The sequence below is a fragment of the Lingula anatina genome, chromosome 7 (assembly GCF_051362555.1).
Source record: "Lingula anatina isolate TDL-2025a chromosome 7, LinAna3.0, whole genome shotgun sequence".
In the NCBI taxonomy this organism is placed as follows: Eukaryota; Metazoa; Brachiopoda; class Lingulata; order Lingulida; family Lingulidae; genus Lingula; species Lingula anatina.
In genome coordinates, this window is record NC_141773.1 from 20,586,877 (window position 1) to 20,647,824 (window position 60,948).

At 38.2% G+C, this 60,948-nt stretch overlaps 5 protein-coding genes across 6 annotated transcripts in view; 4 read left to right on the top strand and 1 right to left on the bottom strand.

Annotated features, from left to right (window-relative positions):
* The window catches only part of LOC106175121 (FAST kinase domain-containing protein 4), a 10,883-nt gene extending 5,697 nt beyond the window's left edge, over window positions 1–5,186 (top strand). For both annotated transcript variants that reach the window (XM_087016824.1, XM_013556962.2), the window contains exons 6-11: window positions 1–121; window positions 1,235–1,362; window positions 2,067–2,184; window positions 2,395–2,467; window positions 3,136–3,250; window positions 3,664–5,186. The exon at window positions 1–121 is cut by the window's left edge and continues 24 nt beyond it. In XM_087016824.1, the coding sequence (XP_086872950.1) occupies window positions 1–121; window positions 1,235–1,362; window positions 2,067–2,184; window positions 2,395–2,467; window positions 3,136–3,250; window positions 3,664–3,771 (663 nt within the window). In that variant the 3' untranslated portion in view covers window positions 3,772–5,186. The remainder of the gene's footprint in view (window positions 122–1,234; window positions 1,363–2,066; window positions 2,185–2,394; window positions 2,468–3,135; window positions 3,251–3,663) is intronic.
* Window positions 5,187–14,442: 9,256 nt separating this feature from the next.
* On the top strand, window positions 14,443–22,807 carry LOC106175118 (sodium-dependent phosphate transport protein 2C). Its single transcript, XM_013556960.2, has 9 exons — window positions 14,443–14,761; window positions 17,493–17,540; window positions 17,931–18,018; window positions 18,707–18,835; window positions 19,427–19,570; window positions 20,181–20,372; window positions 20,744–20,862; window positions 21,078–21,369; window positions 21,798–22,807. The coding sequence occupies exons 1-9, from the start codon at window positions 14,723–14,725 to the stop codon at window positions 22,742–22,744; spliced, it is 1,998 nt and encodes a 665-aa protein (XP_013412414.2). The 5' UTR covers window positions 14,443–14,722; the 3' UTR covers window positions 22,745–22,807.
* Window positions 22,808–23,911: 1,104 nt separating this feature from the next.
* LOC106175119 (sorbitol dehydrogenase) lies at window positions 23,912–28,609 on the bottom strand. Its single transcript, XM_013556961.3, has 9 exons — window positions 28,437–28,609; window positions 28,241–28,274; window positions 27,480–27,644; window positions 26,867–27,026; window positions 26,490–26,608; window positions 26,129–26,194; window positions 25,635–25,813; window positions 25,024–25,145; window positions 23,912–24,570 (listed from the first exon to the last, which is right to left on the bottom strand). The coding sequence occupies exons 1-9, from the start codon at window positions 28,488–28,490 to the stop codon at window positions 24,417–24,419; spliced, it is 1,053 nt and encodes a 350-aa protein (XP_013412415.2). The 5' UTR covers window positions 28,491–28,609; the 3' UTR covers window positions 23,912–24,416.
* Window positions 28,610–35,042: 6,433 nt separating this feature from the next.
* On the top strand, window positions 35,043–41,857 carry LOC147760862 (uncharacterized). The gene is made up of 10 exons (XM_087018592.1): window positions 35,043–35,199; window positions 36,237–36,328; window positions 36,771–36,969; window positions 37,386–37,532; window positions 38,305–38,390; window positions 38,594–38,792; window positions 39,151–39,312; window positions 39,840–39,943; window positions 40,142–40,349; window positions 40,838–41,857. The coding sequence occupies exons 4-10, from the start codon at window positions 37,433–37,435 to the stop codon at window positions 40,984–40,986; spliced, it is 1,008 nt and encodes a 335-aa protein (XP_086874718.1). The 5' UTR covers window positions 35,043–35,199; window positions 36,237–36,328; window positions 36,771–36,969; window positions 37,386–37,432; the 3' UTR covers window positions 40,987–41,857.
* Window positions 41,858–41,990: 133 nt separating this feature from the next.
* On the top strand, window positions 41,991–50,390 carry LOC106175114 (uncharacterized). The gene is made up of 11 exons (XM_013556955.2): window positions 41,991–42,454; window positions 43,817–43,922; window positions 44,330–44,421; window positions 44,929–45,127; window positions 45,483–45,629; window positions 46,242–46,327; window positions 46,607–46,805; window positions 47,574–47,735; window positions 47,993–48,096; window positions 48,813–49,020; window positions 49,750–50,390. Exons 1-11 carry the CDS (start codon window positions 42,098–42,100, stop codon window positions 49,896–49,898), a joined length of 1,809 nt encoding a protein of 602 aa, XP_013412409.2. The 5' UTR covers window positions 41,991–42,097; the 3' UTR covers window positions 49,899–50,390.
* The last annotated feature ends 10,558 nt before the right edge of the window (window positions 50,391–60,948 follow it).

Consider the following 60,948-nt stretch of genomic DNA (forward strand, 5'->3'; position numbering starts at 1 on the left):
GTCTGGCTGGACATGATATGGTCACTGGTCATCTTGAACAAGGCTCTCCCAGATCAGATACAGAGCGTCTTGTCACCAAGTTTTTATGAACCATTATTGAAGACATTTGAGGAGAAAGATGGTAAGTGGAAATTCTTTAACATGTTGGACATTGGGATTTTGATCAAGATTTTATTTTTTATTTATTTATTTTTTATTTATTTTAATATTAGTTATTTTATTACTATAATTATAAAATATTTTTGAATTTATTTTGTTGATTTATTAGAGGTGGATTTATTAGAAAGGAAATATATATATATATATATGTACATATATATATTTTATTATATTGTGGGTATTTGTAATTCATAAGCAGTATTTAACTTTAAGTACCAATTATTATGCACTCTCTTTTATCTGTGGGGTATACCCAACTAATCATGTTGAGAATTTCAACTATGGCAACATCTTTAAATTGTGGTTTCAAGAATACATTGCTAGATTTTTTCACTCACTTCTTTGGGGCCATTCAGAGTGAGAAGATCCGATTGCTAACTGGTCCACGGCCTAAATATGGCAGACTTAGATGAAAGGAAGACCGCTTAACCCTGTAATGGACTCCCCGCCTCTGACACACCTCCCTAGGCGTCGTCCCTGCAGGGGCACAGTAATTAAATCTTGGGTCTATTCGACTGGTGGATGTGTGGGGAGGCGTGTAAGAGGTGGAGAGTCCATTACAGGATTAAGCGGTCTTCCATTCATGTAGGTCCGCCATATTTAGGCCATGGACCAGTTAGCACTCATTCCTCTCATTCTGAATGGTCCCTTTGACCTATTTACTCTCACTGGGCTCTATTTTTCATAGTACACACTGGTCCATGCTGTATTTGTTTCTTAGTATATAAGGCCATTCAGAATAGGGGACTAACTAGTCCATGGGTCAAATATGGCGACCCACTACTAAGCTTGCCGTCTAATCTGCTAATAGACACTGAATAGATATCCCATGGGGAAGTATTTGAGTGGGTCGGCCATGTTTGACACTTGGACTGGTTGGCCTCCTATTCTGAATGGGACCTATGATAAATTTGTAATAATAATCGGAAGATAATATTGTTGAATATCATTTTTAAAAAATAAAGCTCATAATTATTGACAATCCTTTTTATCTGACTGATTTAACAAATAATAGTTTCTTATTACCATCCCCCTGCCTGGCTGGGCCATCATCACTGCGACTGATTCTTTTCAGCTGGCGTTCAGCAGAATTTGGCCTGCAGAAAGTTACTGCAGATAAATGCCAGCGCCAATTTGGACATGGAGGGGACGTATGAAGGGGAGCTGCTGCCGGAGGATTTTATCACCAGATATAACGTGAAGGTGTGTCCCTTTGTCACTGTCAGTCTTGTCTTCATAAAACTGCCCTTTTATACCAGCCAGATATTGTCATATTTTTGAAAAAATTAAAAAGGTGCAGTATCATGAATGATTTGGCAAAAAATAAAAATAAAAGGTCTGCTCTTGGTAAAATTTGATCTAATGTTTTTTGGTAAAAGTTACACTTTTTTATTTTTTTATTCAGGTATCTCTCCCCCCCCCCCCCCCTTCCCCCCAAATTAACGGCGTAAATATCAGGATGAAAGCTATCTTGCACAAATGCCTATAGTTAAAAAAGAGAAATTATAAGTTGTTTTAAGTCCTATTTTGGATAATATTATAAACCGCATAATCATGTCCCTTACTTACAGTACTACAGTATCTTTGATAGTAATATGATCAATGGCGCTGTAATCAAGGTTGTGATTTTTCTGTTTTTTAACTTTGTTTTTTTTTTTTTTTATTTCTGGGATAATTGCACAACATCCTCCATTTTCACCCCCACCCCCCACCTAACAAATTACATCCCTTTGTAATTTGGCAGGTGTCTATAATTGCCATAACGTGTAAAACTCTTCAGGAAAAGGCTGAACTGATAATTATTTTAATAATTACTCAAGTTGAGGAAAATTTAAAATGGCTTTTTTATACATGTATTTGTACAAATAAAAAAATTATTATTATTATTATTATTATTATTATTCTAGCCTCCCTCCATTCCCAAGGTCTCCCTGGTGCATGCACTGAGTAAGGTGGTAAAACTCCAGGCTGTCAGTGAGGACTGCTTCAAGGAGAATGTGTTCCTAGACTCGGGCCACTTGATCCGTGAGTGGTCTGCTCTTTTTTTTTTTTTTTTTTTTTTTTTTTTTTCCAACAAAGTGCATGTAAACATTATATGTGAGTAGTCTTCTGGGATTTTGTGCTTGACTAGTTCTGGCATTTTTTCCATTATCGATTTTTAATTTTGCAAGTTTATCTACATGACACATACTTTTTACCTTTAAGTTGTAAATCATTTTCCTGTTTGTGTTTCAGATGTGGAGCTGCTTCTGAATCAGCAGGGTTTTTATGAACCTCTTGATAAAGAGCACTCAGATGATGTATTCAGGTAGGAGTTTTTTTTTTTTTCTGTTAGCAACGTTATTCAAAAAGTTGTGAATGGAATTTGAAAAAAAAAACTTTTTGAGAATTTTTTGGGAGGGGGCCAAGTAATAAATTCTTCGATTTATAATAAACAGTAAGTGGTAATTTAGGTAATTATTTGTTTGTCTCTGTGTAATATTATGCAAAAGGTTGTGGACGGATTTTGATTACATTTTAGAAACTATTTCAAAGAGAATGTATAAAATAATTATTCAATTTTGGTGGTGACCAGTCGATTGAGTCTATGTGCCTTTGAGCAACATAATGCAAAAAATATAGATTTTGATTTAATTTCCAAAATAGGTCAAAAGTGGTTTAGATTTTGGTGTTAATTTATTAGCAAATTGCTAATGCCAATTGAGCATTTGAAATTATAATAATTTATTAAATGCATAATAATAAAAACTGAGCTGCTTTGTCTTAACAAGTTATTTCTGTATTTAATAGTGTTATTTTCATCGTTACAGTAATTATTTTTATTCTGATTGTTATTATTTCATTTTACTAATTTTTTCAGAGGGTGGGGTATATTTTCATTCATTTCAAAATGTCTGCTCTCTAGTTAGCAACATATTTGCCAGAAAATATGTCCTTCATATTTCCTAACATGCATTGTACTTGATCTATGTTCAGAGTGGCCGTCATTGTGATGGATTTCCCTTTCATGACGCTGGGAGACGTGCAGCCTGTGGGAGCATTTGCACTTACAATCAGGCACTTGGAGAAACTTGGATACTTAGTGGTAGAGGTGAGTATTATAAGAAAAAGAAAAATGTGTGTTTGTGTGCTCATCTCTCTCTCTCTCTCTCTCTCTCTCTCTCTCTCTCTCTCTCTCAGTATATATATGTGTGTGTGTGTGTGTGTGTGAGTGTGTGTGTATTTGTCCGTGCATTCGCACACATGCTTCTCTATATGTAGATGAATGACTGTGCAACGGTGCATCTGAGAGTATATAAGAGAATTGGAGCAAATCTGTGATGTGTAGTAGTATGCATTTACAAGGCATACATGTATTTACCAGTATGACTTTGACTTCAAAAAAAAAAATTATATAAAAATTATATATATATACACACACACACACACACACACACACACACACACACACACACACATATCGAAAGAAATTAACCAGATCGACACCTCATTTCTCTATTCCAGATTCCTTACACAGAGCTGGGAGTGGAGTCAAAGGTCAATGTCCTCAGCAATGCCCTGAAGAGAGCAGTACAAAGCAGAATCGCTGACCAGCTCAGTGAAGCAGTCTGATTTGCTGACTGTCATAGATCTTATCACCTGAAGTTAAATTTTTCACTGGAAACACGGACATGCTGCTTTCTCTGCCCCTGCTGTTCTTCACACAGTTTACCATGTGATCTTTGACCCCAGGGAAGTCACGTGATTTCATATGACCTTTGACCTGAGACATGAATTCAAAATTATGGACTATGAACAACAGTAATATGTTGTCTTGCAGATCTTAGAATGTTTTGCTTGTTCCATGCTGTTTTTGCCCTCTGAGCTGCTTTGGTGGAGAAAAAGCTGATTAAGTATAGTGCTAGAACTTGGTATATGTGAGCAATTTGAATTTGTCCAGTGAAATATAAGACGTTCAAAAACGCTTTTAAGGATAAATGATCATAAAATAAGTCACGTTTACATTTCTTCCATCAAATAATCTATTTGAATTAGATTTTACTACATTGGTTATGTGAAATAACTGTTTTCTTGAAATATGTTAGAGTTGAGTCAAAAATCACAGTTACAATTTGGGTTATTCAACAAAAAAGTGGACATGTGAGCCCATGACACACATTTTGTGTAATATTTGCATAGCTGTTTTATAATAAGTTTTAATTACTGTTGCATTTTTTTTATATTGGAGAATAAATATGCTGTAATGTTAAGCATTGTGTCACTGACAAGACTCGAAGGTTCACTTTTTGTTTGAATGACCCTTAAAAAGGTGTGTACCCTCTACCAGGGTCACAGATGGGAGTTTTCAGTAGATATTCACAAACGTGTCTGGCTGATTCACAGTACGATGCTTTACTGCTCTCTCGCGTTGGAGAAAATCTGCAACCCTGGTAGAGGGTAGTTCACCTGTCTGGTTTTTCATTTACTAGTTAAAAGACGGTGTATTGTGAAGAACAAAAGTCTCATCACAAATTCGTTGAGGAATGAATATGTAGATTGAAAGTTGAGGAATGAATATGTAGATTGAAAAATGGAAAGTAAAGGTGAACGGTTTTCTGCGTTTGTTTTCTGAAAAAGAGATGTATGAAAAGTTAAATTTTTTATTTTATTTTTTATTTATACTTATTTATTTATTTGCGGTAAAAGTTGATATGGAGATCCATTTGTGTGCTGAACGTCAATTCGAGTATTTGATGCTATCGGAGAGACGGAAGTTGTTTTGGAGGGGGTGCAAATGCGGGGACTATTTGAAAACAATTTTCCCTTTATCCTATGAGAACTAGACTCTATGTAAGTAAACATGGAATTTCTGACATTCGAAATTCCTCCGTCAAGCAGAGATGCTCTTTCTGTAACATGATTATTTGTAAGACGGTGACTTGCATTTATTGCCTTTGACTTGAGTCAATACGCTATTTTTTAGATCTTTGAGTATTATGTCTGTTGATGGCATTAAACGTCAGTGTTGAGGTTTATCAGAACTCGAATTCCCGATTGAGACAATATGTTGAAACTTGATACATAACATTAATTAAATTGTAAATAATCGTAAATTTTAAATAATTAAAACATTGTTGTGCGACATCAAAAGACATAGAAATGCGATGCCCTTGAAACCCTCGTCTTGTTTCAAAACCTGGGAGTGCAGAATCCAAGGTGCGACAGTTGTGACGGAGAAGCCCTGACACCCGTATGCCGTGTGTCGCTGGTGTCACATCATTGGATCAAAATTTACAAAATGAGTCTCCAATTTGTGTATTTTGATAAATATATCGTTAATTGGGCATGTTTTCTGAAAAATATGCTCCATTCTGACGGTCTGACGCAAACCGTTTAACAATCAATTTAGATTTGAAAATTACATACTAGGAGCTAAAAAGACAATTTAAGAGTTAATCTGAAAAATACAGATAGCTTGTTAAAATTCTAAAATTAGGAGTTACTTATGATAATTAAGAATCATCTACTAGTAAAGAATAGAAGTTCAAAGAAAACACTGCACAAGACAGACAGAGACGCGGTCACCAGACGACCAATACACGCGTTATGGTACAACATCTATCTTTTCCTCAATGACAAACACTAGAGACCCGGGCAACAGTAACGTACTCACGTTTTAAACAGTGATATATCACTATACATATATATATAAATACTGATTTCACACACGTTAGTAATCAAGTTAAGGGCTTAACATATTTTAGAGTCTAAGCCAAGAAACTGAATAAGAAATGGCTAGACGATCATTTAAGTGGGCATTTGCTCCGTATGGTGAGAACGTGTTCTATAAAAAGAAAAAATTGCGAGAAGAACAGGGGCAGGACATTAAGTAAGACGTGCACGGCTGCAGACCAAAGATTTGTCGGAAAACCGAAGAAAAAAGCGTAACCAAGAGGACTGCGGTGAGTTTGTAAAAGGAGTATGATAGCGTAAAATATATTCTTTGTTGTTGCAACAACAGCTGTATTTTTTATTGATAAAATCAAACATTTCTGAAAAATATGTTGCAAGTCGGAGTCAAATTGTATCGCCATTTCTGGTCAAATGAAAATAAATGCTAAGCGTTATTTAGTTTGTATATCTTGAGATAACACAAACGCAAATTACTAATTTTTGTCTTTCTAATTTAAACTTTGCAAAGTTAATTTAACACATATTTACTTGTATTTAACATCATATTTTTATTGGAAAATTTTTACTTAACGAAGAATTTTTGTCATTTTTATTTAAACCTTGTAAAGTTAATTTAACACATAATAATGATATGTTTTTCACATCATATTTTACTTAGTAAATTTTAACGTAACGAATGCAAATTTTAATTTAAAAGGAATGCGTTCAGACAAATATGTGAATATCTGTAATGACAAAACAAGGTTTCCACGTTTGACAATATCATAAGCAATTATTTCCTTGATAAAATATATATATTCTCTCTAGGTTTGCCATGACAGTTTTTACATCGGTGCTTCAGTTTGTATTATAAACATTTTTTAAGTCAGGGAAGTGGGACTAATTGAGTGATGCTCACAAGATTATTGGAATAAGAGAAAATTGAGCAAAATTAAATGTCGCATGCACATTTTTGCCCTTGTCATTGTTGAGTGTAGTCTGAGTTCAAATTCTTTCCAGCACATACCAAGGGCGAGGATGTTTCCTCGAACGGAAGAAACGGCTCAATAAAAACGCCCGCGTTTTAAAAGCTCGCCTTAAGTGCAATCACAGCATTGGTGATATCAATCTGCAGCAGAATTTCATATTTATAGTAAGGGTGCAGCTAGAAGTAGGGGGGGGGGGGGTTGCTAATAAAACACCTGGTGCTAGTAGTAGGTTCACAACTCGAGTGCCAAATAATCAACTATGCACGCGAGTTGTATTTTCTGCACCAACTTAAACGTGCCAAACTGCCCTCATCAGATCTTGTCCGAGTATATCAGAGTTAAATCCGGTCTTTTGTTGAATCTGCTTGTGCTGTGTGGCACCCCGGATTAAGCAGGAAACAATACAAAATAATCGAATCCATCAGTTGAGGACACTTAGAATCATATTTCCCGATTTACCAAATGTCGGTTCTCTGAACGAGCGGCACATAGACCTCTGCCAATCATTCTTTGTGAAAAATTTAAAAAAAAATGACAGAGACAAGCTGAATTGCTTTTAACCTGTAAACTGCGTAGCTAGTCAAATTTCTATGTACCAAAATTCAGAACCGAACGTTTTAAAAATACCTTTAAACCCTTTTCCTTATCAAACTATTAGTGGTCTGTGTTTTATTTTGGAACTCATCTTGGTCTTTATTGTTTATCTTTTAACTTTTGAGGATGGTGCTTTATTTATTTTTGAGCTCATTTTGGCCTCATTCTACATCCTTTATTTAATGTAAACTGTTTTATTTCGGAATTTTTATCCTAATCCAGTTTATGTACAACTTCAACCTTCTGGTTGCTATGTATTAATAAAGATATTATTATTATTATTATAACTACTTGGGTGGCACTATCAACACATATTTTGATAACTAGGGCGATGATTGTAGGGTGAACAGAATGAGATTGACATGCATAAATTATTTTTTTCCGAAAAGTTACTTTATCCAGGTTTCCTTGCATTGACGAAATACCTTAACCTTTTTGTCCGAGTAGATTTGCACGAAGAAGACATTTCTAGTGCCGAATACGTCAGTAAACCAGACACATTAAAAACGAAGAGACCTTGATCTTGATAGTGACAACATTATTATACAGAGCCAAAGGTCTTGTAGAGTCTATGAAGGACAAAAATATATAATTTATACGTGGGACATCATCAGCGAAAGCACGAACACGCACTTTTTAATGTTTACTTGTAGAGAGGAGACCAACAAGGTGACCTTTTTACCTGCAAATCGAGGTCTTGATTTCAGGTGTACCGGTGTGTGTGTGTGTGTGTGTGTGTGTGTGTGTGTGTGTGTTGGGGGTGTGTTCTTTTCTGAATTTTTAAGCACTCTTGCTTTATAACACTTACAACTTGATTTATAGTCAATTTGACCTGATTCTATTCCAATAAAAAATATGCATTTAACAGCATTGTGCATGTTTTCATTCCATCATATCATCAGCTTTAATAAAATTTTAACTAGACTATTGCAAGAATAAGATAATACAGTGTCTTCTGTCTTGTGAAATAGTTTTTGGTTTCCATTAATAGAGCATTTACGTTAATTAATAACTAAGTATGTGCTTAATCAAAAGTCAGCAAGACCCTATATTTTATCACTTTGCGCAACCATGTTTCACTGCATCCCAGAACCCCGAGCTTTAGAATCTTGCAAGCGATTTTTTAAAAATGGGAGAAAATACTGTTTTGCTCTCAAGAGCGTCCGGTATTTGACAACGTATTCTTAATCGTTGGAAGTGCAAGTGGTATTCTTAATCGTTGGAAGTGCAAGTTCGCGCGCTCATTATACATGGTTTAGGCTTGAGCCATGTGATTGGAGGCGTACACTTCGCTCTAGACCTTTACATCCGAAAATTAACTGGAAAATGTCAATGGTTTTCCCCTAATCAGTAATATGCATGTTACTGTTGTGTTTACCTTAAACAAAATTGTTGTGAAAATCCCGATCTGTTAACACGTATTTGACCTGTAGATTTTTTAAAATTATACCAATAAAACTGAAATCCACCACTGTGTTTCTCCATTGCGCGTCTCAAATGGGTGAGGGAAGGGGGTCATTGTTAGTCCCTGAATTGTTTTGGACATGGTATACCTCAGTAATCAAGAAAAAAAAGCCTGGAAATCTCCATGAAATTATCAATATTTGCTATATAAAGATCTAGCGCCCACTGTCCGCCTTTAGGCAACCAGCACCAGTACGTGTCGCAGGTATGAATCGCAAATTTGATTGCTTGATCATGTGTTGCGCAGCCCTGACACACCCCCCATTGTTTTCTTGAAATAAGCCGCACTAATAATCCCCTCTTGATATTAGAATTTTGAAGAGCTGGATCATAATTCTAAATTGCGCCAAATGGCACCGATTGCCCTCAAAACACCGAACCCTTCACCAAGGGGGCAAGGGTCGGCTTTGCATCCGAGGCCTGCCATTCTCAAAAAAAAAAAAAAAAAAAAAAAAAAAAAAAAAAAAAAAACTGGAACCCCCCTTGAAATACTCCCCTTGAAATACTCCTGGATCCGCCCTTGTAGGACTACAGTAAACAAAGAGACGAAAGTTTAGAATATCAGCATATTTATGCTCATATGTATTAGGGATTCTGTGGTTTAAAAAAGAAGTCAGCTAGCTTAATTTTAAGAGATATCACTTTAAGTAGCCACTGTTGTAAAATTGTTTTTAAAAATGATAATATTGGCATTTAAGGTGCAATTCAGACATTATTTTCAGAGTCAAAAGTTTGAAAAAAAATGTGAATTTGTTCAAATTCATTAACTGGAACTGCCTCCAACGCGTTTTACTCATTTTAAAGGCATCAATCAAAGCTTTTAATGAATATTTTGACAACTTAAAAAATAATTTGATTCGGAATACATTTATGAAAAACGTAGGGTCTTGGTTTTGTTCCAATACATCCCAGGCAACAGCAAAGTTAACACATTTTAATGTTTTAATTTTTAAATCAAAATGGAATAATGTAGCTTCTGAATCTCTCCGTCACTAAAATAGTTATTCTGTCCTTTTGTGTCGTCATCTTATTATTACTCCAACTGCGAACTACTCATTTGCCCAATTATACCGTCCATGCCTAGTTGGGGAGTGATCCAAGGAAGCGTCAGTCTTGCGTACTTTAGACGGCGATTTTGGTCTTGGTGCAACGGGTGTAAGCAGGGAAGGTTAACCTGGCGTTGCGGTTTACGACAGTCGTAACCAAGCAATTTAACGCCCCGTTGGTGCAACCGGGCCAAGCTTACTAATAGTCGCGGTATCTGTCCTTTTTCTACTCCGCATTTAAAAAGCCACTTTAAGTCCAAGCTTTATGGTTGCCAATACTAACGTTATTATCATTTTAATGGAATCAAATTAGTACGCATAACACTGTCCCGGTGTAACGTTACAGAGAGTCCCCCGTGTAAAAGAGTCCGCTTACCATTCATTTGTACAGGTAGGCCTCGCCCTAGATTTTAACCCAGTGAGGTCAGGCGTACCCTAACCATCATAACCCAATGAAGAGTGGACTTTCTGTTACACGGACCTTCACTTTCGTTTTTTCACTCGGACTAAGTTGAAGGACCCTAGTGATGAACCGCATGTGCACAAAATCCTTCTTACTGCGCACCATATCACACACGGATCACGAGTGAAGATCCTCAATGAGAGCTTTCTATTGGAGTAAAACATTGTCCACGTGACCGAAATATCACCAGAATGCGTGTCGGCAGCAAATCAAGTTCGGTCTAATTTGACATATCACCACAACGTTCACGTGAAAGAAGATTGTCACGTTTTATCACTGGTTGGTTAACATTGTCATTGCGGAAGCGGTGGACCTCGCCTGCCCTGAGTTGCGGGGGTTGTCACTGTAAACTTACCTCTATGAACCATTCCCAGACCCCTACGAACTTTGGAACTATCTATCTCCTAGGGGATTCTCGCTTAATTGCAATCAACTTAAGCGGCTTGTATATAATTTTTATCATTGTTTTTTTTACATTTTATCATTGCAGTTAACTTTATGAAAATAATGCTTTCCTTTTTTGTAAACTCAATTTCAATGCTTGTCAAAGTAAGCTACCTTGTACCCTTGGCCTCTGTACGTGTTACTGAGTCACAGCGTGATATTTGAGTCTTATTCCGTTCTCTCTCTCTCTCTCTCTTTTTTTTTTCTAAACATGTTATTCTTCAACTTCAAAACACCCCATAGCCTTAGAAACAGATAAAATAGCAGCCTTGCTCAAAACGTTAATAAATCTTCCCACAGTGTTAAGTACTAGTTATGCAGGTAACTCAACTTGGTTTGAGGCGCCGATATTAAGAAAAATGTGTCTTGTGTCGTCTGTTTACTATATCATGTTTATTGCTATGATCATGACTATTAAGGGTATGGGTAGTCGGTAACTTGTAGAAGATTTGGAAAAAAAGTATATCTTTTTTATATACTAAGTAGAGTGTTTTTGCGCATGAGGCAGGACGTTTGGAGTTGACACCACACGACCGATCATCATAAAGGAGACAAAGAAAATCTGCTTTTTCATAATGTAGAAGCCTGTTTTGTATACCTGGAAAATATGGTATTATGTTAATGTGCACGTAAGTCCCACGTAGTTGCCCTCATCTTTTATACAACAGAAGAAGCAAACTAATCATCTAAAGCCCAGAGATCAGAGAAGAAAGGGAAAGAGGCTAGTTAAGATGCTAAATCAATAGTGCCATTGGCGGACCCTCCCCCCCACCCCCCACCCCCCATCCACTTTAAGAATTCCACCGATATGCCATATCCAAAGCGAAGGAAAGACCGAATCGAATGCTTACAGAAGGATTATCCAGTGACAATTTACTTTCGAGAGGAAAATCTTCCCATCGTAATATCCCGGGTATTGCAACGGATAACAATAAGGGCATCATGTCTAAAAGTTAACAGAGAATGAGCGAGTATATGCATGTCTTTTGATTAAAGATCTATAATTCGAATATCATTGCCAACTCAGCGCTTTTACTGTCATCTTATCATCATATCTTGTAACAACCCATTTTTAACATATCTTTTTATTTCATCTCCGTAAAATACGAGAAACATATGAATTAACGGAAGAAATAGCAGGAGAAATCACGCGAAAATGAGTGCGATGTAAGGCATATGTTTTAACATATGCATTGCAATTTGTACTCAATGCGAAAAAAAATAATAAAACGAAGTATAGCGCCAATGACATTATCGAGCTAAACCTTTATCTGATTTAAGTATTATATTTATGATCATGATCATAATTTATTTATTGTCTTAATTAAAATGATAAATTCCTTTCATAATTACCATTTTTACTTTTATTTATATTTACTTTGTGGTAGAATTTTTAATACCGATCAGTTGGATCGCTAGCTACTGGACATTGATTTCACAAGGTCAACCAGCTGATGTCAGGTTGCATTTCATCTAATGGGACTTTGACATCTTAACTCTCGCAACCCCATCTTTGTCGTGTTTAGGCAGCCGTGGTTAACATTGGGAAGATGTTGTCACGGAGAGCGTATAATGCTTTTAAAGCTTTGCCTCCGTTTCTCTCGAGTAAACTTTGTTTATAAACAACGTAAATAAGACGATATTGACATAGGTTTCTTTTGACAATTCACAGAAAATTCAACGAACCAGTATCTTATTAATTAATTAATTAATTTAAAGTTCTTATTTATCAAACTGTACAACTTGCATCTAGAGTATTTTACAGAGGGCTAGCGTAGTTTGGTGTTTAAAAAAGATTTCCAGTGTCATATTTATTTTTTACTAGTTTCATCTTTCATTTTGGCATTTCCGCCACCTTCAAAATAACAACTCACCGAAATATTTACGCTCTCGAATCGTGACATGGCTGCCTAACGTACACAAGTATGATATATTTGACAGTGACAAGAAAAAAAAAAAAGCAAAGCATGATAGACATGCAAGTGGACCAGAGAAAGCATAGAATAATGGGACCGTTGTTCGTTTCAGTGATCTTGCCTTAATTTATCAGGTAAAAGTTTGGAAAGACGCTGCCCCGGTGAATTTGGCAACACTATGACGGTATGCGACAGACAAACATTACAATCACGCACTAACTGTTGACGCAAGTGCAAATTTGTTTTCGAGGGGTAATTCGAATGAATAATTATTTTTTTTAAGTTTGTGAGAAAATGATGCACCTACCATATAACATTAGATGCAGCTTGGTTACTGGTCTACCACTTATCCTCACAAGATAATCAGCAAAACTTGAAAAAATCGCTCTAAAGACAATAAAAAAAAATAATGCATGCATGCGACAAGCATACTCGAATGCTTTATCAGCATCTTCCTGACATATACTCGTCTTGAATTGTTGTTGACTCTTAAGAATATTTTCATTAAGTTTTTCAACGTTAGAATGAACAACCCAACATTTTGACAGGTAAACACACAATTTAATGACAGATTTATTTCGCAAAAACAAATTAAAATATCATTATCTGCGTCTTTCATATAATCTTCAAGGTTGTCAGTATTTGTACATCCAGTGTTTACCCGGTTGCTGGCCTATGTAAATATTCAACGGACAATGCCACACTGCTAAAGTTAAGGGCATACAATCAGCGCCTTCTTTTTTTCTGCAGGTTGTCACTTTACATGCAAATAATAATCACACAGACAGGGACATTTAAACAACCAAAGAGGTCAAAATCTGAACTATAACATGGGTAAATTGAGGCCGTCTTCTGGGTCTTCCGGAAGACTGTCAGATTTTCAAGTTTACATTGACTAGTATCTAATTTTTTTCTGTCGGAAGACGGTCAAAATGGAGGATGGATCAGCAAAGATAATTTGGAAGACTGTCAGAAAATATCTCAGGATCCCCCCGTATATAATATATTTTTCAACAAAGGTCGGTGTACGATGTCGGTGATGTTTTATCCCGTGAAAAATCTATTTTAGCCAACCTGCATGAGGACAAAATAGTAGTTTCAGGGTGCCACATTATAATCTTGAGGGCGTCGTTTGTTCGAAATTTTTTTTTAATTGTAGCGTTCTAGGTCATTTACGGACATATTTACGGACAGTCTGGGAGCGTACTGCACGAGTGAAACAGTATGGGGGATCAGAAGTGTGAAATACGACATACTGAATTGAGGACACATACTGTACCCAACAGATAACCAGAACTATACACGTTTTGCTTTGGAGACCATTCATGTCAGGGCCCTTTAAAGGTATAATCAAATGCAGCTTCGTGTAAATGTAGTCGCGGTGCACTTAAAAATTCTTCACCTTTGTTAGTGTTATGGATATTGAAGGCAAAGAGCGGGGGGGGGGGGGGGTTCTGGTGGCTGAAAGTCTACAGTGTAAAATGAACGTGTCATTTGAAATCGTCGCCCTTGGAGTGTGCTTGGTTTGTTAATTTCCAAGAATCAGACGTATCCGTATCAGACTGTCATCAGTAAATTTACTGAAATATGCGCGTTCTGGGCCACGTGATCATCCACGACGAGGGCCGGAAGCCGTATAATAATATGCGGATGTTAAAAAAAAGATATCGTGACGTTGGCATTCATTACTTCAGATTTGTACTCATTTTTTTCATAGATGTCTCACTGATGACGGCGACCAGCGAGAGACCGCATAACCAATCCGGATACTTTAAACCCACAGAGTACACCGTGTAGTAGATATGTTATAAATAGAAACGGCTTACGCACTTTTTTGTGTTAATATCTTCTCTTTGTTAAAGAAGAGGGAGCTTTCGTGTCCAGAAAGTACAGCGACGACTTTTCATCTCAGTGGTGTTGGCTTGCAAGGAGCTGGCGTGTTTTCTTTCCCACCTGGATTTGGTCAACATTTGATCATTTGGATTTCGACATACGATGACCACCGGAGAAGAGAATTCGGACAAAAAGATGACGGTAAGGCTCTTACAAAGCTGACTTTTTTACAATCTGTATATTTACCGTGCAACCAATCTTTATTGCTACTAGCACATCTTTTCAAACTCTATGACCTAACAATCATATATAATACAATAATTACACATGCTATATACTGTAGATACGAGTACATGCACATTAACATACATTATATCAGCAAGTAGTGCATGTGCATATTAAGATTTGGGCACTACAAGAAACTACACAACATATAATTTTGAAAATATGATATTATATAAATTATAGTATTAAGTCAAGAGCTGCATGTAGCCTATAGGGCCTACCCATGTAGCTATCGTATGCGTGATACAGTAGCTCTATTGTTCACTAAAAGTGATACACCTGCAGGTAGGTCTGATTTTGTAGAAAGTAATGAACGTTATTTTAGATTCCATCTATTACTATGTACATCTATACGTATAGTCTTAATGGTGTAGAGTTCATCGCGAAATTTATATGCATTGCCACGATAGGTTAAGTTTAGGACGCAGGGTTGCAGGGTTAGGATCAGTGTTCACAGTAAGCCGTCCTAGTACCCCCTCCCTGCCGGCTTCCCGCCCCCCCCCCCCGCTTCCCCTCTCTCCCTCCCTCTCTCTATCTCTCTATCCCTATTTATTTCCCTGTCCAAGTTCAAAGAACAAGAACCTCCCGTCTCTCCCGCTTTCCCTCCCTCCCTCTCTCTATCCCTATTTATTTCCCTGTCCAAGTTCAAAGAACAAGAACCTCCCGTCTCTCCCGCTTTCCCTCCCTCCCTCTCTCTATCCCTATTTATTTCCCTGTCCAAGTTCAAAGAACAAGATCCTCGCGTCTCCCCTGCCTCTCCTCCCTCCCTCTATCTCTCTTTATTTCCCTGTCCAAGTTCAAAGAACAAGTGCGCCATTCGAAAGTTACACCTGAGGATTGGCGCACACTTTTACCCACCCCGAGAATCATATATGTGACGCTGTCATTTTAACAGGAGTTCATTTATACCGGTACCTGTCGTCTTAATATTGTGTCACAATGACATGCAGGGTTCCTGTGCCCTTTACGGAAACATTCCTATCATGACGCATTCATAAATGAAGACTGGTGCCAATCGCAGTATAGACATGTTACGTGTATAAATTTACATGTGCCGCCGGCGGGTGATTTCGCATGTCATGTAATGTCGGAACTGAATTTGTATTTTAATATTCTTTCCTAGAGGACTTCTCGTTAGTCTGACTAATGCTAAAATTACGACAAGACAGCGCAATGAACGTCCGGCTACTCTAGAGCCAAATCCGCGCATATTTTAACAGGTGCTTCAAACCATTTAATGTAATGACACGGGGTTCATCTCATAGAGGGCTAGTTGGCATTTCGCTTTGACAAAGTTGCGGTGTTAACGGTGCGTAAAACACTTAAATATACGACATCAAATGAACTCTGAATATGAAGGTTCATTAGGAATTCCGCTCAAATAAAAAAATTGCTGTTTCTCGACTTATTATTCCCAAAAGAAAGTGAATGACAAGTCATATAAAAAGCCGTTTATTATTATAATTTAGTTAATTTTCCAAAATGTAATATATTCTGGAAAATTCTTTGCATCATTATGCGGTTGGTTAACCACAGGCAAAAAAAAAGGAGAGACACAATGCCTCATGAACGTGATCAGAAGCTAAGGTAAGAAAAGGCTACCATTTCTTAAACATCGTAAATAAACTGTTTGCGCTTCTTTACTTTTAAAAGCAAATTCTAGATTGTACGACGATACAAATTAAGCTATGTTCTCAATGCTTTTTTTTTTTTTAGCTTGGTCAACTTAACATATAAAAGAAACAGGTGTATGGCGACACCAACAAATCCTGCAGTCAGATTTCCATTTTATAAATCTCTCGTAGACCAAGTTACCTTGTTTAATGCTTCAAAGAGCAAGCGAATAAAGAACGCATCGTAACAGCATGAGAAGATATGGAAAAAGTGCAAAATATCTGTTTTTTTATTTAACTCTCATGCATGGCACGTTTCCCGTGGAGATGCTACTAAGTTAGGAAGAGGCGTTAGGAGTCCTGACGTATATGCAGTAAAAGAAATCACACAAATTATCTTTATCTCTGTCTGTCTGTCTGTCTGTCTGTTTGTCTGTCTCTCTGTCCGTCTGTCTGTCCGTCTGTCTGTTGGTATTTCTGCTGTTCTGCCTGTCACCAATGACGCTGCATTTCATGCCCCCCCCCCCCCCCCATTCTACCATTTTTTTCTATTCATGATTTGAATGGAGTTAAATGAGTTTAGCCTGCTAGTTGTAATAAGGAGTGACTGAGTTAGCCCTTCATTAATTTCTGGTTTCGTCTATTCATTTTGTATTTATTTCCTGAAAAGGTCGCAATTGTCGCCATCCAGCGGTGACACAAATTAGGGAAAAACTTAATAATGAAATAGGGAAAGAAAACGATGTAGTTTCATCCAGAGAAAGTTATAAAAAAATGACAATGTACTTTCCCCTCTAGGGTACAGGCCGGGGAGGGGGTTCCGGGGGTTCGAACTTTGCTGGGAAAAGGTCCACTTATGAGTCAAATTTTGTCTAGATACACAAAAGTAAAAGGTACACTTTTTCAAAAAAAAAAAAATTGCTGGCTACGGGCCTGAGGTTACATATTGTTCTGGGAAGGAATAAATGTGAGGTCGGAGCGGTGATAATGATAAGCACGTACAAAGACCATGAATTCTTTACTTTATGTTTTAGGAGAATGGAGAGGGCGGTTATGCCAATCCTGCTTTTGATGAAAACCAGGTAAAGTACCACATAATTTTATCAAATGGAGACACTGAATAGGCATAAAACACAATGATATATTCAGCTGATAAGAAACGTGTTTCACTACAAAGTATACTGACTATGAATTGAAAAAAATACTTTAAATAAACCTATAAAAATATAGCTTCTAAATCCCAAGTCGCGACAGTCTGACGGTCGGGCAGAGAGACAGTGAAACAATCGGACAGAACAAACAGACAGACAGACAGACAGGTTGACGATTGACCGCAGGACTAACGAACAAATGAACGCATTTGTATGACATAACAAATGCCGCAAAGGGCTCTATATTAAATAACATTTGAACAACTGTCACGTCGAGTTATATATGCTATTCCAAAATAATTTTATTTTATGTTTTTGCAGAGGGAAGATGTCGTAGGCGACAGGGGTGAAAAGGAAGAAGACCCCTGGGAGCTTCCCGAGTTAAAGGAGACGGGAACCCCTTGGTCTGGTGAGTGCAGCGTGATGGCAGGGAATACAGACACAAGGATGTAGATTATTTTTTGTTCCACGTACATGACGATGAATTTTGACGCTCACCGATGGGTCAAAAGCGGTAACCTTCGGCGTCGGCCAATTATCCCAGCTTTGGGTCGAACCTCACCCAAAGTCAATAACGGTATATTGGGGTTGGGTTAATCTACACTGGTGACGTAACCGCAGGCGCGTAGCCAGGGGGGGGTGGGGGTGGGGGAGGGGGTTTCGGCGTCGGTCAGTTATCCCAGTTTCGGATCGAATATCATCATTAATTGTATATTGCGTTAGATTAATTTCCACTGGTGTCGTAACAGGGTGTTACGTGTACCGCTGTGGTTTGAAGATTTGGTTAATTTTACCTAACTTGATAATATCTTTCAGAAATGAAAGGGTTAAGTTATGTAGGCTACAATGATGGTTAGCCAGAAAACCACAAAAATTTGTGAAAAGTGAAATACATCTCTTTTTTAAGGATACATGTAGGCCTTGCCTGCTATTTGGCAATATACGTAAATGTCATGTAAATGTATTACTTTAAATGTCTTTGTTTAGCGTCTGTTTACGAGCCATCCTTTATGTCTGAAAATCCTATTCGTCACGCTTACTGAAAGTTATTTTCAACTCTTATAATTTGCTTAACTCAATTAACTTTATTTTTCAAGAGCTGACGTGCGGTGGCAAAATCACACGTGTGCTTGTTGTGACCCTGAAGTTGTGTCTTCTACTTTTCCTCTTGTACGTCTTCATCTGTTCACTTGACTTCTTGAGTTCAGCGTTCCGCTTGCTGGGAGGTAAGTTATAAAAACGTACAGCTCTTTATTGCCAATCATAACCATGGGAGGTGATTTACATTCAGTTTAAACAGTATAAAATAAGACAGTTAATGAAGAATGTTTCTAAACAAATAGTCATTATTCCAACATGGTCAATGAAAACTGTTATTTGTAAACTTAGAAGATACCTAAAACTTCATCGTTTTTCCTATTTTTTCTACGCATTTTCAGATGTCTAAACACCTACTCCTGATGGAAATTGCATAACATGTTCTACTTCAAAATTCACTTTCTTTCAAACCGAATACTGCATGTGCACTCCTTTTCCCCCTTCAGCCCCCACACCTTAAATATAAAGGGAACAGTATGACTAGATTCGTGACAACATCACGTTATTTTCTATTCCCATGACTTGCATGTTATACAGTTAGTAAAATGTCTTTAGCTACTTTAATAGTATTAATCATTTTTATCCATTTCTATATAATTGTATATTTTTATCTTCGTGTCTTCGTACCCCAACCCCACCCCCACTTAAAAAACCCTAGATCTGCCCCTATAACACCGATTTTAATATTAATTGTTTTGTGTTTTTATCTCTGGCACCAGGCAAGGCAGCGGGAGAAGCTTTCTCCCAGAATGAAATACTTGCCAACCCTGTGGCGGGCCTGATGATAGGCCTGCTGGCCACCGTCCTGGTCCAGAGCTCCTCGACCTCTACATCCATCATCGTGTCCATGGTGGGCTCAGGAAGTGAGTATCAGATGTCAGGATTGGGTTGTTACCTCTGCCGTATAAAAATTGTTTTCGTGGTTATCAGTGTTGGTTTGTCTGTCACGTAGTGGATGTATAAGATATCTTGAAAACTTCATAAATTTTGACCATAATATTTAAGATTATAGACACAGTTATTTGGAAGAAAAATATACAGTCAATATTTTCTGTTAAATCCGGGTCTCTTTACATTCTATAACAATTCTCCTTTCTGTTATCCCGTTCGGCAGTTGTTGTTTTTTTTTCCTTGGTGGAGGTCCACGTTCTTGGAGTGCTCTTGATTTAAAAAGACGAGTTTTATTTATGCAACAAGCATAAAGTGAATTGGCCCAGTAATGACCAAAGACAATGCTCAGTGTTTAACTCTGTTGTGTTAAGTCAAGGCAGGGGCATGTGTGACGCCATGGGACCTGTTTCACTTAAAGTCTAATGAGTTTTTGGGGTAAAATCTTTGCTTAGTAGTTTGCATTTTACTAAGAATAACAAAATGTTTTGTGAAATTTACTAAGGTAAGATTCGAGATGACAATTATCGCGTAAGGTTAAACACATTTTTGTTTATTCTTAACACGTGTCTTTTAATTTTGTAGTTCTTGGTGTAAAACAGGCGATTCCAATAATAATGGGGGCCAACATCGGCACGTCCGTCACCAACACCCTGGTGGCAATGACCCAGGCAGGGGACAAGAGCGAGTTCAGAAGAGCTTTCGCCGGAGCCACAGTCCATGACATGTTCAACTGGTTGACCGTGATCATTTTGTTACCGATAGAGGCCATATTTCGTAAGTAAAGCCAAGCGAATGCACCCCATCGTGGCTATTTTGCTACCGCGCTGTGATGTAACAGTGACGTATTAGCTACGACATGGACACGTGACGCCACGTGGAGTTTTTACTTTGTCATTAGGTGAAGACAGTCCATGTACATTAACCAATTGTATACATATAAAACGAGAATAAGGTGCACTTCGCACATTATAAAAACAGATGATAAAAAAATTCTTGATAACGGCTTTGGTTCTGCACCAATGCATTGTTTTCCTTCGCATGGGTTGGTGTCAGTTTCCGGAGGTCTGCAAAACAACATGTTGACCTCGCCTTAGGCCTTAATTTGACCATATCAGTTTAAATGCCTGTCTTCCTCTGTATTTCAGATCCTCTGTATTACATGACCCTTGCCATTATCAACTCTCTTGGACTTAAGACGAACAAAAACGCCAACCCCGAGCTGCTGAAGGCGCTTACAAAACCTTTTGTCAAACTTATCATTCAGGTGAGCACCACCACCATCCTCCAACACTAACATCTATAGCTGGTGATGATAACAAACACCGCAGATTATTTTTTTATACAGGACTGGAAACTTTATATACTCTGTTCATCGTCACAGTTGTTACGATGCTTACTGATAAAACGTATATCGAGTAATTAAATGCACTGCGCACTCCTCACTCAGCAAACGACTGCGTATCTTCATTTGATTTTCAGGTTGACAAGAAAACCATAACAGCCATTGCCAAAGGTTCTGACACCGACGGCCTTAGAATCATGAAAATGTCCTGCAAAACCGGAAATAAAATTCCCAAGGGTTATCGTACCTTCGCGGACATTGTCGCCACGCAGGCAAACTTGACCTCGGCGCCCTCTAATATTACTGATGCATCCAGCAATGCCACTACTACTATTACATCAGTGACAGCGCCGTTAGTTGCAGGCGGTAATTCTTCTCACGGTTGGAACGAGACTCACATATGGGGGCTGGGAGACGAGAAAGAAAAATGTGAGTCTATGTGAATTCGTAATAAAAAAAGAAAAATGCCTCAAGCTTGCATTAATTGAAAGAGAACCTTTGGACGCTTCTTTTGAATACCAATTTTTATCGCATTTGTAAACATTAACTGAGCAAACGTTTACTGACGTTTACATTTTATATATGTGTATATATGATATAATTATTATATTATATACAACGCTTTTAAAATGTCTTATTAAGATATATTAATTACTGTTAGTTTTCAACTAGTGGTTCATCGGTACAACGTGTATAGGCCTTTTGTAGCTAGATGACTAGAATTTCACGAAGCTCATTATAAACTCACTCAAAATTGAAAAATTAATATTTCGATAATTTTTTCAAAAAATTCAAATTAAATATTGAAATGTTCAGAAGTATTCGGAAGTAAGTAATGGTGATTATTGTCATTTTAGGTACATATATATTCCGCGGACTGGCTGACGTCTGGTATGATGAAGCCATCGGGGCCCTGCTGCTGGTTATAGCTCTGGTGATACTCTGCGTCGTTCTAGTATGCATAGTCAAACTTCTACACTCCATGCTTCAAGGAAGAATAGCCATTCTCATCAGGAAAGTCATCAACGCCGATTTTCCCGGCAAATTGGCCTGCCTGACGGGGTACGTCGCAATTATCTTTGGGTGTCTGATGACAATCCTGGTTCAGAGTTCGTCTATATTCACGTCTGCCCTGACTCCACTGGTTGGGGTGGGTGTAGTGAAAATCGAAAGGATGTACCCAATGACCCTTGGCTCCAATATTGGTACCACAGTCACCGCCATATTAGCGTCGCTTACACAAGGGAAAGAAGACCTGCCCAATGCTCTTCAGGTCGCATTTTGTCACTTATTTTTCAACATCTTTGGGATTTTAATTTGGTTTCCTGTGCCAATGATGAGAAAAGCACCGATTTCTTTGGCAAAGTTCTTGGGGAACACCACAGCAAACTACCGATGGTTTGCGGTCATTTATATAATTCTGATGTTTTTCATATTCCCTGGAATTGTGTTCGCGCTGTCAATCCCAGGATGGTATGTGATGGTTGGAGTGTTGGGTCCAATCGTCCTCATCCTCATCGTCGTCTTGATCATTAACGTCCTGCGAAAGCGGAAGCCGGAATGGCTGCCGGGAAGGCTCCGCACGTGGCAGTGGTTGCCCCTCCCACTTCGTTCTCTGGCGCCATACGATAGGCTGATTGTTAGAGCGTGCTGTTGCTGCAAGTGCTGCGATCGGTGCAAAAATAAGGACGACGTGGAAAGCGCTGATCCTGGTAACATCGACGATGGAGGCGAATACAGGAACAAAGACAGTTTTAATGTCACCGCATCACAGGACCATCTTGTTGAAACCACAAAATTTTAAAGATTAAGATTTTCAAAAAACTTTTCCAGAGGATAAGACCAATTAATGAAAATCTGAAGCTGATTTGCTTTGATATTGGTTGGCAATAGTTTTCGGGAAAAAATACCGATTTTCAGATGCAATTTTTAAAAATTACAGAAAGGAAAAGGAAATAAGTGAAATATATTTCTATATTTCTAATTATTTCACATAAATACAACACACACACACAAAAAAAATACCAAATGGGTAAAAAGTGTAACTAAACATCACAGGCCTTTAGTGTTTTAATGTGAACTCACTTATTGTCCCGCGCAAAATAAATCCGGATTCTTTTCTGGCTAGGCAAATCCATGAAGCACAGTTAAATTGTGCAGGTGAATAGGTCGTATTCTACACTCCAGTTGCTCATATCACGCAGAATATAGGTGCAGATAACTATGGTGTATATAATGGTCGTGAATGTAAATAGTGTACGGCTTTTTTTTAAAGAATTTCTATTTTTATAATCATATTCAGACTGCAGTGCAAAACAAGTTCATGGGTAAATTTACTGTTTAGAACTAGACGAATTATTATCCAGAAACGTGTTATAGCTTCCAATTTTCTTAAAATAACTTTTTATCTCTCAGGTATGTTATGTATGACGTGTGTTGCAAACATGCATTTTAATTGCACTAAGAATGCAGAGAAATGGTGTAGTGAAACAGTTCATATGGTGTTGTGGGCGTTTGCGTACCGGTTGAGCAATGGCCGATCACGTAGTGCTAAATTATTGTGATATTTTGAAAATTCCTTGAAGCTTTTTAGTACGTATCATATCCAAACAATGTCCTCGAAACCTGTTTATATATGTTTTGTGTGTACATATTTGCATATATATTGGATGTATATAAAAATTTAAATAGTCAAATAATTTTAAATAATAAAAATTATTTTATAATAATATAAGAAAAATAAATAAAAAGAGTTAGGGTAATTGGTAACTTTGGTTACTTTGTTTAATTTCTTATGGATTTGACTGTTTTAATAAGATATCTCTACAATATACCGCCTTTTAATTACGCCAGCTGAGTTAATGTCACTTTTCAGCTATTCATTATACGAGATGTGCCAGGCATTTCTCCAAAAAAAAAATCTAAACGCAAAAAAATTATAATATTCAATCAATATCAGCCCAAAGAGGTATTGTAGTAAAAGTGAGACAGTTATATTTTTCTCAAGCACGTTTAGCTAGCACGTCGACAAGCTCATTTTCTTTATAAAAAAGTTCACCTTTTGTGAACTTCGGCAATCAAATATGCATTGATCGATCACTCTAACAGTTTACAGCAGTAAATAAAGAAATCACCTTTTTCGCCAGAAATAATGAATAACAAACCTCTACATGTTTGTCACTGAATACGCTTAATTGTTTGAGAATACCTATTCTGTAGCCTTGGGTACAACGGCTGTACCCCTGTATATAGATAAATTGCCCTTGAAATGGTTTGATGGCTATTGCGCATGCGTAAACAATGTCAACTCTCCTTTCTGTTCTGATAGATTGGGTGTCATATAAATTAACCAGATATATACAGTATTATTGAGTAGTATGTAAAATATGCTATTATTTCGGTAATGTAGTAAGGTAAATTTAAAAATAGTCCGGTACTAGTTTTATACCAAGATAGCGTCCATTCAGAACCAAAGACTAGTCTCTGGCACAGCGAATCATGCACTTTACGGCTTTTCCGCTCTTTGCCATTTCAAAGGCGTCCAGCGTTTGGCCCAGCGTAAACCGGTGTGTGATTAACGGTTTGATGTTAACTTGTCCCGTGGCCACGAGCTTTAGGGCAAGCTGGTAGCTAGAAGACAGACATTTTGTAATGAGTTTCAAAGTCATGAAAAACACGAGAAATTTGAAAATGCAACATTGTACTGCACTTCTACCATTACTCCTCCTCTCACACGCCTCCCCATGCATTGTCCCTTCAGGGGCACTGTTATTAAATCTCGGGAGCCGTGTGAGAGGCGGAGAGACCATTACAAGATTAAGCGGTCTTCCTTTCATGTACATGTAGGTCCGCCATATTAAGGTCGTGGTCTAGCTTGCACTCGGCTCTTCTCATTCTGAATGACCCCACATGTGATTCCGTATATATAAATAAATAAACATACACTGTAGCTTCACATCAAACTGAAAATGACTGTAAATGGTCGACACAAATTATCAAATAGAAAAAATTAACTCTATTTGTATAAATGATTAATTTGACCTCAACTAATTACAATTTCCTCATTTACTCTTGTGCACGTACTCGTTGCAATACCGGAAACATCCGCGGATATCTATCTCCTTGGCAACGGCAAGGACCAATGGGATTCCCACAGACGACAACCCGTGACCAATGGCAGCCACTACCCCTCCTGGTCTTGTGGCCTGCGTTAAGCATATAAATAAACGCAATCACTTAGCATAACATGTGGACTATAAATTAGAAACGGTGAGAATTTTAACTACGACTTGATTTTTCTCTGTGAAAAATGTTTTAAAAATAGACTTGAATTGCAAATGTACCTAATTGAGTGCAAGAGGGTTATCAACCCAAAATCAGTCTATGCAAAAAAGTAATAAACAAATAAATTAATACATGAGTAATAGAAAAAAATAAATAAACGAAATTTAATAAAATAAAATAAAACAAAATTAATAAACGAAATTCAATAAAATAAAATAAAAAAAATAAAATTAAATAAATAGAATAAAATAGAGATCAAATAAAATGATAAAGAGAGAGTGAGGTGTTCTTCTCTGGGAAACAAACACTTGGACGATGTGTCGAGTATCTGAGTGAAAGATCATATATATTTCAGAGAGACTCAGAGAGAGGGAAGAACAGAGGACAGATGAGGAGTAAAGAAGACATACAATTATGCCTAGCTGCAGCCCTGATTCCGCTCCGCTGCATTCTACGGTCACAGAGGGCATGCAGCCTAAGCGTTCCTTCACTTTAACTGCAAGGTGTTCCACTCGGTCTGCCTGCTCAATTAGAAGAGTATGCGTCGCACCCATCGCCATAGCAAACTCCAGGCGTGCCGAAGAAATGTCTAAAATATATGGATATATTATGGGGACATTTAAATGTAGGGAACATCTAGAGCATGGAAAGCAGTACACGTGCTCTGGGGAGGGGCTGATTAAATGGTAAGTCTATGTTAAAAATGTTATGGCTAGAGCAGTGAACTATATCACTGCTTGCTATATAATGGAGTCATTTTCCTTTTTCTGTGCATTTTCCTCGATTATTGAATCTATACTTTTTGGATAGATCTTTTGTCTTATCGTAGATTATTAAGATGCAATGGTGGGTAAAATGTCCTTTGTAACCGCCTCGGTCCAGTAAAAACACGAGAGCTACCTACCGGTCACACAGACATCAGAGGCTCCCATTGCCTTAGCTGAGACCAGGGACATAAGGCCTATCGGTCCTGAAATAAATGTCAAACGTGGTCAGTTAGCAATCTTTACTCTAGTTGAAAACAGCTGCACTATGCGCGTTAAACCTTTTTATACACTGTAAATGATAATTTAAAAATGATAATTTTCCAGGAAACAATGTAGGCTATGTTCATTACTTAAGCACTTTCTATCGGAAACTTGTGAGAAAACTACGATTTATAAATACAGTATGATATGATATTCAACAATATCCTTCTCCACTGTTTAAAACCAAAAACTTGTTAACAAAAAGAATCTCTCTCTCTCTCTCTCTCTCTCTCTCACCAGCTCCACTGATCAGTACGCTAGACCCCGGCTGTATTCCAGCGCGCCTACAGGCGTGTAAACCGACAGAGAACGGCTCCAGCAGCGCCCCCTCTTCTTGACTTACGTGGTCTGGGAGCCTGAAACGAACAATCAATATAAAATACATAATGGGGAATTACTGCTGGAGTGACAGGTATGGTAGTCGGCTAAGAACCGTAACCCGTTTTCCTCCGTCCCTAAAACACCGTTACCTCTGTAAAACCCTAACCTGCCCTAGAAGCTGCTAATATGACATCTATCAACGTGTTTTTTTTCTCGTGAGTATATTTCCCTTTATTTCACTCAGACCCCCCCCCCCCCCCACACACCATCCCCTCACAAGACGTCCAACTCACTTGTAGCAGAAGTCCGCGGCGTGGCAGTAGTATCGCCTGAGACTCCCGTGGCCCGGGGGTGTCGCGCAGAAGTCCACGTCAGGACACAGGTTATACAGACCCTCCTTGCACAGGTCACACACCCTGCAAGGCACACCCGGCTCCACCGCCACGCGGTCACCTGACGAAAGAGGGAGACACTATCGATTGCTACCGATCGACTTAGCTTTGACCATTTTATATTTTTGTCTTGTTATAGACAGCTGACACTTTAGGAGTTATATGATGGAAGATTTTAACAGTTGAAAACGGATGCAGTGAGAAGATTTCATTGTATTCAGCCATATATCCTGCCAAATAATCATCTATTTTATCTGAGTGAAGCAGTTTTGCTAAAATTAACAACACGAGTAACTAAATGAAATGCAATTTAAGCTAACGAACAAGATAAAACTGAATTTAAAACGAAAAAATAAAAACATATAAAGATTACAGCAAAAATCACCCTGAACTCCAGTGCATAGAGACCCATAACATGTGACTTTTTCAGAGGAATATGAAAGACAAAGCTTCATGCTCACACGTAAATATCGGACTCAGTTGGCTCGTTACTGGTGACGAGGCATTGTCTTACCAACTTTCAGGTTGGTCACACCCTCCCCTAACGCTGACACCGTCCCGCTTGTCTCGTGTCCGAGGATCATGGGTTTCTTGACCACGAAGTGACCGATAGCGCCATCTTTCCAGTATTTGACATCAGAGCCACAGATACCCACAGAGTGGATGGCAAGCTGCACCTCTGTAAAGGGATGTGCTGAAATACAGACAGGCAGACAGAGGGACGGACAAACAGACAGACAGACGGACGAATAGACAGACAGACAGACGGACAGACAGACCAGCTTGAAAATCGCTGGGTCCTCGTGGAACACCTCGAATGAATGTTGTTGTCTAAAGACCCTGTTATATTTTTTTGTTAAAGCATCAGTACCTGAGAGCTCCTTTTTAAAACATATACACAACCTTTTGCTGAAAACACGAAAATGTCAATTTCTTTGATTAATGCATGATGCACATGTCACGCATGAATGACGAATCCGGCACATTCATTGCGTAGGCCAATAGTGTTGCGTAAGCACTACGCAACACTATTTTCTTATAGATAGTGCGTATACATGTCAAGAGCATTCCGGAAGGAATCAGAGTATTCGTATCGCATGCCTGACTCACCTCTGAAAAATACCAAGCGTATTAATAACGAATACGCTTAACTCTGTGGATTTGCCATGCACACGTGCAAAATATTACCTGGTTAAATACATTATTACACATAGGCTCTATATAGTGCATGTAAACGAATGCTGGATAAATACTCAAAGTGAGTATGCTACTTACCGCCTTTTTTAGGGTGGGGAATATCTGTTTCTTCCTGAAATGGAGAAGGAAATAAGCATGAGATGTCTTGGCCAGGCTTAACACACACACACACACACACGCACACACACACACACACACACACACAGAGAGAGAGAGAGAGAGAGAGAGAGAGAGAGAGAGAGGGAGGGAGACAGGGAGCAAATGCATTAATTACCAGTCGCAGATCCCCCTTCGTACGGAGCACGGCAGTTAAGTTGGTATCGGTCATCTTCCTCACAACGCCACGATTGAAAATCTTTGACCTACTAATAGTTACAAGCCGTACGTGTGGAATACCTCAAGGGTCAAAATGATCCGAATTTTATCAATTTAGGCCAGCAGATGTAAGCAAAGTAAGAGATAGAGGCTCATTATGCAATAGATTCAGTGCGGCACGCTGGGAAATGCTGACGGTGGGGCTAGTCATGATCTTTACTTACAATTAACAGAACCAGATATACATGTACTTCTCTTAGTTTCATTTCATACCTTTGCCACGGTACGACATTTGTTTTTGACATCGTATGTAGCTACGGGCTACGGCGAGTACATGTACGTCTACATTTCGTCGGGGTGCCGTGTCATTTCTACGACATGATATTGGGTCCACTAAACAAAGGGAAAAATCGGTTGTCTGTTGAAATGTGGTCGTACGTTGAACTTTTACATGGCAAAAAATATCAAAAATAAAAATAAATAAAATATATATTTTAAAATAAATAAATAAATGGCTTTTATCAAAATATGCACTTCTTTAATCCAAGTATGCCATAGCCAAAACTGTCACAGAAGTGCGATCATCAGTAAACCAGTTTTTGAGTATTCAGTTTCTAGTTTTTAAGTCTTTGATTTACTCTCTCTCAACGAAGATCGATAGAGACTGATAAATTTCACACGTGTCGAGACAAAAGTAGAAATTTAAAACTCTAAAAATTTAAACAACCGGGGTAATCTTTGGATCGTTATTCTGGCAAAAGGATTTTGACATAGTATACCTCTGTAATATTGGAAATATTGATTGAATTAGCTGTATTTTTTCTCTTTTTTGTTCTTTGTTTGCTTTTTATTCACGGCGCTTCTTGAAGAAAATCCACCCGTACTAGTCAGCTTAATAACATCGCGTGGGTAATATTTCAGGGATCTTGCCCGTCAGCTAATAAACGGAGCAGTAGGTTTTACTTGTACTCAATGATTAATAAGTAAAAAGTCAGTTGTTGGTATTTTTCAGATCGTGCATAGATTATTTCAACGGGAAGCTAACGCGCATCCGCCGCATTAGGGAAGCGCGGGTAACGCTCTGTTTTAGATAAATGGGCCAAATAGTCTAATTTCGAAGACAGGATGTGAATATTTGTTTTGACGTCATCTACATATGAACTTTTCGGGAGCCGAAAGTTCATTTATTGACCACGAGATCCGCTCGACAAAAGATATTACTTCACGAATTCAATGTATCACACACTAGCGTAGCATTGAGTAAGATCTGAAAGTTACTCTAGATTATTAGTCTTTTAAAGCGGGGACTAGAGGATTTAAAATAATAATAATAATAATAATAATAATAATAATAATAATAACGATAATAATAAATAAATAAATAAATAAATAAATAAATAAATAAATAAAAAACATACTTTTCCTCTTCTGGGCCTGAAAAGGTCCGCCTTGATTCAACATTTAATACATAGGTTTACGTCCAATTCTTTTTTTAGGAAAAACGCTTTCAAATTGCTGGTAACCGGTACACGCTTAAAGTCTGCGACTTTTTATTGATGCATGTGCAATGTGTTATTGGCCTCCCGCCGGTTACAAACAAGTATTACGTGAACAAGAATTAAACAAAATATTGATTAAATCGTTCTATATGACATAACTGCTGTGCACTGGATAACAAAAGCTGTTTACCCTGGATACAGCTCCGGTGATATTGTTTTGTTGAAATGGGATTGCTTGTTATTTGCTAAGTGGGGTTGCCTGTAGGATTTTACTTATGGCACGGTACTCGTGCAGGTATACCTGTCTACGGGCTGTTTCATAGCAAGCATGTAGGGACAGAGTAGAGCACAGTCATCACCAGGGTACAAAAAGGCTCCAGGATAAATGCTGCAACTATCTTGAGGCGGCATGGTCACAAGAAATTATTTTGATGGCATACATGTATCAGACGAAAAAAGATAAAATAAAACAATAAAAGTTAATGTTAAAGATAAGAAAAGATATAGATGGATAACAGATAGATGGTGAATCAATAGAAAACAAACAGAAATTAAAAAAAAAAAAACTTTCAGACCGACATACCTCTCCTTTAGCCAGGGTCTTGACCATGGGTTTTATTATTGAACTCAGTGAATAGTCCATTCAATGTTATTGATTTATGGAAAGATATCCTAAAATATCATTTGAACACATATATTGATCATAGAATAAGGGTCGGGATGACACGTAACGTGCGTATTGTGCTATTATTGACTCCCTGTGGGTATTCATTTTATATAGATATCTAGATCGATCTTTATGGATGATCAATGACTTTGGGAATATTTAGAATGAATGTTTGGTCATCCCCAAAATAGATGACACTGCATCAAATATGTATTAAAAACACACAAATCCACTTAAAGAATTCAAACTCGCAATACACGTTATCCTATTGCGAACAAGAATATTTAGATATTGATTAACAAAGTGTATTGTTTGATATTTAACAACAACGGACGCTGTTATCACGTTAACGATCTTTGAAGTAGTGTAATATTCGCTATGAATATCAATTCAATCGATATTTTTAATTGATGATGTAAGAAATAATTACTCAACATATCGAAAATTTCATAATGACCAAAATGCTGCTGTCAGATTTAACGGCACGACCAATGAGAATTTTCTATCAGCTATCCTTTCTAGCCTGATCAGTTGCCTCGCTCGTAACGAGGTCCATTCAGCCAAAAGAAAGTGTGTAGGTGACGCAGAACCCGTGCAGTTCCAGGTCGCCGAACGAAATGAAGATGGGTTACGGATTACTCGTAACTGTCACCAGTCTCCTCCTGTCATCGCTGGCGTTTGCCACAGCTACCGAGACCGTCGACATTTGTTCGTCGAACACCGCGAGCGGGGACACTTACGACGTTTCATTCGTGTCCGCAGACTATGGGGTGTCGTTTGCGGTGGACGCGGTGGAAAGCCGCAGCAATCTCGAATGCATTCTGACGTGCACCAGGCACTCTCTGTGTAGATCGTCATATTACGATAAAGTGAACAAGACCTGTTATTTAGTTGATGGGTCGCAATTGACCACTGGCTACACGACTGCCTCCGAGGAGGCTGCTGGATATGTGACCAATATTATGCAGACGGTGGTAAGTGTTAAATCCTCGCTAAACGGTTGTTAACAGTTCCCCGTGTTGCATTCTTGATTGTAACTTGATTTTTATCTCATCCTGATCATTTTATGAGAGAGAGAGAGAGAGAGAGAGAGAGAGAGAGAGAGACTTAAAATAATAATGATAATGGCATTTATTTTGAAGATAAAAATTGGATTGTCAATATTCAAAAGAGATACAAATCATTCTAAAATACCTGTACCAAGGTACATTTGGAATTGGTACAAGTGGTACGGATATTTTGCTATCCCTTAATGAATTTTTATTTCCGCACCTATTTTTTATCCTTCTTCCTTGATTAAATATTGTGATGAGTTTAAAATCTTAATACACGTTCAGATGTCGGGTATTCCACTTTTTAATATATTCATATTTTCCCCGATTCCATTGAAAACTAAATGGCATGATTTACATCGTCGCTTCACTTAAAGTTTAAACAGCATCAAACAATGGTTTTGGTGCTTTTATAATATGGTAATTTATGTGTGTTTTACGTTAGGATATATGTGGGTCCCAGGGACATAAGATCGTCTACCCGAGGTACCAAAATGTACATCTCACAAGTTTTGTGGTTTTTGGCAGATATTTCGTAATATTTTCCGTTGCGATTCTAAATCTATATCTTTATGTTTTGCAAACTGTGTATTTGTGTTAATGTTTCTGACAAAATATATCCCATTGACTTGGATGCTCATTCAGTACAATTTTAGTTTTAATTCTTCCCGATGCAAAATGCACATGAAACCTTTTTAGCTCTTGCAAAAGATTGAACCAAAACGTTTTAAAACTCCGCTGTATAAATATCATTATCCCTCAGTACTGTCGGCAGCGACTCTAGGATATAAAAATCTGCTTTCCCCCCGCTTCTTTATGTTACTTTTTTTCTTTCAAAAACTTGCACATTTTATCAAAGCACCGTTTTCCTTAGAATAGTCTTAAGCGGTATCAGGACAATTCTCCCCGAACAATTCCTCCCCCCCCCCCCCCCGGACGATATCCCCCGAAGAATATATATGTATATACAAATATAAAAAGATATTGCCGTTTATCAGTGCTGAGGTTATTGGTCGTGTCGATGTCGTATTGCCTTGTGCCATGTCGATATCATACTGACCAATTCAAATATTAGTTTTGCATGGAGTACGCAGTAACATAATGGGTTCGATGATATTCATGGGTTATTCAAAAGATGAAGTAACGCACTTCTCTCAGATTCACCTACTATCCTAGCACCACGACAGGTGTGACAAAAATGGTAGTCCGCTTGGAACCTTACTCTGTTCCTTATTACTTTGTACAGGTGGCATTCGTACCATATACTAACCCCCACAGTATGATTAACCCTAACCCGTGCTTATTATATGGGACCATTGACTTTCATTCCTAAGACTAACAATCCTTTCAGACTGGAATACCAAGTTTCAATCAATTAATGCTACCAAAGCGGTATCTCGACACTTGCACCAATTAAGTAATCCATTTGAGACAACTTACCAGGTTTACACATTAGACCCTAGGTGTTATAATGTTCTGTGAAGTATATTTGTTCAATCCTGAATTTATTTAAAACGGCGAGTTTTTAGTTCTTTTTTTAATTATCTGCTTATACACTGATGCTCATAAGTTAAGCAACACTTTCTTATTTCTCGAATTTCTCAGCAACCAAAAATTTTATTGAGGCAAAATTTGTACAATAGCTAGATATTTCTCTTATTTTTACTTTGACTTACTAGACCGTGACATTAGAGTACTATTTACTGTTGGGCACGATAGAATATGCAATGGGGGTGCCACTTGCGAAAAACACAGTTTGGCCATGCCATCAGGAGTTTCCAGTTTGGCTAGTTTCATGGGCACAATTTGTTATTTTGGACCAACCAATGGTTAGAAGAGGACTCAACGAGGTAATCAGATGGCAAATAATGGGAAGCCATCGTGCTGGGGTGCCAAAGAGACAGATTGCAAGGCAACAAAAAAGTAGCACCAAGTCAAGTGTCCAAGCTGGTAGCAAAATGGCGCCAAACTCATCATGTATTGGACAAGCCTCTTTCTGGTAGAATAATATTAACCGACGCAAGGGATGAAGATATCTGGTTCGATTATGCCACCGGGACCAGTTCATATCAGCCAAACAATGAAAAATTGCCACCGTACCTCATTCAAGAGAGGTGCCCTGGTCAACAATACAGAGACGAAATACCATTGGGGTGCATAAAATCACACATTCAAGGAAATCCAGAAAGAAAAATCATTTTGGTGCAGGACAATGTGCCCATCCAGAAAGCATGGTCCGTGCAAGACGCGCTGCAACAGCGCGGTATCCCACATTTGGATTGGCCTGCATATTTACCAATTCTCAATGTAATAGAACATGCTTAGGATATGATTGACAGGGCAGTAAATGAGAGACAACCTCCAGTTAGAAACATTAGAGAGGTCCAGCAGGCAGTAAATGAACAATGGGACCGGCTCTCAAAGCAAGATTGGCAGAATTTGGTGGCAATTTGCAGGAGACAATGTGAAGCTGTTGTTCAAAACCAGGGAAGGCACACCCGATATTTATTGCATGATAGACGATTAATCATCTGTTATCTACAGTCTTCTTTTATTAAAACTAATTCTTAGATGATCGAACTTTATTTTTTCATAATTAGCTGTTTTAATCAGCACGTACTTTTTGCTGTGTGAGCATACTTTTTTGACACATAGTTTGGCATATTTTAGTACCGTTTGGTTAATAAAGTTATTTTGATTATTACAATAAGCTATGTTGTGTATATATTTAACAGAAATATTCAATTTGAATAAGTTAGTTATGAAATATGAAAGAAATATGCATAACCCCACCAACAAATGAAATAATGATCATGATAGAAGAAACTTTTGAAAAAATCGGGGTGTTGCTTTATTTATGAGCATCAGTGTATGTCTTACTGCTGATGGTAACCCATTCCATTCATACGGTGCCTCGTATACGAAATGTTTCCCCAAATATTTTAAGCCTTGCACAATGAGGGCTAAGTAATAATTGGCCCTTGGATTTTTTACGTGCGGTTTTGTGTGTATCGGGATACAAGATCACAGAGATAAATATGGCGGAAGTCCATAAAATGTTTTTCTAGGTAACTTGGACCCAGTAAGGGACACAGATAAATCTGCGACTCTAACAGGATCGATCTAACAGGATCTAACAGGATCGAACCATCTCCAAGGGGTTTCTCATTAATTGTTTTTAGCTTAGGCAGCTTAGATGTCTGGCAAGCCAACTGAAGCTGCTAAACGATAATTAATTACCCCCTAGCAGCTTCAGTAGGCGTGACAGACATCTAAGCCGCTTAAGTTGATTGCAATTCAGCGAGAATCCCCTTGGAGATAGATCGATCCACAGTTAGTACGATATTGTCTGGGAATGGTCCCTCAGAGTCACTTATGTATTGATCGTCTGGTTTTAGGTGGACCTTGACTTCGAAAGCACCTTTTCGGAGTGCAGCGCATCTCCGTGTGCCGTGGCAGGAACATGCCGCGGGGACTGTGTGAACAGCGAGGCTGTCTGTATTGGTAAGTTATTTATATTGACACTATAGGTTTATAATGAAGACAAAAACATTTAAACAATTTATTTATATATTAGGCGATAAAGAGAGCTTCAAAACGGTAAAGTTAAATACTTACACACACACACACACACACACACACACACACACACAAACACACACACACACACGCTACAAATACTTTCATATTTATGCATATTCCGGTACTGTACTTATGTGTAGTGTTTTTCTAAATATCACGAAGAATTTAAAAATCATGAAGCATTCACAACAGAATATAGCGCTCGATTTTTCATGGTGGTGACAAGGTTCGTAGCAATTATGGGTCATGTGTAACACTGTTTCAGGATTGCTTATGACAAAATATAATATCGACATGAATGAAATAGCGTGGACCAAAATTACGCAATTGTGTCGTTTGGAATTTGTGCAGAATTACGAAGGTGATCCTGGTTATTGTTGAAAAAAATTCTTCAACGAATCATTTTTCTCAAGTAATCCACCTGTATGACCCTTTGTGTTTGTGTAATGATATCACCAATTAACTTACTTCAGTAGATTGCGATAGTTGTGACAAAGCAATGCGACAGTTGTGATCGGTCACATTTGCGTAATGTGTCAACATGACCACATGATCCTATAAGATAATCTTAATACACGCGCACGATAATCACGGATTAACATATATTAGAACCCCATCGTTATATTAAACTACCCAGATATGCTCCTTGCATGTAAACACGGCAACATGATATATTTTTTTCTCACGATTTTTCAAATATTTAGATATTTTACCTGCATCATTATTTGTTTCCGTTTCTGTTATAATTTGTTCAGATACACCTTCTGCAACTGGAGTGTGTGGACTCGTTTAGGTCTGATCCAATATAATTTTAGCAAGTATCAAAATAAACATGCAGTATTCATTGATTCATTCAATAAAACACATTTAAGTAGAATAGCATATTGCTCCTTTCAAATTTATCTTACCCATGGCCTTCAGAATACAATGTGATCTGTAGTATCAATATTGAACAATAGGTGACGCAACGGACTGTGACGAAGTTCCACTATTCAATGTGTATCAATGGTCATCAAGTTCAAGTTGGAGCCACGACTCTGGTCAGTTATTTGTAAGTATGGGTAATATTTTATGTTGACGTCTTGTGCTATTGATTATCAATTGATTGTAATGGAATGGTATTAATTCAGAAAATATTAGCACTGTTGCTGTCAAAGATTATTGATCAAAAGAGTACACATGGAGAAAAGCGTGCTAAAATCTATTAAACCAATAATTTTCATCTCTCATTATAAACACTTTAGGTATGTGCAATTCTAGGCTAACATTATAGGCTAATGCAAAACCCAAATAATTATATCTCAGCCATTTAATATGGGATTCTGATTTTCGAAATTCAAATAGTTTCACGAATGTTTTCATAACGTTTTGCATTTCAACTTTGGTAGATGTCAATTGTTGCTCCATTACTATGCTAAACGTTGCAGCGCCATTCTCACATATGCCATAAGTTTGAATAGTTTTCATTTTGAGACATGGGTGCTCTATTCCAGACTGTTTCTTACACCAAAGAAAGTGCCACTAGCGGTTTATATGTACAATGGGTGGGCACCTTGAGAACGTCATACAACTGCGGAGGCTGTAGCGCACAGTATTACTTCACCATTGACAACGCAGAGTGTTCCAACCCCTACGCCATCGACTGGTCCGAATACCATCCTAATGGCAGAGATTTTCACAAATTTGCCAACTGTACGTCTTGGTAGCCTTCGTTCACCTTTACCCTCTCACATTCCCCTCTAATTTTAACTGTACCTTTATGTGATATTTCAGCTGGTACGTAATGCTGTTTCTACCGGTATTCACATATTAAAAATCACGTTAATTAATGCTCCTGATACACCCGTCTTGCGCCTGCTTGGAGAAAGAATTTTGGTCCACTCTAAAAAATACATGCATGTTATTAAGCAAAAGCTACGATTTTTTAATTTAATTATGACTGCGAGCGCAAGCCCGATACATCAAGGCTTTAAACAAATCCTACATCTCTCTTGTTACAGTTTCTAAGATTTAACAAGTTTTTAATTAATTAATTAATTAATTAATTTTTTTGTGAATACTGCCTCAGTGGCGGAGAAACTGAACGCTTGTATTTTCATTCATTTAAGTCTTTGGCATATGCAACGGCATCGGGGCAGGAACGAAGAGCATAGGCATGAATGTACGATCCCTAAGTGGCAGTACCGAGAATCACGCGGGATGGAACGCAAGAAGTCGAGTCATCATTGCAGAAGTTGAAGGCAGCCCCGGCACAGGTAGGTGTTCGTAGAGTGTACAAAATGACTCGGATGACATGGTGATTTTTCAGTCATTATGTTGTAAAATATATAACTTTGTGTTCATGCAGAAACCATCCTAAGTACTGTTATATACATGAATAGGTCAGTAGTTGTTGCCATGCAGCCTATGCATTTCCTCACTGTGGCTCACTCCATTAAAACTAAATGATATTGCCATCGTCAACTCCAGAAACGTACAAAAAAAAAAAAAAAAAAAAAAAAAAAAAACTGACCAACTCAGTGTAAGAAAAGCAAGAATGGAAAGAATGACGAAACGATTATGTATCTAAAATCCGACATTTCTGAACTGGGCTCATGTGAGAACTGGCGAGGATTGTAAATCAACTTCTAAATGCTACGCTTATGCTTCAGTTGGGCCGCTGCTCAGTTTTGTTTTCCTGTTATATTTGGAAGTCTCGACAGGATGGCGAATCTTCGGCCATTTCAGTTGATGAGAATCATGTAGAATTTCAGTTTTCAGGGTTTTCAGCAATTGTGGCTGTGGAAAAATTGGGAGGTGCTACTGAGCAGGAGCACTTTTCAGTTACATCAGTCGGTAGCACGGGAAGGAGGAGATGGGGAGGGAATGGGTGTAAAGGCAGTTAATGGTTAAACTCACTTATTCTTGTGTGCCTGGTTGACGAATGTTTCATTTATATGTAATACTACATATACAGTGTATACGTGGATGAAGGGTAACATAAACAGGTAAAGCTAATATATGGCCATGGTTATTTTATTATTCCAGCCACCTGTGACTCACTGACTGCCTTCAACATTCAGCATTTTGCCACCGATTACTACGCCGGAACAAGAAGTGAAAATGCTCACTGGGTAAGTGATGTTATGGAAAGAGTAAACGCTCCGAGTATATATATTTTCTTGTAGTGGTATGTCCATTCTAAAACTGACAAGGAATATGTTATACGTAATGTAACGAAACTGGCTTTGGCCAATTTTCATAAGCAAATTTAGCCTTAAAGTTCTTAAATTTCTGAACCGTGACTGCTCGCACTCTCACTGTTGTCTTCATGTAGACAAACTCGTACGTGAAGCGTGCCGGGGACACCTCCCTGCGCCTGCGCTTTAGCGGCAATCTCTATGAGCACGGCAACGGCCACTGCTCTCGGTGGTACTTCAAGTTCAACGGAGCAGAGTGCTCAAATCCTGGAACTCTGGAATTTGCCTTTTACCTCGACGGGGATTCCGGAGCCAATACGCACAGAGGGTTTGCGTGTATGTACATGCATGTATATATCTACCTACCTGTCTGTCTGTCTGTATGTCTGTCTGTCTGTCTGTCTGTCAGTGTGTTTGTCCCTTCATCCTTTATTTCATTCACAACCTTGCAAGCATATAAACCAATGCAATGTTCAGCAATATTTTTGTTAAGTGGAACATAGAATGTTCTTTGAATGGCAGTTATATGTACTGTCACCTCACTGTATTTGATAATAATCAAAGCTGTTGGGCTGTGCTCCATTAACGAAAGTGTTTTGTACTGTTTCATACAACATTCTTTTTAAAAAAAATTATACTCTGTTAGAAATTGAGAAAATATATCACATAAGAAATCTGTTTTAATTTTCCACAGTTGACGCTATCTGCAATGGAATATCGGCAGGGACAATCTCAATCACACTTCATGTGGGAACATGCAGATCAGGCCATGGTGTCAACAACCCTCACACTGGTTGGAACATGAAGACACATCTGATAGTAGAGGAGACCAGGCTGGGGCAAGATATCAGTGCAGGTCAGTGAAATATATATGTAGCAGTAGCAGTAGGAACTGTAGTACTAGCAATACATTGTGGTAGTAGTTGTAGCAGCAGCAGCAGTAGGAGTAGCAGTAAAAAAGGTAGTATTAGGAGGTCTACATGTATATGTAGTAGTAATCGCTCTGGAAGGCATGGTGTTGAACAGATGATCTCGGCAGTCCTTCAAGCCGTCTTCCTGGGTTTCCGACGCGCTACTAATATGTCGAACTTGTCAAAACACTCACAAAAGCCTTGCGATCAGCGACCATCTCAAAAGGTGTCATCAGGTCATATTGAAGTCACACGATTTAAGTCATTGTCAAATGCGTCCGTTGACGAGATTAGAGTCGGCCAATTTAAGACCTCCTTCCAAGTGGTTACACCCCTGTATAAGCAGAGTGTTTATATTATAAGATACTGAATGTTAATGCTATTGTAATACTAAAATTCAGTGTACTGTATTTAATCACACATTGGCGGTTACAACGTGGGACACACAGCAAGATTGGTGTTTTTTTTTCAGTTCTGGGAACCGACGGGTCATTGGTTCGCCTGCCCATATTCAACCGTGTTCAGTCTTATTGGTACAATATTTATAACGGAGATGATACCAACTCCAACCTTGTGGTAACGTATATACTACTGCATCAGTAAATATATCATATAAATCAGAGTGAAGGGTGTACGTGAATATTACGCTCAATTCTCCATTGTGAGTTTTGCTGCACTTGTGTATCTTTGTGCAAGTCTATCCTCGTGCTTAATACTGTATGTTTTTGATCCCTATTTTATGTATTAGGCTACATGTGTGCTTAATCATTTCAGTCGGTGTCGTACACCAAGAAGTCAGCGGTCAGTTCCCTCCATGTCGTGTGGTCCCTTAACCTAAGGGTGTATATCGACGGACATTGTGCCCGCTGGTACGTCGCGTTCAATGGAGCAGAATGTTCTGACCCCGGGAATATAGAGAGCGTCTTATACGAAGATGACATCAGTGGCAACTCAAATTCAAACTGGCACCAACCGGGCACGGGTAAGTTAATTCAGAGGGAAAGGTATGCAATTTACCTGTAGCTTATGTGGTCTATGAAGCTACGTTGGTGCAAACGTAACGTGTAAATTTGCAGGGCTTATACACTACGCTGTTTATGCTCTAACTATAGCCTGGGAAACATTTACCACGATTTTATCTTGTGTTATACACCAATTTATTTATTTATTATTAGTCAAGTAAATAGAAATGAAAATATTTTTGAAATCTTATGTTCGTGTTGTTTTGTTTTATAACGTGGCACACTTGGCAATATGGTGACCTTGCGACTCCAGTCTGGCTTTTCTGCATGGAATTGACTACAAACATTATGTTTTGGTATATTACAAAAATCTTACGACCGCGATTATGGAGGATGGATAATGAAAAAAATACGGTTCCTTATGTAAGATCACATTTTTATGTATGGAAAAACATATAAACACTACACATAACCATAAAGAAACTATAATGTCCTACTCTATTTCCAGTCGAAGGTATCTGCCATGGTTTGAGTGCCGGGAGTATCACCGTCAGTCTAGCTGTTGGGAACTGTGGTGGCTACAGCCCTGGCGATGCTTTTACTGGCTGGGAATCTGGTTCCTTCGCAATAGTAGAAGAGGTTTTTATGGGGGCATAATTGATGGATATGGGAGAGAACACACTGGAATTCTCATTCAGTGGGATTTTGAACTGGACCTAGCTACATGTATATGTATATATATATTAACAGAGGGGAAAATTTGGACACATTTTGACTTGTGCACAGCACAATCTGTGACAATATGGCACCAAGACTCCCAGGGTGTCCGTAATTTCAGAACAACCGCACAAGTTGTATAGTTTTTCAATAGGAGGATTCTTGGATTATGTTTAAAATCATATATCTTAAAAGATAAAAACCACAGCATTCGGGGGCATGGTGTTGACTGCTGCTATTATTCTATAGGATCAAAACTTATATGGAAAGCGCTAAATATAGAAAATACCATGCATAAAAACACAAGATAATAATGTTATTAATTACGAACTTACAGTAAATGGATATATGCAGTATATGTTTTAAAACTAACACCTTACTCGTGAGGAGTAAACCGAATTGAGACGCATTAAACGCATCAAAGTTTCTATATATTGATTTTTGGAACGATTTCCTCTAAGCTACTTTGTACAACTGACCGAACACAGAAAAAGGGATTAAAACTTCCATGAGCGCATTATGTAACATGTGTATAGATTCCTTCTCAGTCAATTTTTTCTGAATATTAATGAATGTATAAACAATAGACGCTGGGATGGTTATGTCACCACATAAAATATGCATTATAGGCACACAGATTCAGTTGATGTATTGGTATGTAGGGCAAATTGTACCGTTAATTTCTGTTGCAAATATAATGTTTTATTCATTGACTTGCAAAGTACTTTGTTAAATGTTGAACAAAATTCGCGCTCTGATGACGACCACCCTATTTGAACCAGTCTAGCCGTCTCTTATAATATCGATTGGATTGGGTACCTTTAATTATTGTTATTGTAAAAAGATATGACACAAAACGCTGAGCGGATATACCGACGAGTCGTGTGTGTTGGATTCTGGCGCATGCCTGATAAAAATCTTCAATTTTCGAACGGTCCTTGATTAACCATCCCTTAAAGTGGGAGCCTTCTCCTGTGTACCGCGGTCCCATCAGCTAAAGGGCGACGTGTAGATACCACAAAACCGTTGCAGTTGTAGGTCGCCAAACAAAATGAAGATGGGATATGGAATAATCGTAATTGTAGCCAGTCTCCTCCTGTCATCGCTGTCGTTTGTCACAGCTACCGAGACCGTTGACATCTGTTCAACGAACTTGGCCGATGGGAACAAGTACAACGTCTCATTTGTGTCCGCAGACTACGAGCCGGCATTTGCTATGGACGCAGTGGAAAGCCGCAGCAATCTCGAATGCATTTTGATTTGTAAAAGGCAATCTCGTTGCAGATCGGCATATTACGACAAAGGGAACAAGACGTGTCATCTGGTTGATGTATCGCAGTCGACCACTGGCTATACCACTGCCTCCGCCCAGGCTGCAGGATGTGTGACCAATGTCGCGCCGAGTATTGTAAGTACATGTTCAGGCCTTAGTTTCACAAGAAAAAAAACTTAAGTCAGTTACCTAGCTTAGTTGACTAGGATTTCCATGAGAGTGCTGTTACACTTCTCCTGATAGGGTATGATGTGACAATGTAATCTTGGTAATTAAGTTCTTAGCCAGGGAACCTGACTTGAGTTTTTTTGTGAAACCGGGGTTAGTTTGTAATAAAACAGAAATACCTTTTCACTATTTTCTCGTGACCTAGGTGCTCTTTTCGACATAGGAACTCGTGGGTGAGTATTGCCTCTGTTGTATGCTTGCTCATTTTTCAGCATGTAGAGCAAAAACAAACAAACAAACAAAAAAAATTAATCAACCCCTCGGATACTTGAGTGAATACATTTTTGCTAAACTTTAATGCAGAATGCAAGTTGTTCCTTATTACTGAAATGTATGTTGGGTGAGTTTTGGGATCGCCTACAGTTACGATGCACATTTGAAAGTCTTGGAGGAGTCTGTCCAAAAACAAATGTACATTAAAGTAACAATCCATAAGAAAGATGTCATAAAGCTACATGTATCTTGTAAGGTTGTTAATGCGCGTTGCCAACCATTCTTTTCCCCCTCAAAATAATCAATATGCCAAATGAAGTTATAGATCTAGTGCGTCTCCGACCACTTGACTGTGAACGCCATTTACATCCAGATCTATCGTAAAGGGCACATTTAAAACTCCAAATCTACATAGCACTGATTTGTTTTTTGGGAAGTTTCTATCTTTAGTTAGGCAAATTTACTGATGATCTATACCGTTCCAACTATTTTTTTTTTTATTCATCTAAGATATATAATGAAATGTGCAATAAAGAATCATTGCAAGGTTATATATTTGGAAACCTGACTATTTGATATCCATAATTATCATGATATATAACAATATCAAAAATAAAAATAATGCCCGAAAACAACTGAAATCAATACAAAGAAAGAAAAAGATACCCCCAGTAGATTTAGAGCCTTAATTGAAATTGTTCGGGAATCAAGCTTTCATTTCTGATGTTACCTCTCTTACTGGCGTCCTGGCTCGTCTTAAATCAATTGATTCAATTAACGTCATTTGCACAAGTCGACATATATTACAGGCATGTGGATTAATTTATTGTTTACACGCATTGATTTGGGTTAGGTAAGAAGATTATTATCTTAAGACATATCCCCAGCTTCTCCTTTCCAACGACAGTATCTGTCCGTCTCTCTCTCTCTCTCTCTCTCTCTCTCTCTCTCTCTCTCTCTCTCTCTCTATATATATATATATATATATATATATATATATATATATATACAGAGAGAGAGAGAGAGCAAATTTAGTCATTGATCGTCTGACTTCAGGTGGACCTTAACTTTGAAAGCACCTTTTCGGAATGCAGCGCGTCTCCGTGTGCCGTGGCCGGAACATGTCGCGGGGACTGTGTGAACAGCGAGGCTGTCTGTATTGGTAAGTTTTCAATGTATTTTTACAGTGTACTACTATATTAATGCTCAAAATCACAGTTCATAGTTTGAGCAATGAAGGGGTTGAGGGAATAGGGCCAGATAACTTATTTTGAATTAATTGATATGGAAACTCGAAGTTTAGTATGGGCCACTCATATATTATGTTTGTTTTCAATTTTTCCGAATGCCGGTTGAGGCTTATATGGTAGTTATGTGCTTAAACTTCCCTCAGCAACCACTAGATAATTAAATATGCATATTTAAATGCCACATTATTTGTTTCAATTCACAGAGCTGTAACAGTTTCAATAACAGTACTAGTATTTGCCACATTTAGAATATTAGAACCCATTTTTACATTGTGTAAAATCACGCCTATCTACCAATAGTAACATTATTTACCGATAGGTGACGGTACGGACTGTGACGAAGTTCCGTTATCCAATGTGTACCAGTGGTCAACTACCTCAGCTTGGGGCACCGACTCTGGTCAGTTGTTTGTAAGTATGGATAATTTATTGTGTTGGCTTCTCTGGATATTGTCCATGGGTATCCAATTAAGGGCTGATTAAGAGAGCATGAGATCATTTGCTGTCAAAAGTTATTATGAACATCTAGGAAACTTTGGTATTAAGAAATGAGTATATATCGTCTCCTTTATCTAAGTAATATCTTTATTTTTGAGACCTTTGGATTTTGTTTCTTTATTGAGTTCTGTCTTTATTTTCATTTTTTTTTTTTGTATTAAAACCTGGTTGCACCGTCTATGGAATCTACATGAACCACTATCAAATAACATATAACATAATTAAATTTATTCAAGGTGGACGGTCAATGTAATGATATACGGTACATATCGGTTTCCTTTGAAAACCAAAGAAGTTTTGTATGCATTTCACAATAACCTTAGCTACATTTAACATGGTATTTACGAAAAAAAAACATTATCAACAAAGGCCAAGTGTTTTTCAGAATATATTGTAATAAATATGATATTTCTATTTCAGACCATTTCTTACACCAAAAAAAGTGCGACCACTGGTTTGTATTTACAGTGGGTCGGCACCTTGAGGTCGGCGTACAACTGCGGAGGCTGCGCGGCACAGTATTACTTCACCATTGACAACGCAGAGTGTTCCAACCCCTACGCCATCGATTGGTCCGAATACCACCCTAGTGGCAGAGATTTTCTCAAAATTGCCAACTGTAAGCATCAAAAGAGTGTTTATTCTCCTCTTTCTAACCCCACCCTTTATGACCTTTTAGCATTTAAAATATTTAGTATGTGGACATAGTGTTTCAAATGTAAAGAAAATACACTGTACGTTCACAGTAAGAACGATTTTGGCATAGAAATAAAGAAAAATACATCTTATATGTCAGATGTTATTTGATCAAAGCTTTGTAAATGACCAATCATATATCTAGTTATCGGTAATAGTGATCGACAGTAAAACACAGGAATACTACACAGAATACCGCATATTTTTTTCTGACAAATAACATTCTTAGAACTCCCTAAACTAAGCAATAAAACATTCATATTTTTCACTCGTTTCAGTTTTTGGTATATGCTACGGTATTGGTGCAGGATCGAAGACCATAGGTTTTAATGTACGCCACGTAAGTGGCAGTGGCGACCATTACGCGGGATGGAACGCGAGATCTCGTGTCATCATAGCAGAAGTAGAGGGCACCCCCGGCACAAGTAAGATGTTCGTTAAATATACATAAGAACCGCCTAGGTTTCTTCACTTGTTATATGGGGGAGCAATTATTGTTTTACACTATTTCGATGTCTGTCCAGTAAATTTATTTATGGGGCTATACGCATGGATCTGTTCTCGTGCCATTCACCGTCAAATATTGCTGGAATCGCAACGCTTCTGTAGCCACCAACGTCAAAAGTTAAAAATTGAATCTTCAAGTTTCCTCTTTGAAATCAAATACCAAGAAACAAGTTTTTAGCAGTCCAGCATTTGAAATAGAGTCTAAATCTGGCAACCATTGCATTTGGACCGCTGTTAGTCTGGCTTCTAGTTTTACTAATATCTGCAGGCTATATAAACCAACGGGTGGATGTTCAATTAGCTTCAGCATGGATCTAGACGTACAAGGTTTGGGAACTAGGTGAAGTACATGCTAGTAGCTGTAGTAGTGATTAGATAGGTAGGAACTAGTACATGTATTGTACCATGTGCAGGGGGTTAAGATAGGACAGCACTATCGCGTGGGTGGATGTAATGGGTGGCATTGCGTAATACATAAGAGGTTAAATGCCGGCACATATTAGGCCATATTTATTTTGTTTACTTTCTAGCCACCTGTGACTCGCTGACTGCCTTTAACCTTCAGCATTTTGCTACCGATTACTACGCCGGCACAAGAAGTGAAAATGCTCACTGGGTAAGTGATGTTATGTAAGTTTATGTGCTCCAAAGTAAGTGATGTTACAGAAATAATATATGCTGAAATAAATTCCCTGGTATATTGTTACCTGGATAGTTAGAAATATAATAGTCTACATTTCTGTTCTGGAACATGTACAACATATGCTGAGAATTATTCAACGAATACAAACCCGTTTAAATCAATTGTTGTTGTTGTTGCTTTTAAGAAAAATGGTCCTAGATGCATTGTATCTGAACCCTTTCTGAGCTCACCCTAACTTTTGTCTTCGTTTAGACAAATTCGTACGTGAAGCGTGCAAGTGACACCTCCCTGCGCCTGCGCTTTAGCGGCAATCTCTATGAGCACGGCAACGGGCACTGTTCCCGGTGGTACTTCAAGTTCAACGGAGCAGAGTGCTCAAATCCTGGAACTCTGGAATTTATCTTCTACCTACACGGGGATACCGGAGCCAATACGCACAGAGGGTATTCGTGTAAGTGCTCTTTCTATATTAAGTTCATTTTCAAATAATCTAGACATTTATTTGTCGTATGTGATAAAAAGGCGAAGGAAAAAAGAGAAAATGGGACACAAACCTGGTTGACGTTTTAATTACAGGTACGAATAAAAGTTCTACATGTTTTAATTTGTTTTAAGTTTTTCAACTCCATTACTGGACAGATATAAAACCCAGTTCCAATCCTTTAAATGTACATGCTTGTAAATCGAATCGGCGCGATGATAATCTTACTTGTAATCAAACGTTACTAAGCCTAATTCGCTTAATAAAGTCAACCACGATACCGATGCTTACAAGAAAACTTTTTAGCTTTTATTAAAAGGAAAAAAAAACGGAACGCAGACCTTCGCCAATGACTTAAAACACTATATTCAATTGTGGTAGTTGAGAGCACGCAGATTCATTGCACAACTGGTCAAAGTCTGTGGCCCTATCTCGCAATAGTGAAAACTGTTTTTGCATTCAAATGGTGATCCGGCTTACGGACCGCAACAAAAACCTATCACATTCAAGTTTAAGGTGCATTTCTGACCTGTCCTAAAAGCAGCATCAAAATCAGTCATAAACGTTTCGAATTAGGCCGGTGAACAAACCATCCAAAAACAAACAACCGAAACAAACAGACAGACAGCCTGGCAAACGAATGTGAAAACACAAACTTCTTAGCGGAGGTGGTTATTATGTACACATAATTTTACTTGAAATCCTCCTTTTCATCATGTTAAAATTTTTGAAATTCAGTTAACGGAATCTGCCATGGGCTCTCGGCGGGGACAATCTCAATTACACTTCATGTGGGAACATGCAGATCAGGGCATAGTGTCAACAACCCTCACACTGGTTGGAACATGAAGACACATCTGATGGTAGAGGAGACCAGGCTGGGACAAGATATCAGTGCAGGTCAGTGAAATACATTGTGCTAGTGGTATTGTGTAGTTGTCGTTAAAAATACAGCAGTTTTAACCTTTAAATAGTAGCAACGTTCACAGTAGCTGCAAGTATAGTGAAGCTAACTAGTACTGTAAATGTAGTAGCTTGTACATGCAGTAAGGGTAGGTTGGGTATTCATCTTGTTCTCATATTACAACAGTAAAAACGTCTACTCATAAGCAGCTGCATGGTTGATCACATACATCGAATTTTGTTTTTCATTTCAGTTGTGTCAAATGACGGGTTATTGGTCCGCCTGGCTGTGTTCAACCGTGTACAGTCCTACTGGCATCACATTAACGATCACGACGATGTCGACTCTAACATTGCGGTAACTGTCGCTTGAATGAGTGACACGTGGATTTGCGTTAATTGGGCTTCATCATGATTTATATATTAATCGCATTATGGAAAGCCTTCCTGTTAGTTTATATAATAGAGACCTTTTGCAGCTCTAATGAACCTTATTATACATGTAGATTAAGTTGAATCGCGCCAAGCCTTCGTTTCAAAAGTAACAATATTAATTAAATATTCTTAAACACGTTTTCACAGCTGCAAATCCTGAATAAGATTTTGGGCTTCAGCTAAGCGTTTGGTATTGACAAGTGCACAAAAATCGTGCCATAAAATACGAAACCCACCAACCGCAACCGTTGAACTTGACAGTGCGAAAAACCTCTTATATCCAGCGGCAGCTGTCAATGTGTTTAAAAACACACATCATTTCCGTATGTTTACGTCTGACAGGCAAGCGTGTGTTTCTACGTGCGTGTGAGTGTGTAAAATCATCCGCGTGCGTCAATTTAATTCCATCTGAACGTATTTGTGTTCAGATATCTAATTAATCCACTTTGCTTCCTTTGCGGATTTTTTTCCTTTGGGGTCTTATAGGACGTCCTTTAGAAAATTGGCTAGAAATCCTATAGGGCCCCACAATGCCTTGTGTCTTATAAGATTATATAAAGTCCCATAGAGTTCCATGGGAGGTCCAAAACGAAATCTACGTTAAAGTTACTCTTTAAAAGGATTTGTATGTTTTTCCAGTCAATATCGTACACCAAGAAGTCAGCGATCAGTTCGCTCCATGTTGTCTGGTCCATTAATTCAAGGGTCTATCACGACGCCCAGTGTTCCCGTTGGTTCGTGACTTTCAATGGAGCAGAATGCTCAGATCCGGGAAATATAGAGAGTGTCATATACGAAGACGATGTTAGTGGCAACTCACACTCAGATTGGTATCAGCCTAACATGAGTAAGTTTCTTTATAGTCTCATTTTTTGAAAAAAATCTGTGAATATTCATTCATTCATTCATTCATTCATTGTGCAAACCATATCTGGCAGATTTTGTTTCAGTTTAAATTTACTATCCGTTTTATTGCAGAGTTTTTGCATCACTATATAAGGCTTACCGTAGCAAAATCATTCCGCATTTTATCACATTTTGCTTATATTCCTGTACCGTTATCTCCATAATTGGGGGGTTTACATGCAAAAATACAAGCTACGTTAAAAATGTCACAATTTGTTATTTTAAAGTGATTAAATATCTCGTTTACAAATCTCACCACATGCAGTTTAAAATATTGTTATTTCATTTCACGGAGCGTCTTCTCTAACAATAAGTATGAGCAACACAGTTGCGGTTATATTTTCTCTAATACAAAATACTTGGTTATGTACTGTGTAAAGGTTTCCCAATACAGTTACCCATTTTCTTGTGGAATTGGAGTGATTCATAAAGCTTAAAGTTTCTTTTGTGTTGCTTTGACTGACCGCTAACCTTATGGTCAGAGAGTCCGGTGTCTTGTTCCAGAAAGTCGTCCATGACGAAGAGTCCAGAACAGCGAGTTATTCTAGAAACCAGGAGTTCTGCGGAACGTTGGCTCTGTGTTGCTTGACACGGGAAGCGGAAGACGGCGATTCGACTCCATGGGGGGACATACACAGTTCTAACTGTTTGTGTATTTTTCTATTTCCAGTCGAAGGTATCTGCCATGGTTTGAGTGCCGGAAGTATCAGCGTCAATCTAGCTGTCGGGTATTGTGGTGGCTACGGCGCTGGCGATGCACATTCTGGCTGGCAATCTGGCACTTTTGCTATGGTGGAAGAGGTCTTTATGGGAGCATGATTGGTGGATATACGATACAGCACGGATCGAACTTTACGCAATTAAAGACAAACGGAAATATGAAAATAAGACTCACTCTGCTACACGTACATAAGATGATGGAAATTTGTGAATTTCAATTGGATTTTAGTGGTCATTCTTGTTGATGCAGTGATTTTATCATGGTTATCTTTGTCTAAGGCTCTGACAGTTTTAGTTTGGATGTCTGGTATTGACACTTGGAGGTTAAGCGGTGCATAAGGCGTCGGAATTTTTATTTATTTATAAGTCTAACGGAACAATTTCAGAATCCTCTGAGGTTATTTTTTTTCTGTAAAAGCACCTTTATTTTAGATGACGATTACACCATATTATTAATTTATGGATCATATGTTGTTTCCAGCTCGTTCGAAATATCTCATATCTCTAGATAAGTGACAAGGTATGCTATCCACGTGTACCGCTCCTGTCAATTTAAAGATTGGTTTAATCAAAATAAAGAATTAAAATACTGATAGTTTTATTTAACTGTGGTATTTGGCTGTTCTAAAACAGATTTTAGATCACATGAGGTGGGTTAAACCCCAACCAATATCAAGCTTGGGGGTTTATATTCAGACTCGAGGGTGGGGTCGGTTTGTTAGAGGGGCCGTCTTCACCGCCGTTTATATCAGGGGCTTATTGTGCTATACATTTAGCTTAAAGAAAGCCCCCTCCTTCTCCCTCTTTTTGTGCTTAGGACTGAAGTGGTTGAACAAGTGTGTCGGGAATTGGGGGAGGGTCATTTGCGTGTAAGGCCCATCCCACGTAGGGCTCATCCCCAATGGAACTATCGTTCTACGTATACCGATCCTACTCGGCGGGCACTCTCGCTGAATGCAATCAGATTAACAAATGAACACGCCCCCCCCTTCTTGGCGTTGAGTAGAATAGAGATAAAAGCTGGTGGTTATACGAGAACGTTGCAGAAAGAGACGAGGTCTTTTAATCTGTTAATGTGATTGCATTCAGCGAGCGTCCCCGCGGAGTTAGATTTATCTACGCAGAACGATAGTTTCACTGGGAAACACCCCAATGTCCTGCAAAGTATTGCCGTCGGTTACAAGTGCTGTCGATTGGAGGAACCCTTAGGTAGTAAAGGTATTGTATTGTCGGATTTTAGTAACTGCATAAAAAAAATCGATCAGTAATAAGAAATATGAGAAGGCGTATTATTCAGACTTCTGTCACTTTTCAGAGAAAGGACATGTTTAACTTGTTTGGTGTTGGCTGGGCATCAGATTGTAAGACTCTTTTACAATCTGGACTGAAACCTAGTGTTGAAATAAACAAGCCTTCATTTCAGCCAAATGATAGTTTATCTTTTTTATTACGAAATTAATATCTATTATAATACATAACATTCTAAAGCAACTTACTTGTGCGTAGGACTGAGCTAGGAACGTAGGACGGTGCAGCAGGAAGTAGACATATCTAACTATATACCATGGCAAAGGGCACAGTTGTCCAGTAATCAAGAGAGAATACATTTCAAATTACATGTGTCAAGAACGAATAGTTTTGTATCAGAAAGAAAAAAAAAACACGTGAAAAATTAGATGAGATTAACATATCCTATTACATGTAAATCATTATCAGCCACTAGTGTCTCCTAGCTATAACAAAGTGAATCTTACTATTACCAAAGAACAGTGTATAACAACCTGGTCACAATCGTACATGCACAAGCTATGATCCGGTATGTCGACGAACAAAGACAATGGAATATATATTCTGATTTACATACAAGAATGGACAAAAATAGCTAAGATACATTAAAGGATAGTTACATATATATTTCTATCACAAGATTAATAATTATAACAAAAAATTATTCTTATAAGGGACATTCCATTTAAACAGCGCTATGTGCAGTATAATTTAAGGCCTAAAATTACAGTTAATTAAGATCTAAAAATGACAAATTGAAATCTAAAATGACAAACTAAGAGATACGTATTACAAAATAAATTACGTACTGGAGTCCTACAAATATGATTCTAAGGGTAACTGGTGAAAATTACAAAATTAAACATATTTTGGTTCTTGTTTTGTGACTGCCTCAAGAACTAACCATAAAGTGTTAACAAAATTCTCATAACAGTAACGTTTATAAATAATTATAACTAATTTTTATAACAAATATAAAGTATTTAGTCAATAATATTATGCTTCACTTATCACCTTGAAAAAAAAAATACATATATAGTTATATATATAGTTATATATATATATATATATATATATATATATAACTCGCAGTCAACTAAGGTGTTCTATACAGTTATGCATGCATGTATATCCTGGATAACTTAAACACGGTTGTCAGTGGAAAACAGAATTTGTGACCTTTTATTTCTCAGAAACATTTCAAATAAATGTTTTGAAGTGTTTTCATTTATAAATTATTCTTCGAAATTACGAACAATATTTTGCTTCGAGAATGCTAATGCACGTAGATAATCTTTAATCTGGGGCAGGCGGCTTTGAGATACCAAGATTCCCATATTTCTGACGGTCTGAGGCGACCCCTTCCTCTTGGAGACACTTATACTAGTGCATCTCATTCAATGGATGGACTCTGTTGTGAAGTGATCTACAATCGCAACTGCAGTTTCCGGGAAGAAACATCGTTGACATTTCTTTACGAAAACCTCTGTGTGTCGCCAAGTAAATTGGCAGATTGACGCAATTATTGGCGCTCTTAATACTGTAAAAAATGATAGCAAGATTCTGTATAACATCGTCGCGCATTAACCCTAACGCTCCCATCATAACCGCTACTGCATGTGGGAGACACAGGGTGAGCATTGCTATAGTGTTTACTGAAACAGCCACGCTGACTGCATTCTGCTTTTGTTGTGATGTTGAAGAAACAGGTGGCTGATTATTGCGGGAACAGACCGAACGGAGGAGAGAGATGGCGGAAAACAGTTGCAGCACCAATGGCAGACAAGTGAAAACTATTTCAATTGGCACTGCCCAGATACGCATCTCCACTCGATGTACGGTAGTGAGATATCGAGGGACCGCCATAACAACAGCGCTTATCAGGCCCAAAGCAGGGACTGCTATTTTGTTCATCAAGTTTATCTGCTTCTTGCGAGAATACACTTTTACGGGGTGGATTATGACGAGAGCCCGAAACACCGACATGTATGTTAAAACGAGAAAAGAAAGATAACTGCAAATGCCCGCCAAAGAATTACTCACGCATAGAACATCATCGTTATATTCACCAAGTCGGTAAAGGTTACGAGACAAGATTGAGGCAAAATGATACGGAAAAAGACATATCTCCGACAACAGATCAACCGCAGATAGAACAATAAAAAAGCCTAAAAAATTCGTGTCTTTCCTTGCCTTTAGTCGAATCCAGATGCTCAAGTTAATTACATTGGTTACAACCGACCAAGCCCTAACAACATAACTGATGTAAACTAGTTTCTGATTCGACGCAGAAACCAGAGATAATGATTTGTATCTACAGTCCCATCGTATACGAGAAAACATAGACAGTCCTTTCGACAAACGTGGTCTTTTTTCGTGGTGCAATCCCTTTCCATTCAAACGCGTTTCATTTTCAAAATATGGTCCGTTGCCAATGGGCTCAAACGCACCGTTATCCCAGTTGGGACTAGTATCATTCAAATTGTCTGGCGTTGACAGAAGTCGCCTCCGGCGGTTGCCATTTTTTCTTGTGATAAGTTGGAAATCGTAATAATACCGCTGCCACCAACTGTGTTTACTGTACTGAGGACCGGCCCGAAGGTTATACACTTGGGGTGCAACATTCCATCCACGTAAGCCTTCCTTGGTTTGCGTACCATGGTCAGGTAGCGTGTTGGTACCATGGACGGGTTTCGAGAGGAATGGCGTAGGAAACGCTTCTGCCTGCCCAAGGCTCCATTTCAGTTTGCCAAGAGAATGGTTGCCAATTATCTCGGACTGTCCAAGTACCTACGAATGTAAAACTAGAATGTAGGAATAATGGCATATTGGATAAATGAAGACTTTAAAGACAAACCTACAGACCAAATGAGACCCGGGGGGGGGGGGGGGAGGGCTGCACCGCTATCAATCTTTAAGAAACCGCAGGGAAGGCGTGCGGCAACTGCACTGAGACCAAAAAGGGCACCGTACGAATTTTTGAAACGACAAACTCTACCTGAGGTGAAAGTCATCTCGGAGTAACGGCACAGTACCCGCAAATAATGTAAAAAAAAAAATTCCTCGCCGTAGGCGCTTACGATGTGATAAAAAAACGCCTCAAATATCGTAATATATCAATTCACGACGTCAGTGGTAACCTAGGCTAAATTAGAGAAAAAATAATTATGAACTGAAAGGCAGGCACACACACACACACACACACACACACACACACACAAAACTGAATTGTCAAACTTCCTCCTCTGCTCTGACCAATGTCAAGATGCAGATAAGAGGGGATTACGAAACCCGCATCAGTGATTTAACGCATATTTTCTTTTTTTAACTCAGAAAATGGTCCCTCATACATACAGTGTCAGTAGGCGACAAGACAATACATTAACACATGACAGTGCATTATAACTCTTGGTTGGTCACTGTACTGATTAAAAAAAAAAAAACTAGCTAATCTGATTAACGATTTTTAAATCCTTTGAGTTTGTCCAGTAAAAAAGTCCTTTTTATTTGATTTCCCACTAAAAATTGCTCGCCGTAGCCACTTGCGATGTCCAAAAAGTCGTGCGAAAAATTGTTAACCACTCCATCGTAAGCCGCCCATGGCAAATAAAACCTAGGCGTAAATTGAGAATAAGTGATAATGAGGTGGAAGGTAGGCGACAAGAATGTTCAGAGCATATCACACCTAATAACTTGGCATATTCTGATATAGCTCAGTATTTTCATATGTGTAAGGGTTTGAATGAGAGGCATCGTGAATACATGTACATACAGCGATGCATGTAGTTATTTATTTGCCAATTTAACAGAAATTGCAGTTACTTTTTTGCGTTAATATATAATAGTGTTAGAAGTAACATAGGCAACGCTGTTATTATGTAAGAATAAAACTTAATCAATTTATTATTATTATTAAAATAACAATACTTTAAATCAACAAATATTTAAAATAACTTTAATACAATTCAGGATATGCTTTGGTCAACAAACTTTAACGAGATTAATAGTTAGTATAGCTATTTCAATATCCAAAATGAAGGAACTATCCTACGTGTATTTCATTTGCCTGTCAACTCTTTCATTACATCAAAATAGAAACTGTTATTAAATAATTTGCTACCCTATGTTGTTCCTCTGATATGACAAATTTAAGGCTTAGTTTCACTGAGATCGTGCTAGTTTTAAATATGTGGGAAAAACATTTTTTTAAAGCTAAAGCAATTAAATGTGTCTTAAAACTGAGTACTTTATCTCATATCTCTACAACAGAAACACTGCGCGATTTGTACAGCCGTCGTATTCACTACACGTACACACGCACACGCACACGTGCTTCACTGCGTGTATTCATAATAGGTGAGGCAGCTACCCCAAAACAATAGAATCGGGATAAGAAGGCTGTGCTCCATCTTGTGTCATACGCTTTTGTAAATTGAGTCATGTAAGAAAATAATAATAAAGAAAATTAAAAAAACTAAGATTCAAAAGATTTAACAAAACATGCTATGGCAAATCTGAATACAGACACTATCGTTATTGAGATTAGATTTCAATTCAAGGAAAAACGCTCACAGAAAAAGATAGTGACAGAGAAAAATGTTGCTTACCTGAAAAAATACCCATGATAACCAGATCAGCGAAAATGGAGTCTTCATGACTCTATTTGACATATATATATACACAGTGATCCAAGTGTATTGGTGATGGTTTTCACAGTTTCACGTGTAGTTCTCAATTGTGCCGCCGATCAGTGCTGAACCTCTGCCTTGACGTTATCTGTGAGGAATGACACTCTGTATATTTTCATTGCAGGTGTGATGTGTCAATACTGAACTACAAAGTGTAGTTGAATGCCATCGAAGAAATAGATTAAGACGTGTCAGACATAAACCAAGGCGCGTGTGACACGCGAATATACGCGATCGAAGTGTGTTATTCAAAACTAATTAAAACTGAAACTGCAGGATGGTTTCATCTGTTCAGTTGGCTTGTATGACGGCATGCAGCATGAAGCTGTAGGATCGTATCTCCACGTAGTTATTTGTCGACTTATGTATCTCCTCCTCGCTCTATGCACATCTATCTTGGACAATAAAATGTCGCTGTTTGTATCACTCAACACCTGCGGCCAGTTGAGTGACGACGTCAATAAATCGAAAATAATAGAGCTGGATCTCTGTAATGACACATACAAAGATCTTTTTTTTCCTCTTTGCGAACAGAATATATTCGCCACACTAAGGTACATGTAAGCTGGCGCAAACCTGCCCATACGCGTCTTTGCTTATTAAATGTTAAGATTTTAGAGGTTTCAGGTGTGTTTGAAAGGCTTTTAAAGATGCATTTGAAGTCATATTTTTGACACAAAACCAAATGCCAACATACAGTTTCGAATAGTATAACTTTGAGAAATGCAATATTTACCGAAAGAAAAGATATTTGAACACTTTTTTCTGTGCTATATGTATATATACCTATACAGTAATAACCTTCTCCATTTTCGGCAACTCATTTGAATAAGTATGCAGCCACACCCATACATTGGAGTGATTATGCAAGGCTTAGTTTCACTGAGATCGCGCAGTACTATGTTTTTCGGTGGATTTTCACAAACATTAGGAACGGATAAGTAGGCCATGTTTACGATCAGAAATTCGAAGAAGGTGCAGTGTTAAATCTTTTTTAGGTTAGGAGAGAGTAGTTTAGTTCACTTGGCATGTCGACTTTATTTGAGCAAGGAGTTTTAATAACAGCTCTGTGATTTGAGTAGCATGAGGTATTAGTAAAAGTGGTTTATATGCGTTATAGGCATTTTCTTCTATTCCTTGGCATGTCGACTAGCTGTGTATCAGTACGCATTTCACAGTATCAGACGGGACACCGCTCTTGCATAGTACGCGATGAGATAGTGACGATTCTCAGCGGGGTTGAAAAGTATTGCATCACCACTCAAATTTGTTCGGGGTATGATACTGTGAAATGCGTACTGACTCACACCTTGAAAACGGGTAGTGTGGTCCGATCTACCGGTGAATTCGGGATCATTCGGTGCCGAGTCTGGTAGTTGGGTAGGCCTGAAGCTGCTAAACGATAATTAATTACCTCCTAGCAGCTTCAGTAGGCATGGCAGACATCCAAACCGCTTAAGTTAATTGCAATTTAGCGGGAATCCCCTCGGAGATAGATCGACCCACTGTTACTACGATAGGGTCTGGGAATGGTCACTTTGTCACGCAATCTGGATAAGATTGGATAAGGCATCCTATGGTAGGCGACCCACAACTACACTGACCAAGTGCCGGCGGCCATTGGCTAGGAGAGCAAGTTCGGCCACTGGTAGCCCGGAATCGCCGTCATGTTAATCGACATATGTTCTCATTGGACGACCTCTCTTGAACTTCCCAGTTGCAGACCTCCAAGTCACTAAATAAGAAGCAGGTTTATCATCATGACTCAGTAAATGCCCCTCCAGTAGCAGGCGGCGAGTCCGGATCTTTTGTGATATGATAGTCAGCCTCCCATAAAGTTGCCGGTTGGTCATCTTCTGTGCAGCAGACACCCCCTTAGACATTCTTAGCATCCTTGGTCCGGTTTTATCAAGGTTATCCAGTGGTTAACAATGCTTATCCAGAGGATAGCAGCGTTTTATCAACAGTGGATAGTAGTATGCGGGGATAAATCAGAAGATAAAGTTGTCCACTTGAAGTAGGTTGAATAAATCTGCTATCATCAAAAATGGCGGACCTCCTTGGGTTGGCAGTATCTCCTCTGATATTACAATGACATAGAATGATAAGAGAGAACTTTCAGAAGAGGTGTGTTTGCTTTTGATGCTTTGTGTGATACCATATCCATTGAAAGGTTGCGCGTCAGCAAGGACTCTATTGATTATATTACAGACTTGATCAAAGATGAAATCGCCCCTGCTACGAACACATCGCAAAGCAATTTCCGCGAGAGATAAAGTGATGATTGCTTGGCGATTTTACGCTACTTGATCGATGTTGCTTGTCACCGGCGACACTTACTCAAGTCCTCAGTTAGTCCGATAGTGGCTCGTGTGCCAGAAACATTTTGCAGTATAGACGATTTTATACACTTTCCAATTAGACCAAATGCCGAAGAAAAAGTGAGGAGAGTTTTTTTTTTTCTAGACGGGAAGAATGCCCGGTGTGATCGACGGCACGCACGTCAAAATCCAGGCCCAATCAGAAAAAGAACCAGACTTTGTCAACAGGAAATGTTTCCATGGCATAAACATCCAAGATGTGTGTGACCACAAAGGTAAATATCTTTTATGTGTGCATGAATTGAGAGGTGTCTCTGGGGCTAGTTTGCTGTCAGCAATTTCGTGATTTCTTAAATTACAACAGAAATAACGTAACAAAGTACGAATTCAAAATACAGAATCAGAAGTTTATTGACAATTGCCCTACATCCAGGCATAGTCAAATACAAATACAAGAAGTAATCCGCAGAGTGATTACCGTAAATAGTTAGATATACATTATCATGTCTTAACTAATGCAGGGAAAGGAACGAGAGGTGAAAAAAGTACAAGTACTACACAATATAGATCAATATAACTAACTAGAATAGGCTACATTAAACCTTATATTAAACTAAGTATTGTTTAGGGGATAGGGCATCGTCAATTTATCTAGATTTTATTCAGCATGGATGCTATTTTCATATTCCTAGATACATATAGTTAAATATTTTCATATGAATGATACTCATGTTTGGTACATCATTTACAAGTTTAAGATATAATTTTAAGTTTCAGCAAAGATGGATGGAAAAAAGCCTCTGAGACTCCTCTCAATTCATGCACATATAAATATAAGCTATTGGACACAATAAATAATAATAATAATAATAATAATAATAATAATAATAATAATAATAATAAAAAGGATTGATGTGGGATGAGATTATCAATGTTAGAAAAGTTTCCCAGGGAGCTTGGCTCTTATTAAACAAGATCCAGATGTTTCTTCCCTAATTTCAGTCAGGATGCCTCCTTTTTGTTTTTCACACTTAGAGGGCATTCCCAGAGATTTAGATCGATCTTACTAGATCGACCTAACTCCCTGGGGGTTCACGCTAAATTGCAGTCAGCCGACCGCGCACGGAAGTTAATTACCCCCTTACAGCCTGTAGTAGGCGGGACGGACATTTAAGCCGGATTATCTGACAGTAATCTAGTGAGACTCCCAGCGGGGATAGATCTATCTAAAATCTATGGGAATGCGCCCTTAGACTTAATTACTTCCAAGCAGCACTTGTGAGAAGGAATTTGGGAGTGCAACCTGATTGGACAGTGCCACTTGGCCTCTGTAAGACCAGCCAATCAGAGGCATATCAGTTCAGTTACTCAGGGGAAAGTGACTTTGAGTTTGATACTCACGAAAGTACTAGTAAATATATATAGATACTAATCCCTGTCGAAAGTATGGTGTACTGGCGCTTGTCTCAGTTTTTCTTGGTTTTGAATAACTTTTCTAAAATTCACCATAAAATTTCTTTCCTGAACAATGAACTACTGAACCTTGTGAATTTTTTTAGAGATTTGAGGGAGAGCCCTCACTTTCTCCTGTGGTAGCTCCCTACAGAGCGGGTACAATGCCATTTGCGCGAGTGCAGATATAATTGCTCCCATCTGGCCAAAAGGTATAGAGGATGGAAACGTGGAAAAATGTGCCTATAATATCTGTCATCCTGGTAGAGGGTAGTCAATGGCTGTCACGAAGAGATATGGTGCAAGTTTGTCTTCCTGCAAGACTCCACCAGTAATGTCGAACACGTTAGTTTCCCCGTGTGGTGAGAGAACCTTTGCTCTTGTGCCTGTGTAGGTGTCTCCCATTTCCTCAACGATCTTGTCTGGAATTCTCTAGGCGCTGAAGAACCTCATTGTCACACAAGGCGAGGTATATTTCCAGAATGTGCTTTGAATAAACAGTTCAAAACGAATGTTCTTCTTTCAATTCTACCCCATGTTGAATTCACATGCGATGAAAAAAGAAACATAGCATAATTCATATAACAATTTTATACCCCACACGCATTCACTTTACCAATTAATTAGCTCACACCTTGATGACTTTATGTGTAGAAGAAACATATTTTAAGCTCGTTTTTTTTTTAAAGAATAAAGTGTAGCTGGATTACCATCTACCATGGCCACGTGGTTTTTCTCTAGATTTTTATAGATATGTCCATGGCAAATGTCTCTACTATGAGAGGGGAAAAGTGGAAAAGTGGGCCTGGTAGAGGGTATTCCTGTAGACGGTGTTTATTTAAGATACAAAAATGATACTTCAAATGAAAAATGGGAATATAACTTTTAATAGGCATGGTAAATTTCGGTATTTTAAGCACAATATTGAGGGAGATAAATAAGCCCAAATAAATGTATTTCAATACAGCAAACCTGACGCAGTAGTAAAGCAAATTTGACCATGCGTCGTGCACTTATCATTATGATACGATCGCTTGTTCCGTGATCTTCAAAATGTTCTTATTCCAAGTGCATATAATATTGTAAGTTGTTTCAAAGACCGCCTGTGGATCTGCGTATACCAATTACTGTTGTTGGTCTTTGAGCGATCATATTTCTCTATATGTTGCCTTGAGAATAAATACAATTTAACCTGTCTATAAAAAGGTATATTTCTCATATGCAGTCAAACGTTCATGCCTAAGAATTGAATCAGAGGAAACCCCATTTACATACAAAAAACAGCATAACCTCACCAAGTATGAACTGATCAAACTAATTTTCGAACTTGACCACTGTTTTATGAATATTCGTAAGTTCAGTAAGTTTGAAGACAAAAGGTAAAACGGTTTTCATTTTATT

Bases quoted from the DNA above. Each gene is read 5' to 3' on its own strand.
- LOC106175118 (XM_013556960.2), top strand. From the start codon at position 14,723: ATGACCACCGGAGAAGAGAATTCGGACAAAAAGATGACG. The intron at 14,762-17,492 runs GTAAGGCTCTTA...TTTATGTTTTAG, and splicing joins ATTCGGACAAAAAGATGACG to GAGAATGGAGAGGGCGGTTA. The intron at 18,019-18,706 runs GTGAGTGCAGCG...TTATTTTTCAAG, and splicing joins GACGGGAACCCCTTGGTCTG to AGCTGACGTGCGGTGGCAAA.
- LOC106175119 (XM_013556961.3), bottom strand. From the start codon at position 28,490: ATGACCGATACCAACTTAACTGCCGTGCTCCGTACGAAGGGGGATCTG. The intron at 27,645-28,240 runs GTAAGTAGCATA...ATCCCTTTACAG, and splicing joins TCCCCACCCTAAAAAAGGCG to AGGTGCAGCTTGCCATCCAC. The intron at 26,195-26,489 runs GTGAGAGAGAGA...CATTTATTTCAG, and splicing joins CGTACTGATCAGTGGAGCTG to GACCGATAGGCCTTATGTCC.
- LOC147760862 (XM_087018592.1), top strand. From the start codon at position 37,433: ATGAATGTACGATCCCTAAGTGGCAGTACCGAGAATCACGCGGGATGG. The intron at 38,793-39,150 runs GTATGTACATGC...AATTTTCCACAG, and splicing joins TACGCACAGAGGGTTTGCGT to TTGACGCTATCTGCAATGGA. The intron at 39,313-39,839 runs GTCAGTGAAATA...TTTTTTTTTCAG, and splicing joins GGGGCAAGATATCAGTGCAG to TTCTGGGAACCGACGGGTCA.
- LOC106175114 (XM_013556955.2), top strand. From the start codon at position 42,098: ATGAAGATGGGATATGGAATAATCGTAATTGTAGCCAGTCTCCTCCTG. The intron at 45,128-45,482 runs GTAAGCATCAAA...CACTCGTTTCAG, and splicing joins TTTTCTCAAAATTGCCAACT to TTTTTGGTATATGCTACGGT. The intron at 46,806-47,573 runs GTAAGTGCTCTT...TTTGAAATTCAG, and splicing joins TACGCACAGAGGGTATTCGT to TTAACGGAATCTGCCATGGG.